Source organism: Brassica napus, chromosome A1, assembly GCF_020379485.1.
Source record: "Brassica napus cultivar Da-Ae chromosome A1, Da-Ae, whole genome shotgun sequence".
Lineage (NCBI taxonomy): Eukaryota > Viridiplantae > Streptophyta > Magnoliopsida > Brassicales > Brassicaceae > Brassica > Brassica napus.
In genome coordinates, this window is record NC_063434.1 from 17,458,857 (window position 1) to 17,509,341 (window position 50,485).

Here is a 50,485-nt window from a genome sequence, read left to right on the forward strand (position 1 = left end):
ACAACAACACCTATAGTCTTAAAATACAAGGTGAGTTTAAAGTTTCCCCAACGTTCAATGTATCTGATTTGGCTCCTTATATTGCAGGTGATGAAGAAGTTCTGAGGACAGAACCTTTTCAAGGGGAGGGGATGTTACAGCACCACAAGCTGAGGTTCCCCTAGTCCACAAGGGTCCTACGACCAGGTCAGGTGTGCGGGTTATAAGAGCTGGGTTTACCAAGGCCGTCCAAGAAATACTTGAGCAAGACCAGACCGGCTTCAAATTATTGCTGATTCAAGAGATGGCCGAGTTAAAGCTTGAAGATCCCACCGGTCCAGTTGAGGTTCAAGACCTGTCCCGTTTAATCCAGTTCCCCTTGACTAATTAGAACCATCCCGGCTTAATCATCTCCACATTCAGTCTCGGTTCATCCGTCCCAACTGATCCCGGTTCAGAGACTTAGCCGTCCGTCCGAATAAGGTAAGCATGTGAGATTTCAATCTGATTTCTATCCCGTTTATTGTTTTTGATTTGTGTCTGGTTTATTTATTTCGATTTGGTTTAAGACATTATGAGCAAATTGTTAAGTCCTTTTCTTTTGAGTACTCCAATAATTCAGGCCTTTGTTAGCCTTGCTTTAGAGTCCAAGTAAAGTTGGCCGTTTATGTTAGGCCTTTCTATTTTAGAGTCCAAGAGTGTCTATGTTGTTTTGCTTCAAGTCCCCTAGAAGGGCAAAGCTGCATCGGGTATTTAAACCCCCTTATAAGTGGCCTTGTATTTTTACACAAGATAATATATGAGTCAGTTTGCCCCTAGCAAAACCCTACGCCTTTCAATCGTGACAAACAATTGAGAGGAACGTTCTAGACATATCAAAGAGCCGGCCATTGTTCTTTGTGGAGTCCATTGATCCATTCTATTCCTTGTCCGATCATGAGAGAGACACACGTCCAGCAAGAGCCGGAAGCATCTCTATCCATAAATCCATCCGCTGATCTTGTTGAGAGAGACATACGTCCAGCAACAGATCCTATCCTCCATCTCTCTATCTCTTTCCTTTGCTTATCATTTAGAATCGCAAATCTGTTCTTCTTTGCTTGTTGTTTTCGTTTTAGATCATAAAAGAAAAACCTCATAAAAATCATTCATAAAGTTTCTTCTCTGTTTCTAGTTTATCCTAAACCTAACAACTCATAAAAAAGATTCTATTTGTCAGGTACAAATCGTGTCCAAGGAATCCTAGTCGAACACGCAGCCGCTCAAACTGTCCGTCCGTACCGGATCCGTCCCGCATCTGTCCTTCAGTTCGTCCCACCCATTCGATCAATCCGTGCCTACATAAGTCGCCCTTTCCTCTTTTGCCTTCGGGCCCAAGCCCATCTCTTCTCAGAATTATGCAATTTCTCCCGATCTTCGTAATTATCTGTGGAAACTTGACATTTATCTTCTCTTGCAAATAATAGATAAACCGTCATAGTAACCATGTGCCTATCTTTGTCAAACTCGTAAGTGGGCTTCTGGTCGCGTTTAAGACCTTTTCAAACTGTTTTCCGACTTACACGTTTTTACGATTTCTTTGAGAAATCACCTTTGGTACGACGTCGGTTTTACGAAATAACTTAAATCCATCATATAGTTAAGGCAAATTTGGTATTTAGTTAACCATTACTGTTTTATACGATTGATTCGAACTCATACGAGAAAACTAGTCTTTGTGGTTTTTATGGGACAGTCTCAACGATAACTCCAATCGTGACGAAACAATAGATGGTTCACTCGAGGCACAAAGAAAGGAATCTTGGCTTTGGTAGTAAGCCGGATTGGATAGCACTGCTGGCCATATGGCGAGCTCGACTTCGGAACGTCCCGGTCGTCATAAGGCAAGCCGGACCTGGGCCATACGAAGAACCGGACCTGGGGCGTCCCGCTTGCCATATAGTGAGCTGTACTTGATCGTCCCGCTCACTAAATGACGAGCCAGACCTGGGCCGTCCCGCTCGCCATATGGCAAGCCGGACTTGATCGTCCGCTCACCAAATGGCAAGCCAGACCTGGGCCGTCCTGTTCACCATATGGCAAGCTGGACCTGGGCCGTCCCGCTCGCCATATGGCAAGTTGGACCTGGGCCGTCCTGCTCGTCATACGGCGAGCTCCTGGATACAGCTCTTCGATGTTCTGACGAGTTCTACTTTGGTACTTTTTCTGAAGTTATTTTGAGAAAGTTCCTTGAGAGTATCGATCCTAGACGTTGATTTCAAGATGACAGTTTTCGACCCCAACACAATCCTAGAAGTCGAAGTCTAATGCAAAAGGGATCCAGCTTCTGCTGAGAATCAATTCTATTGACTAAGTCCCATATCTCAGTTGTCGCTTGTTGATATAGATCGAGCATCGATTGATTCTATTGAATTGGCGTTGATCGATGCTTCCTTAGGCAAGCGTTAGCGAGTTGATTGATAGGTTCACTATTCTTAACTAAATCAGTTGTCGCATGTTTCTAGTAATCATAGCTCAAGTCGGTCATGAAAAAGCGGCCTGCTTTCTGTGGGAACCAAAATTCGCACTGTCGATTTCCGTTTAAATAAGGAAACTAGGAAAACCCTAATTTCCCAGAGGTCCCGGATCTCTGCGAGAGCCAACGACAAGTGACCAAATATATGTGGAAATCGTGAAAAGATAACAAACGAGTTTAGAGAAAACAGTAGATCTTATTTCGAATCTGCGTAAGAGCGTTGCGATCATTACAAGAGATCATAAAAGCTTTGGCCGCAAAGGCTATCAGCGAGTTACCTAGTTCTAGCAGCCTAAAAGCTCAAACCTAGTTGAGTCGCAGCTCGATAACAAAAGACGAAAAAGATATATAAAAGGTTTTTGATTGATTTCGGACTAAACCTTGTTAAAGGCTGCCTACGTACCCCTTTCGAGGATCAAGCCGAACGTAGTTCAATTGATAGAGCTGGACAAGAGATCGAACTGCCTGGGCGAGTTCATCTAGTAATTGAGTGCCAGTCAAAGAAACCGAACTTGTCGAGAATAAAGCCTAAAGTTTCTAAGTGCAGAGAATTCCTAGTCTAAAAAGCTCTCCCCCATGCTCCTCGCCTAGGACTCCTTATATACTAGCTCCAAAGTCGGTTTACGCTTTTACTCTTCTGCCCTTAAGCCGTCATAGCATAAAAATGGAGATATTCCATTTTTCCCGATTTTCACAATTATCTTCAAAACTTCCGTATTTATCCGCGGAAACTTGACATTTATCCTTCCTTGTGGACCAAGTGTAAACCGGGCTGTGGTTTACGGGCTTTTGGTTAAGAAATCGCAGGATGGGCCTCGAGTCGTGTTTTAGGTCCCTTTGGGCCGTCTTCCGACTCGAAGAGTTTTCTACGATTTCTTTCAACAAAGAAAGAACTTTCCGCGGTTTCTAATCCGCGAAGTTTGATCGATGATTTAGAATAGCGGAAAACATAGACTGAGCTCGCTACGGTCTTCGAGAGATAGCATTTGAAGGTTTGACGAGAATGCATGGACTGGTTTCATACCGATGTTTGGAAGAGATCGGTCGCTACCCAGCGACCGAACTTTGGCTCGAGCCCGGTCGCTACGTAGCGACCGAGCGAGACGGACGCTCGGTCGCTACGTAGCGACCGAGCTTGGCTCGAGCTCGGTCGCTATGTAGCGACCGAGCTGTGTGCATGCTTGGTCGCCGCGTATCGATCGAGCTTGGCTTGTCCGCGGTCTGATTTCCATACTCGAGCTTGTCCGCGGGCGATTTGGATACATGTCCGTTGCCTTCGGACAATTGGTATTTAGTTGTTCGATTGAGATTTGGACGAGATTTTACTGCAAGGCTCTTCGTAAAGATATCTTTACGAAGATTACTTTTCGTAAAAACGTTTATGCCGATTTTTACGGACTTTCAGACATTGATTCCGTCGTGATCGATTATGACCCCAACAGTTAGCCCCCCAGCTCGTTAGAACCATGAGCTTCTAGCGTGAAGTTCTAGCGAGTGGCTTGGCAAGTTAGGCAAGTTAGGTGAGTTAGGCGGAATTAATGGTTGAAAAGGTCTGTGGTAAGTGATCTTCTCGCTCCCCTAAAAGTAGAAACACGATAAGATTGGGGCTGCGCCTTATTACGGCTGCCTACGTACCCTTGTTGAAGGGATCAAGCCTTTCGTAGTTCGTCTTGGAGTTAAGGTTCTTATGACTAGTTTTTCAGTAGGACCTTTATGGTCTAGTTTTTATGTAGCGGTTATAAGGCGTGTTGCTGCCGATGGCATTTTGTATGGGTGTAGAGGGAAGACTACGAGTTGTCGTCTCGTAATCTAACTCTGTGTGAATTGCCATATCCATAATCTGTTTCGAGAGTTTTCCGCAGTGTGTAAACTTACGGGATTTTCTGAAGACGTTCGAATATTGGCAAAGAGACAAATTTTGGGATCTCGTATCAGGGTGTTTGATACTATGCCTAGAGATGTTAGAGACCAGTGCGCTGGGTTTAGGGCAAGACCTAGGTTTACTTTTGGTTTAAGGATTGTGCGTTGACTGGCCGGCTATCGTTTTTCCTGTTGCGATTTCTTCCTGATTCGTATCGATTTAAAGTCCGCGATAGGTTCTCGGCTTATACGACTTGTTTGATACGAATCGAGCATCTCTCCGGAGACCGGAAGTGCCGGACCAAAATTTCGGATTTCTTTTATGGCGCTATTATCCTTGTGTCGGATGTAAGAGAGTCATCTTCGTGAGATGGCTATGTCTGTTTAGGACGTTGAGAGTTTGTTGTGATCAGCAACAAACTTAATGGTAAAAAATACCGTTTCGAGTCTTCGCGAAGAATATTTTTTGAGAAGATGTTAGTGCGTATGACTGTTTGGTCTTCCATGAAGGTGTTTTTATCGAGGAAGGAAATTTCGTCGAAGAACTAATCTTCAGGCGTCTGCGACGTCTCGCGATGCTGAAGATTTGTTATTCTTTCGTATGCCACGTTTTGTGCTTGAAATGTTCGCGGGCTTGAAGATATTTCGCGATGTTGCAAGGGTGTAGTCTTAGCCATGCGTTTGAAAAAAATTCTAGTTTGACTACGAATTTTCGCAGCCAAAATTGTTGTTCATGTTTGGATGCTAATAGTTTTATTTGCGATCGAGGAATTATGACTGAGGTGTCGTGTAAATTTGTCCGTGGGAACAAGCGTTTTCCTTCATAGTGCTTTTGTGAAGTGTTGGCCTTCCGAGATGTATTTCGTGCACTTTTTAGGATGTTTCGTATAGCTCTAGAAGCTTTGTTACGATTATTTCCTTACATGCCGCGTATTATGGTTAAAACGTTGCGGGCTTAAAGTGAATTGTGGAGCGTATTGAACTTGGTCAATTTTCGAAAAGTTTAGATTTTCTGTTAACCGTTTGGTTGTTAGGACTTAGTTTCGTTACGAAGAATTTATCATATGATTTCCGACTGTGGGCTATACGATAATTTATCATATCACATAACCGATTTTACGAAGGTCGTAACTCAGTGATATGTATACATATGTCAAAGTAGCATTGTTTCTGCGGGTTCTACGAGAAACGTTCCCGCTGTGATTTTGATCTTAGGTGAAAGTTGCTTGGAGTTACCCATGGAGTATTACCGAAGTTTATTTCAATACGATCTAGTCGCGGGACGTTTTTCATAGGTTACGCTTGGACTGTGATTTGGTTGTTTCCACGTTGACGACTTGGGATATGTCGGTTCCGAGGAAATTGCCAGAAATGAATCGGTTTTAAGACGACGTTCATGTCTCTAACTTTTTCTCTTTTTAGGAAGCGAGCTTCATATGCGTGGCGATCGTTTCTCGACTTTCGGAGAGTTTAGATCGGTTTGCAAGATCTGGATGAACAATTATGGAACAATATATCGAGACAGGAAAAATCGCTTAAAACTTAGTTCGCTAGACTATCCGCCTAGGTTTTACGTTCCCTAAAGTTCTATGGCAGCCTCAAAGTAATTTCCTACGAAAATTCCAAGTCTGATTTCAAAAATTTCAAGTCGGAAATACCTTAGTTCTCTCGAAGATGCAGTTTTGTCCCTTCTCAGTTTTGCGTGCTCATTTCCGTTTCCTATTCTCGTGTATGTTCGCCATTTCCGATATTGGTGTTTATCCTTTGAAACTTGACATTTATCTTCCGAACTTGACTGTTATCTTCTCCTTAGATAAGACGTCGATTTTTGTAAAAAGGTTCAACGTAATCGTATAGTTAAGGCGGCTAAGGTGTTAAGTTAACCATTGCCGTTTTATACGATTAATCTGAATCCATGCGAGAAAATAGGTCTTTGCGGGTTTTTTTTATATCGTAAAGTCTCAATGGTAACTTCAATCGAGGCGAAACAAGAGACGTTTCGATCGAGATTCGAAAGTGAACGCAAAGATGGAGGTAGGGTGAGCAGAAACAAGCCAAGGAGTTTAAGATGAGGTTTACTTGTTTTTGTCGTAAAATCTCAACGGAAACTCCGATTGAGACGAAACGAAAAGCGTTTCGATGAGAATTCAAAGGAGAACGCAAAGGAGGACCCCTTTGAGGCCTGACAGGTCGCTATAGCGAGTGAGGATGTCATCTCGGTCGCTATAGCGAGTGGAAGGGAGCCGAGACGAGTCCCACTTGTTTTCGTCGTAAAATCTCAACGGAAACTCCGATTGAGACGAAACGAAAAGCGTTTCGAAGAGGATTCAAAGGAGAACGCAAAGGAGGAACCCTTTAAGGACATACAGGTCGCTACGTAGTGACTGACAGGTCGCTACGTAGCGAATGGAAGCAAGCCGAGAAGCGTCCTACTTGTTTTCGTCGTAAAATCTCAACGGAAACTCCGATTGAGACGAAACGAAAAGCGTTTCGATGAGGATTCAAAAGACAACCCAAAGGAGGACCTTTCTGAGGCCTTACAGGTCGCTACGTAGCGACTGACAGTCTGACAGGTCGCTACGTAGCGAGTGGAAGCAAGCCGAGAAGAGTCCTGCTTGTTTTCGTCGTAAAATCTAAACGGAAACTCCGATTGAGACGAAACGAAAAGCGTTTCAACGAGGATTCAAAAGACAACCCAAAGGAGGACCTTCTGAGGCCTTACAGGTCGCTACGTAGCGACTGACAGTCTGACAGGTCGCTACGTAGCAAGTGGAAGCAAGCCGAGACGAGTCCCACTTGTTTTCGTCGTAAAATCTCACTTGTTTTCGTCGTAAAATCTCAACGGAAACTCCGATTGAGACGAAACGAAAAGCGTTTCGACGAGGATTCAAAAGAGAACCCAAAGGAGGACCTTTCTGAGGCCTTACAGGTCGCTACGTAGCGACTGAAAGTCTGACAGGTCGCTACGTAGCGAGTGGAAGCAAGCCGAGACGAGTCCCACTTGTTTTCGTCGTAAAATCTCAACGGAAACTCCGATTGAGACGAAACAAAAAGCGTCTCGACGAGGATTCAAAAGAGAACCCAAAGGAGGACCTTTCTGAGGCCTTACAGGTTGCTACGTAGCGACTGACAGTCTGACAGGTCGCTACGTAGCGAGTGGAAGCAAGCCGAGAAGAGTCCTACTTGTTTTCGTCGTAAAATTTCAACAGAAACTCCGATTGAGACGAAACGAAAAGTGTTTCGACGAGGATTCAAAAAAGAACCAAAAGGAGGACCTTTCTGAGGCCTTACAGGTCGCTATGTAGCGAGTGGAGAGTTGGCTTGAGCTCGGTCACTACGTAGCGACCGAGCAGTGTGTGTGCTCGGTCACTACGTAGCGACCGAGCAGCGTGTGTGCTCGGTCGCTACGTAGCGACCAAGCCGTGTGCGTGCTCGGTCGCTAAGCGACCGAGCAGCGTGTGTGCTCGGTCGCTACGTAGCGACCGAGCAGCGTGTGTGCTCGGTCGCTACATAGCGACCGAGCAGCGCGTGTGCTCGGTCGCTACGTAGCGACCGAGCAGCGTGTGTGCTCGGTCGCTACGTAGCGACCGAGCAGCGCGTGTGCTCGGTCGCTACGTAGCGACCGAGCACGTGTGCGTGCTCGGTCGCTACGTAGCGACCGAGCAGTGTGCGTGCTTGGTCGCTACGTAGCGACCGAGCTGTGTAATCGTTATGTTGTGTTTCCTTTTTCCGCGATTAACGTAGGGGTTTTTCAGCGGTTTTTTTGGGAGAACAAGTTTTATCCTTCCGAAATATTTTCGGAAAACGTGTTTTGGTAAAACCCTTACGCATCGAGATTTGTTTACGGTTTAATAAGATTTATCGTTTCCCTTCTTGTTTACAGGGAGAAATCGCAAGCTTGTTTTAGTGCTCTTCCTGTGGCGGAAGGTCGGACTAAGTTTTCGATTTTGTTGAAAACTACGGCGTTTGCGTAAGCGTTGGCCATAGGAGCAGTCAGTGCTGCGAGTTTGTCTTTCATATATCCAAACATCGTTTCGATCAAGCGTTTTGTGGCCATGAGTAAGAGTAATCCGTAACCCCCCCCCCTCCTTCTAGCGCCAAACTGTGGGAACCGAAATTCACACTGTCGATTTCCGTTTAAATAAGGAAACTAGGAAAACCCTAATTTCCTAGAGGTCCCGGATCTCTGCGAGAGCCAACGACAAGTGACCAAATATATGTGGAAATCGTGAAAAGATAACAAACGAGTTTAGAGAAAACAGTAGATCTTATTTCGAATCTGCGTAAGAGCGTTGCGATCATTACAAGAGATCATAAAAGCTTTGGCCGCAAAGGCTATCAGCGAGTTACCTAGTTCTAGCAGCCTAAAAGCTCAAACCTAGTTGAGTCGCAGCTCGATAACAAAAGACGAAAAAGATATATAAAAGGTTTTTGATTGATTTCGGACTGAACCTTGTTAAAGGCTGCCTACGTACCCCTTTCGAAGATCAAGCCGAACGTAGTTCAATTGATAGAGCTGGACAAGAGATCGAACTGCCTGGGCGATTTCGTCTAGTAATTGAGTGACAGTCATAGAAACCGAACTTGTCGAGAATAAAGCCTAAAGTTTCTAAGTGCAGAGAATTCCGAGTCTAAAAAGCTCTCCCCCATGCTCCTCGCCTAGGACTCCTTATATACTAGCTCCAAAGTCGGTTTACGCTTTTACTCTTCTGCCCTTAAGCCGTCATAGCATAAAAATGGAGATATTCCATTTTTCCCGATTTTCACAATTATCTTCAAAACTTCCGTATTTATCCGCGGAAACTTGACATTTATCCTTCCTTGTGGACCAAGTGTAAACCGGGCTGTTGTTTACGGGCTTTTGGTTAAGAAATCGCAGGATGGGCCTCGAGTCGTGTTTTAGGTCCCTTTGGGCCGTCTTCCGACTCGAAGAGTTTACTACGATTTCTTTCAACAAAGAAAGAACTTTCCGCGGTTTCTAATCCGCGAAGTTTGATCGATGATTTAGAATAGCGGAAAACATAGAATGAGCTCGCTACGGTCTTTGAGAGATAGCATTTGAAGGTTTGACGAGAATGCATGGACTGGTTTCATACCGATGTTCGGAAGAGATCGGTCGCTACGCAGCGACCGAACTTTGGCTCGAGCCCGGTCGCTACGTAGCGACCGAGCGAGACGGACGCTCGATCGCTACGTAGCAACCGAGCTTGGCTCAGGCTCGGTCGCTACGTAGAGACCGAGCGAGACGGACGCTCGGTCGCTACGTAGCGACCGAGCGAGACGGACGCTCGGTCGCTACGTAGCGACCGAGCGAGACGTAGCGACCGAGCGAGACGGACGCTCGGTCGCTACGTAGCGACCGAGCTTGGCTCGGGCTCGTTCGCTACGTAGCGACCGAGCGAGACAGACGCTCGGTCGCTACGTAGCGACCGAGCTGTGTGCATGCTTGGTCGCCGCGTATCGATCGAGCTTGGCTTGTCCGCGGTCTGATTTCCATACTCGAGCTTGTCCGCGGCCGATTTGGATACATGTCCGTTGCCTTCGGACAATTGGTATTTAGTGGTTCGATTGAGATTTGGACGAGATTTTACTGCAAGGCTCTTCGTAAAGATATCTTTACGAAGATTACTTTTCGTAAAAACGTTTATGCCGATTTTTACGGACTTTCAGACATTGACTCCGTCGTGACCGATTTTGACCCCAACACTTTCGTGCTTCGCTGTCGATCGACGACAAGTGGTGTTTGTCGATCGACCTAGGCCATCCTGCTCGCCATATGGCGAGCCGGACCTGGGCCGTCCCTCTTGCCATATAGCGTGCTAGACTTGATCGCCTCGCTCGCCATATGGCAAGCCAGACCTGGGCCGTCTGTTGATTTAGGAAAGATAGGACACCCTAAATTTTTCAGAGGTCCCAGATATCTGCAAAACCACACGCCAAGCAATCAGAATACGAAAAAAATACTAAGTATGAAATTGACGAAACGAAAAGAGAGCAAAGAAGATCTTACTCCGAATTTTGCTTATAAGCGTTTACAACAGGTAAGGCCTCGGCCGTAAGAGCTGTTGGCGAGATCCTAGTTCTAACCACCTAAGACCTGAAAAAATCTAGTTAAGTCGCAGCTCGATAACAAAACGGAAAATTACCTAAATTGCTACAAGTGCTAATGTCCTTTTGCTCTGAGTAGAAAAATTGCGTCCCTCTGCATCTTCGACCTTGACATCCATTTATACTCCTATAGAGGCGGTTTTCTCTTTCTCTTTCTGCCCTCGTTCTAGTTTATCACTTCGCGAAAATATTCCATTTTTCTTCGATCTTTGTATTTATCTTCGACAACTTCACATTTATCCCCCGAACTTGACATTTATCTTCTCCTGCATAACAAAAGATAAACCGTCATAACGATTGGGCTTGATTTCGTATAAAATCGTAAGTGGGCTCTTAGCCGGGTTTTGGGCCATTTCGGGCCGTTTTCCAACTTAGGCGTTTTTACGATTTTACAAAAAGAGCGCTTTCGAAACAACGTCGATTCCGAAGAACATTCAAATTCTTTGTATAGCGTAGACAATTAGAGGTGTTCAGCTAACCGTTGCCGTTTATACGTGATAGACCATATATTTTATCCATTTTTAATCATGGTCTATAAGTGTTTTAAAATGTTTTAAGATACAATTATTATGTTTTGGAGTCTATTTAGAGTATTTACAGGTTCAGAGATGTTTAGGAGAAATATGGTGATTTTGGAGTCTTTTGGAGCCTTTGGATATGCAGAGTTGCACAGACGTGTCAGATGTTTAGCTATGGATGGAGAGCTTCCGACCGTTTGATTGAGCCCATATTTTGACACAAGATTGAGCTTTGAGTTAGCTTTCCAATGCCACCGGTCTCAGGTCAATCAGCATTATGTTTCAATGTTTCTCTGAGAGGAGAGAAGGGAGGAACTCCTATCAGAGTCCTTCTGGAACTCCATTGGTTTTCTTATCTATTCTATTTCAGTTTTTCTATCTATTCATCTATGATTTCTGTTTTCATGTCTGAGTAGATCCACCTGTTAGATCCATGGTTCAGATAGGTTTGTGGGATTAGCCCCAAACTATAGATCTGCCTTGTTGTGATATTCATGATAGATCTATACTTATTGCTTGTTCTAGAGTAATTAACTAGAATATTGATCATAGGATTGCATACACAAGCATCCTTGTTATCCCATCTTGACATTTATCTATCATATTAGGATTGCTAGAGAGGGCTAACCGCCAATTTAGGATCCTAATAGGGCAAATCATTTCGCGCATAGGCCTGGTTAGAACCCAGGTGTATCGGTCGATGTCCTCAACTGACTATCGGTCGACGTAGGCAAAGGTGTATCGGTCGATGTCCCAATAGGACCATCGATCGACACTCTTTCGTTGTCAACATACTAACCGTTGAGACACGAGATCTAGCTTATTAACCAGTAAAACATGCGACAGCTGATCACTGAGTTAAGCGGTTGAGCTCTAACATATCATGCATGCAACAAATAGGTACCTATAGGAATTATAATCTCCGACACATGAATAGAAACCTTAGATCTATCAACCATCCTTCCATCAAACTACTCCTTGCCAAGTTGAACAATTACCTTGTTCATCTTGTTTATTGCTTTATTTATTACTTGCTTTATTTACTGCTTTAAAACCTATTAGCCTAGCTTAATCATATAACTATTAGATCTAATCGGTTCCCTAGCTCCTTGTATCGCGAACACTGTTCATCGTGATACTGTTCATCGTGATACTCTTCATCCGAACACTGTTCATCGCGATAATGTTCATCCGAACACTGTTCATCGCGATACTGTTCATCTGAACACTGTTCATCGAGATACTGTTCATCCGAACACTGTTCATCGAAACACTATTTATCGCGGCACTGTTCCTCCAATGACGAATACCTTTAATCTGACAAGTCAATGGTATGATTGGGGAAGTGAGGATCCATTTAACGGTCTTCTTCATGAGGATCCCAAAGATCTTATCAAGAGACTTGAGGAGTTAGCCTCAGCAAACAAGCACGATGAAATATCTGCAGACCACATTATCTGCAAGATCTTCCCCTATTGTTTATCTAGAGATGCTTTTATCTGGTTCAGTAAGCTGCAACCAAGATCTCTAACCTGCTGGGAAGACATCAAAGAAGCCTTCATAGGCAAATTTTTCAGCGAGGCTGTAGCAACTCGAAGTAAAAGGCTTGACAAAATGATTAAAGATCGGGAGAAAGGAATAATGATTAGTATGAGTCAGATTCTTGACTTCGTCTACAGCGAGGAGAATGGAAATATTGGAACACCGACAACTCATGTCAAGCAGCCAGACATTCAGGTTTATCATGCAGATGAGAGTAAGCAGAAGGACAAACTGAACAGAGAAAAGCTGGTCAACCATGATACAGTTAAGGAAGATGAATATCATGTATCAGGAGAGCAGAGCAAAGTAGAAGAAGCTGATACAAAAGATCCGACTTCAGCATCGATCGACAGTAGTAACTCAGAATCGATCGATATCTGCACTTCAGAAACGATCGATCGATATTTGTCAAGGCTGCCATCCTTCCCATTAGCTTTTGAAACTCCTTGACGTTCTTCGAGGAAGGGATCGAGTGGATGGCCCTGATTTGCTCCGGGTTGGCCTCGATTCCCTGGTATGTTACAATGTACCCTAGGAACTTGCCAGAGTTGACCCCAAATGAACATTTAGCCGGGTTGAGCTTCATGTTATATTTCATGAAGGTGGAGAACGCTTGTTGCAGGTGAGATATGTGGTCTTCCGCTTCCAGGGATTTAACCAGCATGTCATCGGTGTAGACCTCCATGGTTCTCCTGATTTGGTCTGCGAACATCATGTTCACCAGCCGCTGATAGGTCGATCCCGCATTCTTTAGGCCGAAAGGCATAACCTTATAGCAGTAGATCCCTCTGGACTTCATGAAGGATGTTTTCTCATGGTCTATGATATGTGGTGTTTTTAATACCAATACATGTGCACCTTGAGCTCATTTTCAGTCCTAATTCGTGTTTAATTTACATCATTCCAGGTTAGGAACAGGTGAAAGAGTAAAGGAGAAAGTTTCAGGAAGTCAGATGTTCAACGTGGAACAGTCATTTAGAACAACCCAAGGGTTGCTCCCGAAGAGATCAAGCATTAGACTGCTCCCGATCATTAAGAAAACTTCCTATTCTGGAGTTTGCCCTAGTTTCGACTTTCTCTTTCTCTTATTCTCCTATCACCAGCACCTCCCTATAAAAGGGGAGGCTATCGTTTTCTTAAAGACACACTAGTTTTTACAAGAAACCGAGATTGCTCTTTTGGATTTTACGCAACTTGTAAGGGAGAAGGCTCCATCTCTCATTCTCACGAGAAGATTACCCTGAACCCTTTGTCTTTTTACTTATTTTATATGCAGTATTATTCAGAAATCTTGCCTGTGTCATCCTGCTTTATGATTGAGTAGTAGGCTAAGCTTGCTTAGGGTTGTAGGGTGTTAGCCGCATGAACTGAACACAAATAAGTGATCTCAACTATCTTCATTCATATTGATCTTACTGCCTGCATTGAACTGATCACTTAATGTTGGATCTATGATTTAATCCTTTAGCTAACCGTTAGGAGATAAGTCGACCTATATTGAATGAGCTTAGTATCCCTAATCAGCGAGAGTAGATATTAGGGTATTAAGTGAACTAATCAGATCTCGCATCTAAAGCTTGCTTTCGCGTCTTGTTCCAAGCGAGAGCTTAGGATTCAAGGCCGACACGCATAGGGAATAAGATCACGATAGTGAGTTGTTCCAGCTGAGTGATCTGAGTTCTAGACCGCATTTCATCGCACTTGAATAGTTGTTCAGTTCTGCAATTAACATCCGATCATTGACCCTAAGCCAGCTTCATTTAAATTGAATTCAAATTACCTAGGCATTCTTGTTACTTTTGTCACAATTAATTCTCAAAACCCACTTGTTTCTCAGCTTGACATTGAACTCATAAGAGTAAAGAGTAAACTGGTCCTCTGGATTGAATCTCAAATATTACAATTACCACTGTTAACTTGACAGTAGCAAGGATTCATTTTTAGTGTATCAAGTTTTGGCGCCGTTGCGACGGGGACTAAGCTTTTACCTTTATTTTTCAGTTTAATATTTAGTCTGAGATATCTAACTTGCTTTACTTCTTTGTTGGAACAGATGATCCAAGTGCATGACCAGTAGACATACTCGGAGCAACGCACAAGGACCACTACATCAGCTGACTAACGAAGAACTCGCAAGATTAGAAAGACAGAACCGTCAACAGCCAAGAACAACCGACACCAACATGGGTGATCATGGCAATATGGATGACCTCACTGCTGCATTGGCACTCAATCAACAACAAATGCAGAATCAGCAACAGCAGATGCAGCAAACCATCCAGAATCAGCAACAAGCTGCACAAGAGCAAGCAGCCGAGAACGCTGCGAGAGAGGAGCGTGGTGCTCTTATTGGGGAGCGAAACCTTCCGAGGAATTTCGCTACTAACCGCTCTCCCATCAACCCTCCACCCTGTACTCGACAGGATTATGAGATCAAACCTGCACTGATAGGTCTGGTACAGAAGAGCACATTCAGTGGCCTCACTTCAGACATACCAATGGACCACATAGAGGCCTTTGAGAGGATCTGCAATTTCTCTCGCTCAAATGGAGTGCCACCGGATTACGTCAAGTGCACGCTGTTCCCATTTTCTCTTGAAGGGAAAGCGGCACGTTGGCTGCAATCTCTCCCAACCGGTTCTCTAACCTCATGGGACCAGGTTCGATCAGCATTCCTGAGCCACTTCTACACAAAGTCCAAAACCGCGGCTCTAAGGCATAGAATCTCCAACTTCAAGCAGAAATCTGATGAACCCTTTTATGAAGCTTGGGAGAGGTATAAAGAGTACCAGAGGGAATGTCCACACCACGGGTTTGATGACGATTACATATTGGAGGTGTTCTACGATGGAGTGAGCTATGAGTACCGAAACACCCTTGATTCCTCTAGTAACGGAGACTTCATGACTCAGACCACCCCTGGTGCATTCGCGCTGATTGAGAACATGGCTTCTAGTTCACTCAACAAGAACAAGGAGCATGATCGCTCCAAAAGTGTGAACAGCATAGACGATTTAGCGGCGAAAGTGGACCAACTGCTGAAGGGAAACCAGAGCCAGGTCTTCATAATGGAAGAAGCATCTCCTGAGAAGAGTGCGGGGGACAAGGCGTTTGAAGCTGAGCAGGCAGGAGACGATCAGCAGGAAGTGAGTTACGTAAATGGACAAGGGTGGCAGCTGAAGAATTATCACCCAAACCCTAACGTAAGGAACAATCCACAACTTTTCTGGCCTAAGCAGGACAAACAAGTTGATCCGGCGCAGAACAACCAGGGCCAGTATTCGGGATATCAGAAGAACTACCAACCCCGAACATATGTTCTAAGCCAACCGCAGAGCAATCAGCCTCAAATACAGAACCACCAGAACACTCAAGTCGCTACCTCCACCCCTGTCGCTGTTCCGCAAGATGAAACTAAAACCATGCTGCAGCAACTCCTCCAAGGACAACAGCTCCAAGGGAAAGCGCTGAACCAGGTCACTACCGAGATCAATACCAGGATGAACCATATGTTCGGAGACCTGAGCACCAAATATGATAATGTCGCAAGCCATATGAGACAGATGGACATTCAGATAGCTCAGACTGCCGAGAGTGTCAAGAGACAGCAAGGTACTCTACCTGGTAAAACAGACAAAAACCCCAAGGAGTGCAATGCGGTTCAGCTAAGAAGCGGGAAGCAACTTTCCGAGCCAGAAAGGAGAAGGTTCACCGCGGCTGAGAAAGGCAAGCAGAAAGAGTCAGAGCAACCACCAGCCGACCAAGCAGATGAGGGGAATACAGAGCCAGTAGTTGAAACAGTCTCGCCAGGCTTAGAACAACCAGCTGAAGCAGTGCGCCCGATTCCAGAGGCTGTTCCTCCTCGCGAATACATTTCAAAAGTCCCTTACCCTGTTCCAGCGAAGGTCACTCACTCGTAAGGACAAAGAGGAAATAAAATGCAGGAAGATGCTGGAAGATCTAACCGTCCGACTTCCCTTGATGGATGCGATCCAGATGATGCCCTCCATGCGTAGCTTTATGAAGGGATTGATCTCAGGGAAAATATCAGAGGAGAGCGAGTTCATGACAGTTTCCAAGGAGTGCAGCGCAGTGCTTCAGAACAGGCAAATAAAAAAACGAGGAGATCCCGGCAAATTTGTCCTCTCTATCCAGATTGGGAAGACAGTTTTCGCCTGCTCCTTGGTGGATCTTGGGTCCAGCGTGAATCTCATGCCATACTCTGTAGCTCTACGACTCGGATACACGCATTTCAAACCAACTAAGATGTCCTTGGTTTTCGCAGACAGATCAGTCAAATCTCCTGTTGGTATTCTAGAGGATCTCCAAGTGAAAGTGGGGAACACCTCTGTTCCAGCAGACTTCGTTGTTCTGGAATTGGAAGAAGAGTCTAAGGACCCTCTCATCTTGGGAAGACCATTCTTATGTACTGTCGGAGCTATCATTGATGTGCGACAGGGGAAGATTGATCTGAATCTTGGGGACATCGTTATGCAATTTGAAATGGATGAGTTGCTAAAGAAGCCGATGTTGGATGGGCAAACCTTTGAGGTCAATGAAGGGGTTGATCCGCTCCAACCACAAGAAGGAATGATCGAGGAGATTCTTACCGAAGACCCACTGGAACTTGCACTAGTGCGTGCTGAAGCCGAGCAGAGTATGGTGAACATTGATGCTGATGGATATGCCAAGATGCTTGACTCCGCAAGGAGTATGGGGAGAATGGTAGCGAGTCTAAGTCTGGGGGAGGATATCAACAGGTGCGAGACCACTCCATCTGGAGCGACCCCTAAACCGGACCAACCAGAGGATCCCTGGAGCGAGCTCAAGGCTCCCAAAGTTGAGCTAAAACCCCTTCCCAAAGGGCTCAGGTACGCTTTCTTAGGTCCGAATTCCACATATCCTGTCATTGTGAATGCTGAGCTGAATAATGTGGAAACTGCATTGCTTTTATGCGAGCTTAGAAAATATCGTAAGGCATTAGGATATTCGCTAGCTGACATCCCTGGTATTTCGCCTGATTTATGCATGCATAGAATCCACTTGGAAGATGAATCAATGACTTCTGTCGAACATCAGAGGAGGTTAAACCCGAATCTAAAAGATGTCGTTAAGAAAGAGATAATGAAACTTCTTGAAGCAGGTGTGATCTATGCGATTTCTGATAGTAAATGGGTCAGTCCTGTTCATGTTGTACCTAAGAAAGGTGGGATCACTGTTATCACAAATGAAAAGAATGAATTGATCCCTACTAGGACAGTGACAGGACATCGCATGTGCATAGATTTCAGGAAATTAAATGCAGCAACTAGAAAGGATCACTTCCCACTCCCTTTTATTGATCAAATGCTTGAGAGATTGGCTAACCACCCATATTACTGCTTTTTAGATGGTTATTCAGGTTTCTTTCAGATTCCCATCCATCCAGACGATCAGGAGAAGACGACGTTCACATGCCCCTACGGAACGTACGCTTACAGGAGAATGCCATTCGGCTTGTGCAATGCGCCAGCAACATTCCAGCGCTGCATGATGTCGATCTTTACTGACCTGATTGAAGACATTATGGAAGTTTTCATGGACGATTTCAGCGTCTATGGAAGCTCCTTTAATGTCTGTTTGTCAAACTTGTGCAGGGTTCTTAAAAGATGTGAGGAGAAACACCTCGTACTCAACTGGGAGAAATGCCACTTCATGGTCACAGACGGGATTGTTCTAGGGCACAAGATCTCCGAGAAAGGAATTGAGGTGGATAAGGCAAAGATCGAGGTGATGATGAGTTTGCAACCACCAACAAACGTGAAGGCCATCAGGAGTTTCTTGGGTCACGCTGGGTTTTACCGACGGTTTATCCAGGACTTCTCAAGGATAGCAAGACCACTCACCAGACTGCTCTGTAAGGAGATCAAATTCGATTTCGACAGTGAGTGTCTAGCTGCTTTCCACACCATCAAGGGAGCTCTAGTCAGCGCACCTGTTGTGCAACCACCAGACTGGGACCTACCCTTTGAAATCATGACTGATGCAAGCGATTTTGCAGTTGGAGCAGTACTTGGGCAGCGTAAGGACAAGAAACTTCATGTGATCTATTACGCTAGCAAAACTATGGATGAAGCTCAGTGCAGATACGCTACAACTGAGAAAGAGCTTCTGGCTATTGTTTTTGCTTTCGAAAAATTTAGGTCCTACCTAGTGGGATCTAAAGTGATTGTGCACACAGACCATGCTGCTCTTAAGTACCTGCTCACAAAGAAAGATGCGAAACCGAGGTTGTTAAGGTGGATTCTTCTTCTCCAAGAATTTGATCTAGAGATAAAAGATAAGAGAGGTGTCGAGAATGGGGTCGCTGACCATCTATCCAGAATGAAGATTGAGGACGACACAACTCTTGATGAGGAACACCCAGTTGAACACGTCAACGCGATTGGTCTGTGTTACGCGGAACAATCTCCAAGAACCACATCAGACTGCTCCAGCATCGCGGAACAACCTCCGAGGAAGGCACCCGATTGTTCTCACATCTCAAAACATCCTGTCGCCTTGATCCAAAAGCAATATCCTCACCTCCCATGGTTTGCTGAGATTGCGAACTATCTAGCTGCTGAAAAGCCACCACTTAAGTTCACAGGAAACGACAAGAGGAAATTCCTGAGAGAGGCAAGGCGTTATGTTTGGGATGAACCGTTCTTGTACAGACAAGGCAAGGATGGTTTATTCAGAAGGTGTGTTCCAGAGGCAGATATCCCAGGAATTCTGCACCACTGCCATGGTTCATCTTACGCAGGTCATTTCGCTGCATTCAAAACGGTTTCTAAAGTCCTCCAAGCAGGGTTCTGGTGGCCGACTATGTTCAGGGATGCTCAAGCCTACGTAGCCAGGTGCGATGCATGCCAGCGACTTGGGAACATCAGCAAGAGGAATGAGATGCCTCAGAATTACATTCTAGAGGTTGAGGTATTCGACTGTTGGGGAGTCGATTTCATGGGACCATTCCCTGCGTCCTTCAAGAACGAGTACATCCTTGTCGCCGTTGACTACGTGTCTAAGTGGGTAGAAGCAGTAGCAAGCCCTACGAACGATGCAAAAGTGGCGACTAAGATGTTCAGCTCAATCATATTCCCAAGGTTCGGAGTGCCTAGGGTCGTAATCAGCGATGGTGGAACACACTTCATCAACAAGGCATTTCAGGGCCTTTTAAAGAAGAATGGAGTGAACCACAAGGTGGCAACCGCTTACCATCCACAGACGAGCGGACAGGTTGAGGTGTCCAACAGGGAGATCAAAAGCATCCTGCAGAAAACTGTCAACACTTCGCGAAAGGACTGGTCGCTTAAGCTGGACGATGCGCTATGGGCCTACAGAACAGCCTACAAGACGCCGCTAGGACGACTCCCTACCACCTTGTGTATGGTAAAGCATGTCACCTCCCCGTCGAGCTTGAATACAAGGCTGCATGGGCAGTCAAGCTACTGAATTTTGACATCAAGCCAGCAACCGAGAGACGCATGATCCAGATTCATGAACTGGAGGAGATAAGGCACCTCGCCTATGAAAGCTCCAAAATCTACAAAGAGAAAACCAAGGCCTACCATGACAAGAGGATCATTGCCAGACAATTCGAACCCAACGATAAGGTCTTGCTTTTCAATTCGAGGCTGAGATTGTTCCCAGGGAAGTTGAAGTCTAGATGGTCCGGGCCTTTCACTGTTAAGGAAGTTCGACCCTACGGAGCAGTTGTGTTATTAGACAGAAAAGGCGACGAGTTTGTAGCGAATGGACAGCGCGTCAAGCACTACCTTGCTGACTCCACTATCGCAGAGGGAGAAGAAATTCCCCAAAGCGAGCCCCCATCAGCCTGATCGATTGATCCAAGTCGAGCTAATGACTTTAAACAAGCGCTTGGTGGGAGGCAACCCACTGGTCAGTACATACATTGTCCACATAGTCTGTTCTTTTCCTTTTCTAATTTATTTTGCAGGTAAAAAAAAAAAATCGGACTCTTCACTCAGAACAACCAACGGACTGTTCTTCTGTTAGAACAACCCATCGACTGTTCCAGGTAAGTGTTCCGAACAAAAAAAAAATAAAAAAAAATCAAGAGGATAATTTCGGGAACAGTTAGGGTTTTGCCTATTTAAGGTTTCACTCTTCACTTTTCCTTTCAGTCCGCCGTACACTGATCCCCCACTTGCGATTTTCTCTAAACAAACCACCAAATCTTTGATTCTCAACCGTTTTAAGTGGTTTTGCTTCTCATTCGTTTGGAATCTCGAGTTCTCTCTGTTTTTGCAGATCACTTCACCAGTTTCCACAGGTAAGAGGCCCGACAATCCCGACCAAATCGCAAAAACTCGGTTTGCAAGTTCATTTCTAACCGCTTTCATAGATCGATTCTTGTTTAACCACTTGATTTTGATCTCCACTTGTGCTGTTAGGGTTGATTTAGAATATGAACACTCTCCTATTTCACGATTGCGATTTGAGAATGAAGCAATAAGGGTTTAGATTTCAGTTTGATTTGGTTGAAATTTGTTGAAGTGAACAGCGGTTTGCAGTTCGCACAAGGAGAGATGGGAATACTTCGATTCCATTTCTTCTATGTGACATAATAGAACTAATGCTTGGTCTTGTTTGCCTTGTAGATGGCAAGAACTAAGCAATCCGCCAAGCGAACGAGAGCCACGTGCAGCACGCCACCCCCGCAAGTGCAGCAACAAACGTCCGCCTCCTACCCATGGCCCCGTGAACAAGAGGGTGAACTGATTGATCTCGACAGCCCATTGCTCCTGGACTTCAATTGCGAGGGGTGGGATAAGGGGACAGCAGCGCGTTACAACGCCCTCCTCCGAGTTGACATGCTACCCACTCGTTTTTGCCACGCGGAAACTTTGGCTGATCTTGGGATCGACGAGGATGTATTCGAGACGCTGCACGCCATCGGGATTGCTCCTCTGTGCTACACAACGCACGAGCTCTACCCAGACCTTGTTCGCCAGATGCTCGCCACAGCCACGATCACTTACGAGGATTCCGACGCACCCTCCTACGCCAACTGCTCGTTCTCTTTCATGGCAGATGGAGAGTACTGCTCCTTGTCCCTCGACAAGCTCAATGAAATCTATGAGATGGCCACTGAACCGAAGGGGGTAGCGGTGGCGAAAAAGTTCTCTCCCTCTAACGCCTTTTGGGACTGCATTGCAAATGGGAACTTCACAGCCGGAAAGGTCTACCAGTCGCAGATTCGGAACCCCGCGCTTCGTGTCATCGCGAAGATCATCTCAAACCTCCTGTTCGCTAAGGATCTGACCTCGAAGGTCACCAACGGGGAGCTGCAAACCCTGTACACTGGTATTGAGGATGAAATTCGCGCCTCTGGTTCCGGAATTCCCATTCAAAAGGTTAAGACGAATCCCGGTTTCAACTTCATGACCATGATATGCGAGCGGCGACAGTGCCTTATGCACGGCTCGAAGAAGAAAGACAGGAGCGGCAGCCTGCTCACACCGCTTTTCAAGCATTTCGGCATTGATCTCACCAAATACAGCGTCAACAAGGAGGTCCAGTACCTCGACATTAGGTACCTAATGGCGTGCCACATCATGCGAGATGAAGAGACCTACAGCTTTTTCGATAAAGCCGGAACTCAGCTATTCACCAAACTGCCTCACCCCGAGATCACCAGGTTCAGCGTGTTTGAGAACATACGGTTTCTTCCTCCCCCCGAGCTCCTTTGCACTGATCCACGTGCTGCGGTCCCTGACGAAGACATGGATGATGTTGAGGACATCACCCCTGAAGCCGACCCATCGTACGACCTCGGAGAGCTCGCTGATGTGACCGATGATCAAGCTTACAGACGCTGGATGGTGGACTCGCAGCGAAAAAACAACAGCCTCATGCGGAGGATACTCCACCTCGTCACTGGGGGATGCATTGGAGGGAGCGCCCAGCGCCAGTCTACGACAGATCGCCCACCAAGATCCCACCGACCAGGCAAGGAGCCCATGGGAACTGGCCCTTCTTCAGAAGAGGTTCATCGCTCGCGCAACAGGCGATCCTTTGACCCAGCCGAGAGCGGCGAGTCCGACTGAGTCCGCAAGGACTATCCTCTATCCATTGTTCTATCCATCTGAACTTTTTATTTTTATTTTTTTATGTTTTATGCTGTGTTGCTTTTTGGCTGACCTCAGCTTCATTTCCACCAGGGATGGTGTCGATTAAGTCTGGGGGAAGCACTGTGTGCTGAAACTCTATTTCTTTGTTTCTTTGTTTTTGAGTCAGTCCTTGCGTCATTTGGATGTTTTATCGAGTCAGTTTAGGATCGAGTCAGTTAAAACTCTTGTGGGAATTAGGACCTTGTGATATATTCTTTTAACCACCTCGTGCTCTAACATTCTTATCCAGTGACCTTAGCAGTGATGAAAGAGCCCATACTTGGACCTGGAACACCCTTTGACTCATCTCATTTGACTCTCCAGAAGCTCTCATCCGATCAGGTTACACTGGGTAGACTCAACTCCACCCCAACTTGAACCTAATCTTGACTGAAATTCTTCTTGTTATGGGCACTAGATCAGGGAAACGAGACCAACGCTCAGGGCTTCTTATTCTTTTAGCTAGTTCCAACCTTCTACCTAAGCCTTTATTTTCACCCTCATGCACTCTGTTTTTCAATATTATATGTGCAGATATGTGCAAAAGGGCCGGAGAGGATAGGATTGACACAGCCCCTTACTCGTTGACGCCTGACACTCAGAGAGAAGAGCAAGCAGATTGAGAACAGCCGACAAGATCAATCCTTAAAGAACGGAACAGTCGAAGGCGCATGGAACAATGGCACCCCGTGAGAAACAGAGGATAGACCCCCAGCGGCTGCAAAACATTCGTCCCGATACCTCTCTCCATCTCCACTCAAAAAAAAAAAAAAAAAAAACTGAATGCTTTAATTTATTTATGATGGAGAGGGTAGATTCGAGATGCATGCTGCTGGAAAAGGGTGAGCAAGAAGTGGGTACAGATTTTGGAGGAATAAAAAGAAGTCAAGAGCCGGAGAACAGTGGCACGATTGATCCACACTGTAGAACAACCCAATCCGTGAGGCAGAGATGAGTAAGGGTTGTGGGCTTCAACAAATCCGTCCTCTCTTGCTATTTTGCGCGATATCCTGCATGCACTCAAACACGGTAACCCCTAAACACTCTCAGCTCCACTGTAAAACAGCCTATTCCTTATCAACCCGTCTACCCTGAATAGTGCTTGTAATGAGAAGCTCACGCTGTTCTTAAATGATTCTTAAAGGAGTTTTGTCTCGATAGTGCAACCTTTTCAGGTATGAGATAGAGAGTACGGAGCTGATCTTCGAACAGCAATCGTGGGGTGTTCTGGTAAGGGTGTGCAATCTGATTCTACAGCTTGTATGGTTCAGAGATGTGTGGTAAGAGCATGGTTATTCAGAAGAAAGCGAGTTCCCACTCCTTCAAACCTTTCTCCCTGCTCTTGAGGCTTGGTCTTGTTCGAGGACAAACAAGGATCTAAGTCTGGGGGAATTGATATGTGGTGTTTTTAATACCAATACATGTGCACCTTGAGCTCATTTTCAGTCCTAATTCGTGTTTAATTTACATCATTCCAGGTTAGGAACAGGTGAAAGAGTAAAGGAGAAAGTTTCAGGAAGTCAGATGCTGTTTTGAAGGATTCAACGTGGAACAGTCATTTAGAACAACCCAAAGGTTGCTCCCGAAGAGATCAAGCATTAGACTGCTCCCGATCATTAAGAAAACTTCCTATTCTGGAGTTTGCCCTAGTTTCGACTTTCTCTTTCTCTTATTCTCCTATCACCAGCGCCTCCCTATAAAAGGGGAGGCTATCGTTTTCTTAAAGACACACTAGTTTTTACAAGAAACCGAGATTGCTCTTTTGGATTTTACGCAACTTGTAAGGGAGAAGGCTCCATCTCTCATTCTCACGAGAAGATTACCCTGAACCCTTTGTCTTTTTACTTATTTTATATGCAGTATTATTCAGAAATCTTGCATGTGTCATCCTGCTTTATGATTGAGTAGTAGGCTAAGCTTGCTTAGGGTTGTAGGGTGTTAGCCGCATGAACTGAACACAAATAAGTGATCTCAACTATCTTCATTCATATTGATCTTACTGCCTGCATTGAACTGATCACTTAATGTTGGATCTATGATTTAATCCTCTAGCTAACCGTTAGGAAATAAGTCGACCTATATTGAATGAGCTTAGTATCCCTAATCAGCGAGAGTAGATATTAGGGTATTAAGTGAACTAATCAGATCTCGCATCTAAAGCTTGCTTTCGCGTCTTGTTCCAAGCGAGAGCTTAGGATTCAAGGCCGGCACGCATAGGGAATAAGATCACGATAGTGAGTTGTTCCAGCTGAGTGATCTGAGTTCTAGACCGCATTTCATCGCACTTGAATAGTTGTTCAGTTCTGCAATTAACATCCGATCATTGACCCTAAGCCAGCTTCATTTAAATTGAATTCAAATTACCTAGGCATTCTTGTTACTTTTGTCACAATTAATTCTCAAAACCCACTTGTTTCTCAGCTTGACATTGAACTCATAAGAGTAAAGAGTAAACTGGTCCTCTGGATTGAATCTCAAATATTACAATTACCACTGTTAACTTGACAGTAGCAAGGATTCATTTTTAGTGTATCAGTCTACCGGATGCATGAGTATCTGATTATAGCCGGAGAACGCGTCCATGAAGCTCATCAGCTGGTGCCCCGCGGTGGCGTCCACCAGCTGGTTGATATGAGGTAGCGGGTAGGGGTCCTTTGGACATGATTTATTGAGGTCCGTGAAGTCAATGCAGACTCTCCACTTCCCCTTCTTTTTCTTGACCACGGGGACGTTGGCTAGCCAGTCTTGATGCTGCACCTCACGAATGAACCCCGCGCCGAGCAGGCTCTTGACTTCATCGTTGATGATCGCATCTCTCTCATGAGCAAATGATACCACTCAAATTACCCTAAGGAGTGTTACTCTCATCAAAAGAGGTTCAGATGTAGTACTTAGGGATCGAATCCACAAGGAGCTAGGGAACAATTAAATCTAGTGTTTATTAATTCTAAGAGTTGTAAATGTTTAAATGAAATAGCAATAGTAACAATCGAAGTAAATAGTAAATGTAACTTGGTTGGAAATGATATTAGACGCAGGGCCACTATTCAGGTGTTGGAGATTATAATATCTATAGATGCCTATTTGTCGCATGCATGATATGTTAGAGCTCAACCGCTCAACTCAGTGATCATCTGTCGCATGTTTCACTAGTTAACAAGCTAGATCTTCAACGGTTATTATCTTGACAACGAAAGAGTGTCGATCGATGGTCCTATATGGACGTCGACCGATACACCTTTACCTACGTCGACCGATAGTCAGTTGAGGACTTCGATCGACGGGTTCTAGCCAGGCCTATGCGCGAGTATGATATGCCCTATTAAGATACTAAATTGGCGGTTAGCCCTCTCTAGCAGTCCTAATATGATAGATAGATGTCAGGATGGGATAACAAGGGTGCTTGAGTATGCAATCCTATGATCATGTTCTAGTTAGCAAGGCTAAAACAAGCAATGAATACAAATCTATCATGAATATCACAACAAGAAAGATCTATAGTTTGGGGCTAATCCCACAAACCTATCTGAACCCTGGATCTAATAAATGAACTACTCAGACATAGCAAAGCAATTCATGACAATGAAGAAATGGAAATTCATAGTATAGATGAAAAGAAATGAAAACAAGGAGTTCCAATCACAAGTGATCTTCTCTCCAAAACTCTCTCTCTCTCTCAAAGTAAAACTGTAACAAAAAGCTCTCTCTGCCGTCAAAACACTTAGGCAGTATATAATCTACTAGGTTAAAAACTCGTCAGGGCATTTTCTTAATTTAGCTTGGACTTGGCTTCAAGTCCGCTGGATCCAAAATGTCGCATGTCCAATGTCTCGACATCGATCGATGGTACTTGTGTACATCGATCGATATTAATCTTCATTTGTCGAGGCATCTCATGGTGTCGCTCGACAGCACTGGATGTGCATCGATCGATTGTTCTTCCTCTCGTCGACCTCTATATGGTCAGCTTGGATGAAATGTCTTTTAAGCGCCAAAATGCTCCAAAGTCATAGCTTTACTCCGAAATGCACCTGAACATGAAAACATACCTAGAAGAGTAGAAAACATAGATATATATATAGTAAAACACCTATATACCATGGATGAAAACGGGTCAAATCCAAGGTATATCAGCAAACTTCCGTCTCTTTTGTCTGACGGGTTGGTGTAGGGGATCCACCTGCAGCTTATGCATGATGATCTTTGGATCGATCCCAAGCATCTCCGCGTGGGACCAAGCGAAGCAATCGGAGTTAGACCTGAGGAAGTGTATCAGTCTTCTTCTCAACCCTTCGTTAGCTTGGAGCCGATCTTGAGATGTCGGGTCTGATCTCCTTCTGTTAATGGCACCTCATCCATTTCTTCTACCTCCGGTTCCTCGGTGTGATGAGCCAGAGGTTTTCTCTGTAATTGCTATAAGACCTTGGTCTTTCCTTTCAGAGTTGTCTGATAGCAGGCGCGAGAATATTCTTGAGCCCCTCTGATCGCCTTTGTGCCCCAAGGAATAGGGAACTTCACCAATTGGTGAAGGGTCGAGGGGACGGCCCCCATTCTGTGGATCCAGGGCCGTCCTAAGATCATGATTTAGGACGAATCGCAATCAACCACGAGGAATTTGGTTGACATGTTGATTCCTTCGGCGTATACGGGGAAGATTATCTCCCCCGCGGTTTGCTTGACTTCCCCGCTGAAACCTATAAGGGGGGTTACCTACGAGTTAGAGCGCCTTCCTCCAACCCCAGGTCCTTGTATGCGGCCTGCAAGATGATGTTGCCTGAGCTTCCATTATCTACCTGTATCCTTTTTACCAGGCGGTTTGCTACAGTGAGCGAGATAACCAGCGCGTCGTGGTGAGGAGTGAGGACTTTCTCCTGCTCCTTGGCCGTGAAACTTATTTCGTCCGTCCCTAGGAGCTGGCGTTTTGGCTTGGCTGCTTCTAGGCCGTGCTTGGATTTCCAGGTGCGTTTCTTTGCGGCTGCATGGCTTATGCCACTGACTTCCGAAGCACCCGCGATGAAATGGATCACTCGGTCCTGTCGTGGTGGGGAGACAGGAGCAGCTTCAGTGGGCTTACCTGTTGTCTCCTTGCTTAGATTTCTCTTGCCCATCTCGGAAAGGAACTCCCTGAGGTGCCCTTTCCTAAGCAGCTCGATGACCTCGATCATTAGTGTGACGCAGTCCTCCGTTTTGTGACCGTGGTCTCGGTGGAAGTCGCACCAGAAGCCAGTATTCCGGAAAGAGTTGGGGGCTTTCATCTTCTGAGGCCACTTGACCTGCTGGCTGTTGGGGTCAAAAACGGTCATGATGGAATTAAAACCCGAAAATCTTCGGAAATCGTATTTCCGAAAAGATAGTAAAAGAAAAATATGATTTTCGTAAAAATCAACCTTTACGAAGAAGTATCCTTGAGGGCTCAAAGCAAACAAACCAAGCTCGGTCATTGCGCAACTACCGCACATGCGCACTGTCCGGTCGTTACGTAGCAACCAAGTCCGAGCCGAGCTTGGTCGCCAGACAGCGTGCATGTGCGGTAGTCGCTACGTAGCGACCGGGCTCAAGCCAAAGCTCGGTCGCTACGTAGCGACCGAGCTCTTCCGAAACATCGATACGACACCAGTCCATGCATTCTCGTCAAACCTTCGATGTTATCTCCCGAAGACCGTAGCAAACTCGGTTCATGTTTTCCGCTATTCTAAATCATCGATCAAACTTTGCGGATTACAACCGCGGAAAGATCGTTCTTTATCAAGAGAAGTCGCAGTAAACGCTTCGAGTCGGAAGACGGTCCAAAGGGAACTAAAACATGACTCGAGGCCCATCCTATGATTTCTTAACCAAAAGCCCATAAACCATAGCACGGTTTACGCTTGGCGCGCAAGGAAGGATAAATGTCAAGTTTCCGCGGATAAATACAAAATTTTGAGGATAATTACGAAGATCGGGAAAAATGGAATATCTCTATTTTATGCTATGACGGCTTAAGGGCAGAAGAGTAAAAGCGTAAACCGACCATGGAGCGAGTATATAAGGAGTCCTAGGCGAGAGGCATGGGAGGGAGACTTTTTCAGAGCAAATTTAGCACTTAGAGCATTTAGGCAAGTTTCCGTTTTTGTTATTTCGAGCTGCGACTCAATTAGGTTTAGCCGTCTTAGGCTAGAACTAGGAATTTCGTCGACAGCTCTCGAGCCCAGGCTTATACCTTGTTGTAAACGCTCATACGCAAATTCGGAATAAGATCTACTTTGCTCTCTTTTCGATTTCTTATACTTTATCGTTGTTATTCTCGTGTTCTGATTGCTTGACGTGTGGTAATTAAGAGATATCCAGGTCCACTGGGAAATTAGGGTTTTCCTAGTTTCCTTATTTAAACGAAAATCGACAGTGCGAATTTCGGTTCCCACACTGGCCCATCTGCCTCAAAACGTTGATAAGCTCCGGCCTTGAGACGGAGAGGTGAGAGATGTCTGGCCATGTGGACACTACCATCCCTTCTTCCTTCTCGATTGGCTGGTTCTGGTACCCGCCCCGGTTTTGATTCTTGGAGTCCCTAGCTGGTCTTTGAGAGGGTTTCTCGTCTCGCTCGGTTCGGTTTGGTCTGATCGTCTTAGGATCTTGCTTTTCGTGCGCCTTGGCACAACAGGTAACGTCTTCCTCCCATTTGACCTGCGCCAAGGATCGAGATAGGACGTCTTCCATGGTTTTGCACTGGTATTTGGTCAGCTCTTTGTAGAGGTCTCCGTTGGGGCGAAGGCCTCTCTTGAAAGCAGAGATAGCAGTGGGGATACTGAATTTGGGGATAGCCACCTTTTCTTGATTGAAACGGGCTATGTAGCCTCTCAGGGGTTCAGCTCGATGATGGAGGATTTCGTAGAGGCTGTTAGAGGTTTTCTCCAGGTCCCTGCTATTGGAGAATTGTTCCATGAACTTATCGCTGAGAACTGCGAAGGAAGCTATGGACCTGGAGGGCAAGTTGATATACAATTGCAGAGCAGGTCCGGTCAGAGTGGAGCCAAAACCTTTGCACATGGTAGCTTCGTGTGACCCTTTGGGAAGTGCTACAGCGAGCATCCTCTGTCTGTATTGGGCGACGTGGTCGTCTGGATCAGTGGTGCCAGTATACGCCTTGATACTGGGGAAAGAAAAATTCATGGGCATCTCGATCAATTTGATCTCATCCGTGAAGGGAGTGTCGGCGTAGGAGTCGGGGTTGCTCTTCCGTATGGGGGGAGCTACCCCTAGGAGTCTCTATACCATGGATTGCATGGCGTCGAGCCTATTAGAGAAAATCTGGTGAAGGTGAGCGATTATGGGAGACTCCGCTCTTGCTGCTCCATCTGATGCTTCCTTATCAGGCTTGGGTTCCGAGTCGCTGTCCTCCCCGTCATAGGTCTGAGCGTTCTTAGCCTTTTTGTCGCGTAGATGCTTCTCCTCCCGGCGCTGCAGTTGGGAGATTCGTGAATGCCCTAGAGTTAGGTATTTCCAGAGGCGGCATGGGGCGAACCTGAGTCCGGAATCGACGCTTCTTGTTGCATGCTGTGTTAAGGGCTTGGTTCTCGTCTCGGAGGGTAAGATACTCCGATTCGAGCTGGCTGAGCTTCTCGGCGCTCTGCTCCAGTTGCTTAGATGTTCGTCGAGTTTTTCCTTAAGGATTTGGAACTCCAAGGACAGCTCGGGATTGATATCTTCCCAAGCTCTATGTAACCCGGTTACTTGACCTTGTAGGTCATCGATTTGTCTTTGGAGTTCAGCCTCTCTCTGAGTTGCTTTGGGTAGCTCGTCATGCTCATCCACCGCCATTATCACGTAGTTTAGTTTACTCTCCTCCTTCTAGCGCCAAACTGTTAGGGGATTTTTGTGTAGGATCTTTGTGAGTACCACAGAGAGATGGACAAAGCTAGTATTTGTATAGATTTCGTGAGTATTACAGAGAAATAGACTTGCAGATATGTTTTATTAGATAGAACAAGCCGGAACTACAATGATTGGTCTATAATCTGTAAGTCTTGAAGTGTCGATCCCTTGCTTTAGGGTTTAGATCCCCTTTATATAGTCTTCCTAAGGCGGCCCTTAGTCGGTTAGAGTAGGTTAAACTCTTCTATATTCGGAAATATGGAAGGTTCTCTTTATCCGAAGTTTTCCATTTCCCGGAGGAAGGGGGCAATCCTGGGACCGGGCCCGAAAAACTCCATAGCGGGGAACCGGGGTTCCTTCCAGCGGGGATCCTGGGCACCGGGGTTCCTTCCAGCGGGGATCCTGGGAACCGGCGTTTCTTCCAGCGGGGATCCAGAGGCCGGTGTCCTGCCTAGGGTCTGGAGGAATTCAATACCTGAGTATTTTACCCCAACAAGTTTTGCGCTAGAAGGAGAGGAGTAATCTAAACTACGTCATAATGGCGGTGGACGAGTAGGATGAGCTACCCGAAGCTACCCAGAGAGAAGCTGAACTCCAAGGGAAAATCGATGACCTGCAAGGTCAAGTAACCGGGGTGCATAGAACTTGGGAAGAGACCAATCCCGAACTTTCCTCGGTGTTCAAGATCCTGAAGGAAAAGCACGGTGAACACTCCAAGCAACTGGAGCAGAGCGCCGAGAAGCTCAGCAAGCTCGAATCGGAGAATCTTACCCTCCGAGATGAGAACCAAGCCCTTTACGCGGCGAGTAACAAGAAGCGTCGATTCCGGACTCAGGTTTGCCCTATGCCGACTCTGGAGACTCCTAACTCCGGGACAGGCGCAAATCTCCCAACTTTGGCGCCGGGAGGAGACGCATCAACGCGCAAAAAGGCCAAGGATGCTTAGACCTACGTCATGGAGAACAGCGACTCGGATCCCGAGCCTGATAAAGAAGCATCAGACAGAGCAGCGAGAGCGGAGTCTCCTATGATCGCTCACCTTCACCAGATGTTCTCCGATAGGCTAGGCCCTGAGAACTTTTCAGGACCCGGAGACTGCATGGGGACCCGAAGGTTCTTAATAACCCAAGGGTTCTGATCTAATAACCCTGAGGTTATCTTTAGACCCAGAGTTCATAAGAACCCAAAATATTTGGTTTTGCAGGGACCGTACTCCGCCTTCCTAGGCAAGACTACTACCGGTACCTGTTTGGATTTCGCATTCTGCCGCTCGGAAGCTGGCCACTATCGAGTTCCTATGATGTATTATACTTCTGCAGGAAGTCACTGACAGGCTTAGAGGGTGCTGGTGTGGATGTTATGACCCAAGTGTCAGGCTTACGATGCTTTCCGCATCTGGAGAAGCAAGATTTAGATTGCTCTTTGTATTTTACTGTACTTTTGCATTGAATATATGCCTTGTGTTCCCTGTATCGTGTAGCTCATAGCGTTTTGATACAAGTACTTTTCACATTGGTACTCTGGGGACCCCGATGCGCATTAGGCTGCACAAGGGTTTTAGGTAGTTTTGACAGCATACTCAGGCTTGCGCAGACCCATTCCTGCTTTATGTCTCATACCCATTGTTAGGGGATTTTTGTGTAGGACTTTTAGAGTACTATAGAACGATGGATAAGCTGGGTTTCGTACAGATTTATAGGTATTTCGTAAGGGTTTATGAGAGATTAGAGAAAAAGAGACTTGAAGAGATCTTTATTGAGTAGACAAGCAAGGATTACAAGTATTTTTTGTATGAACCCTAACCCTTGCCCTCTAAGTATAATCTCTAAGCCTAAAAGTGTCGATCCCTTATTATAGGGTTTGGGTTCCCTTTATATAGTGGTCTATAGGTCAGTTCTTGTTGGTTGGAGTAGATGGAAGTCTTCCATATTCGGAAATATGGAAGATTCCCCTTATCGGCAATTTGCCTTTTCTTGGAGCTGGAGGCGGTTCCTGGAACCGATACTGGGGTACTCGATACTGGGGACCCAAAACGCTTCTGGAACGGGGATCCGGAGATCAAGGTCCTGCCTGGGGCTCAGTGGAAAATGATACCTGAGTATTTTTCCCCAACAGTTTGCCCCTTATTTCTCGATTTCGTCATCGATTTCGGGGAATAACCTGTGCACTCAAGTCAACCGGGGTTGCTCATTCTCAGCAGACATCCCTCGGGCTGGACACCGTTCTAGGAACTTATGTCTCGGGTTCTTTATTGGCTATAGTCCTACTCTGGACCCAAGCGAGAGACGCAGAGAACTCAGTCTTAGCGATGTTTCCTTGGGTTCTTGAAGGAGGAGTCTGGAGATTTGATGATTTCTTCCGGGGGCTCTCGACTTCGCCGGCTTGATACAAGGTTTCGCTGAAGAGAATATCCGAATATTTTCCAGGGAGAAATGTAGATTCTTTCCCTTTCCGAAAGATTTCTTCATAAATATAGGAGATCCGTTGATATCTCACGCGCCGAAGGAGGGCTATTTGAATTTTTAAATCATCTTGAGATCCGAGGTTTCCAGAGCACGCGATCTTGGCCTTTATATGCTTCGGCTTTTCCCCCATCTTCTTTACATCCAAGCCGACAATATCTTTACTTCAGGTATTACATTTTATCCCTCTATTTCTTTGCTACTGAGAATTTCTCTAGGTAGATCGAGCCGTCTTAGTCAGTTAGGGTTAGAGATTGACTTCCCTACGATCCTCGCGGCTTGTTGAATAGGACCGAAGGAAATGGTGAACTGGTGGTCAGTGAACCTGTGGATGTCTCTTCGTGGAGAAATGGTGAGGCTCTCGGAAAAGACTTGCTTCAGATGACATTCATTGTGCCATACATAGTGCAGACCAATGAAGCTTAAAATAACAGATTTATATGTACATGTTGAGTAGGTTAGATTACAAAGAACGATGGTTATCAATTTGAGGAGTTTTAGATTATGAGGCTGTACCTTTCGTCGATCAGTAGGAGCTCAAGGCGAATGAGAAAATTTGGCGGTGCAAATAGCCAGAGAAGAAGTGTCAGAAGTAAAATCATAGCATATACTAAGACCTCTTGGAACAGAGCATTACCGCGTCTCCCTCACCGCAAATAGCACAGTTTAAGATTTGTTTCATACCTTTGCTAGCTCCATCGTGAGGAATATGAGTTCTAGATTACTGAGATATGAAAATAACAAACAAAAGGCTTGAGCTGGCTTTCCTAGCTTCCAGAAGTCCTCTTGAGTCACTGTAAGCACCTGATGACACACAGATAACCGGCTAACTAATGAGTTTGCAAATCAAGAAAAGATAATGCTCAGCTCTTGGAAATATCATTCCTACATTTGGGTCATCTAGTAGATAAGGAGCTTGATAGAGCACAACCACCTGCAAAAATTGTTTGTTAATTTTATTATCTAGACGAACTGAAGATCACATGTATGTCTTCATTGTAAGTCTCTTTTTCTAGAGTAAAGCCAATAATTAGAGGCACAAGATGATCAAAAGCATAACCCTAGCCGTATAAGTATAATCTCTAAGCCTAAAAAGTGTCAATCCCTTATTATAGGGTTTGGGTTCCCTTTATATAGTCGTCTATAGGTCGGTTCTTGTCGGTTGGAGTAGATAGAAGTCTTCCATATTCAGAAATATGGAAGGTTCTCCTTATTGGCAATTTGCCTTTTCTTGGAGCTGGAGGCGGTTCCTGGAACCGATACCGGGGTACCCGATACTGGGGATCCTGAGCATTCGTAAAACAGGGACCCTGAGGTCTGGGTCATGCCTGGGGTCTAGAAGAAAGTATTACCTGAGTATTTTTCCCCCAACAGTTTCCCCCTTATTTCTCGAATTTGTCATTGATTTCGAGGAATAACCTGTGCACTCAAGTCAACCGGGGTTGCTTATTCTCAGAAATCCTTGATCCCATGCAGAGATGTGGTAGACATGCTTCAATGGGCATGTGTTTGGTCACTAGTTGTGCCCTTGATTCCGATGACCTTGAAGTGGATAATCAGAAAGAACCACCATGTAGGACCTAGTAAATGCTCTAAAGGCGGACATCACTGTCGCGAGGGATCAAGTTGAGCCTGTAACACTTTCTTCTTCTCCTTTAAAAGGATGAGAGGTTGCCCCCATGGTGGGGATTGGTCGGAGTTGGCCGAAGGTTTGGCGGAGAAGCTAGGAGCGTCTGTATAAAAGTTGATGCTTCTGCTCATACCCAAGATGCTTATGCTGCCCATGCAGCTATACTCAACCTTAGTTCAGGCAGGACTACAGTTTGCATTTCTTGAGGCTCTATGGTTCCATGAATCGTGTGTAAGAGTGTAGGGGCCAGGACCCAGGAATTCTGAGAGGGAGAATCTTGGCGATGTAAGACCCGATCCCGGCCGACTAGGCCGCGGTCGATGCCTCACGTCACTCAGTCCATACCCGGACCAAACCTCTAAAAATTTTGCCCTTTATTTAAAATATCGCCCATTGGCGAGGGCTAACTCAGATCCTAGCTCAAGACTACCTTAGTCATTCCCTAGCTAGATCCTTTCGACTTATGCACAGCGGAATAGTATCTACTTAACCATTGGTCTATAACCAATATAATACTTGTATGGTCGAATCACCTCGGCTAATGGTTAGTATACTCAACTACCAGCTAGCTCCAAGGTCAATCCCGATCCCAAATCAAGGCATACAAATCTGAGGTTCCATTCCCCTAACCATTCTATCTAGAGCTATGCAACATTGCTAGATCATACCTTTGCCACACCCACGGAGCTTGTTAGCTCATCGGCCCAGCTACTCTAGCTGAATGAACTCATAAACCAGCTGATCGAGCTGTCACACTCGAACTGAGCTAGGACCAAGCTATGGCCAGCTGCCATATACTGCGTCCAGCTCCTTTACACACACAAAACAACTCCCTTAGGTACTTAGTCATTCAGCCAACCATCCCCACAGACATAAGTAACCCTTGAGAAGTCTTCAAACAGCTAAGGACATGCATCTGGCCCTTACCGGCTCATGCACTGTCCCACATCCTTTTGCCTTATCAACTTATGATACCAAGTCCAGCTCATGGACTAACAATACCCATCAGATCCTGAGTCAATCAACCAACCACCCCACATGACTCAGAACTGATGAGTCTTCATACTTCCTAATCAGTCATGGAACCATGTCCCACTGAAACTGATTAGTGTTTCTCTTACCACCGGTACATCCTTTGATCAATCAGATCAGACACCTTGATCCATCATCCAAGGATCAGGTCGTCCATCCTTGCCCATGATCAGATCACACACGGCCTGCCTTACCAACACCAAGGTTGATAACCAGCAATTCCTTATGATCAATATCATAAGTGACAATATGTTCCAGCACACAAACATATGATCAGACATCCTAACACAAGGATCTGACCCCAATATGCCCTCAGGTGCAATTTCGACCCCAAGCAAACCTGCTCCAAAAATCAATTAAAATTCATGACAATTCATGATAAATCATAACTAAGAGAATGGTCCAATCAGATTTCCCAGAACCGGCCTCCATCCCCATAGATCTCGGCCAAGATCAGCCAAAACGGCCCAAGGGACCATCTCTAAATCAATCCCTAAAAACTCATTAGGATTCATGATAATTCACCACTAAGAGGATTCCAAAGTCAGATCGCCATAAATCCATCAGGAAGTAGGAGATCCGGACTTAGCTGCCAAACCAAGGCCATGGAGGGTTCTTCTGAACCGGCCAAGCCATGGTTCAGTGCTACTATGTCTAATCATCAATCTCAATCATAAGAAGAAGAAATAATATGATTAATAATCATAAAACAGAGTAAGGTGTAACTGCAGGACCAGATCAGCCCATAGTGTACCAGACTATGTCCAATGGTCCGCAGTCCCCACCTGTTACCTCATCAGGGGCGTCTATGCTCCTCCTAGCACGCCTTCATCAAACCCTTATCACATACTTCCAGTATTGATAAGATCTAACCATGGTTCGTGCCCATCACTCCTTCCATGGAACTTCCATGAAACCAGTTTCTATACTGCATCCATCTTCAAGGCTGTTCATGCCTTTGAGAGTGGAGTCAAGCCTTCCCCCTTCTCTCCTAACCAATTGCGTGTTTTCCCAAGACACAGAGGAAGCCTTAGACATGATCATCCATGATCAATCACCATCCGAAGGGTCGTGCATCACTTTCCTCTTTGTTCCCCATGAAACTGCTTTCCACACCAATCTCCCTTTAAGGCTGCATTGGCCCTTGGGAATGGATTCCGGCCAACTCCCTCCTTTCCTCACAATTTGCGTGTGTTCACAGGCTCCAGATAAGGCTTTGGATGTTGTCAACAATGATCAAAACCGTTCAGAGGGTCGTTCTCAACTTCCCCCTTGATCTGCCCCAAAACTGTCTCTTTATGGCCTTCACACCACCATGGGTCTTGGATTGGGAATCCGACCAACTCTCTGTATTTTTGTCTGGATTTTTTGTGTTTCAGGGTGTAGAAGGAATCCCTGGCGTGCCTGAAAAGGCACGGACTTGCCTTCCTTATATACGAGAAAGGGTGGTTACTTCTTAACCATTGCATCCCTTCGGTATCATTTCTGGCCATTGATTTAATCAATGGTACAGATTGCACCCTTTCGCCTATGGCAGTTACCACACGTCCTGGAACTGCCAAACCACTCCTGGACATGTCCAAAACTATCCCACACGGACTTCCCATGCCCCTGGCTCAATCCCAAGAGCCCACTAGCCCATCGGCACACACGGGTCACCCACATGGCCCGGCCACTGTCCAGACCGGGCCCAACTGCCCAACACCTGAACACTCAGTCCAGCTGAGTTGAGCTGATCCCCAGCTGATCCATCTAAGTGAGCTAGACCATCCAGCTCAGGGAGCTGACCTATACTTCAGTGAGCTACACCGAGCTGCACTACACTTCACCTAGCTGGTCGAGCTTGCTTACTGCATCGCCCAGCTGTTATACACTGTGTCCAGCTTGCTTCCTTTATCTTCTTCAATCCTTCTAAGTCCCTTGGTCAATTTCCAGACCTAGACTTAGTTTTCCCATGATCCATTCTGATCACTCACTTCATCGAGCTTCACCTGGATCTTGTCCAGCTACCAGCTCGCTTGTCCAGCTCCTTTGAGCTTGTCTCCTTCTTGGATTAGCTATGCCTGAGCTTCCTGATGCCCTTAACCTTACCTTCAGGCCATGATATACTTGTCTTTAGGTCATATGACCTGACTGGTGCGTTTCCTCGCACCACAGTCCGTCCGGACGATCCTATCCAGGATCGGGGACATGATAGGCGAGGCTAAGGATTAGGGGGATGAGGAGGTTTAATAAGACCCGGAGGCCGAAACTGAGGATCCTCATGCTTGATCCTGCTGGCCTTGCTTGCGCCTCTTGAGCTTGTAAAAGCTGTAATGGACTTTCATTCAGGTCTTCGTGCCGGTCTCCTTATTACATTTAGCATACTTGATGCTCCTTGAGGTTTTGATGTTGTAGCTGTAGATTCTTACCTTGTTTCGGGATTGTACCTTGACTTTTGGCAGGGGGCGTTCAGCATGTTCGTCTTGGTACTTTAGAGATAACTTAGTTGACTCTTGGTACCGGAGTAGAATTCTTGGACATGTTGTTCGCGGTGAGCAGTAGTGTCCATGCCGAATAGAGAAGGTGGAACCACTAGTTGAACTCTGCCATTGGTTCTTGGCCACTCTCAACTATGTAATATTGCAATCTGCACCCAGAGGTAGGCTACAATCAATGCTGCGATGACCTTGTGTCGTGCTTTCTTGGAACCCGGAGGATCCTAGGCATGTTTTCCCAAAATCCGAAGATTTAGAGATACATCCTTCTGAAACTCATGGCTTGTGGATGTGATTCTTCATAAATCGGAGGTTGTAAGGGACCCGGAGGCTGGATGACTTTTGTCCTAGAACCCAGAGGCTAGACGGACTTTCATCCTGGAACCCGGAGGCTGGACGGACTTTCATCCCGGAACCCAGAGGCTGGATGGACTTTCTTCCTCGAACCCAGAGGCTGGTTGAACTTTTGTCCAGGGACCTGATGGTTGTGTGAAGCTTCAAGGGGACCTTCTCATATATCTTTTCGACTCAAAGTCGCCTCCGTCGGGTAGACTTTCGTTGATTGGTAGGTAGGCTTTTTAGAGCAGTGTCTTCCTTTATCAAAACCTGGGAGCGTCTTCTAATGCGTCGTCCAGCTACCCTTGGAAAGACTTACAGACGGAACCAGATGTGTTAGGTTCGTGAACTTGGAGTATAGGGATGCGTCACATTCCACCTTCCGTAGATGGGTTACTCGTGAATTTTTCCAAAGAGATAGCAGGTCTCTCTTATGAACCCGGAGATTAAATAGATGTATCCTGGGATCAAACGAAACCGTGGTATTGTTTCAGAACCCGGAAATGTTGTTGGGATCCGAAGGTCGTTTCTGGAGCCCAGAGGCTGCCCTAGACCCGTAGGTCACCTTTAGAACCCGAAGGTTGAGTAAGGACCCAAAGGTCATTTGGAAACCCGGAGGTACCTTCAGACCCTTAGGTCGTTTTGAACCTAGAGATTTCTCGGGACCCGGAGGTCGTTTGGGAACCCGGAGGTTCCTCTAGACCCATAGGTCGTTTTGAACCCGAAGGTTTCATTTGGACCCGAAGGTCGTTTTGAACCCGGAGGTTTCTCTGGACCTGGAGGTCATTTGGGAACCCGGAGGTTCCTTCTCAACCCGGAGGTCGTTTTGAACCCAGAGGTTTCTCTTAGTCCCAGACGTCGTTTTGAACCCTGAGGTTTCTTTCTCTGTGCCCGGAGGTCATTTGGGAACCCGGAGGTTCCTTTAAACCCGGAGGTCGTTTTGAACCCGGAGGTTACTTTTGGACCCGAAGGTCGTTTTGAACCCGGAGGTTTCTTTGGACCGGAGGTCATTTGGGAACCGGAGTTTCCTTCAAGGCCCAAAGGTCGTTTTGAACCCAGAGATTTCTTTTGGACCCGAAGGTCATTTTGAACCCGGAGGTTTCTTTGTACCCAGAGGTCATTTGGGAACCCGGATGTTTCTTCTGGACCCGGAGGTCGTTTTGAACCCTGGGTTATATAAGAACCTGGAGGTTTAGCTTTTCTAGGCCCTAAGATCTTTTCAGGACCCGGAGACTGCATGGGGACCCGAAGGTTCTTAATAACCCAAGGGTTCTGATCTAATAACCCTGAGGTTATCTTTAGACCCGGAGTTCGTAAGAACCCAAAATATTTGGTTTTGCAGGGACCGTACTCCGCCTTCCTAGGCAAGACTACTACCGGTACCTGTTTGGATTTCGCATTATGCCGCTCGGAAGCTGGCCACTATCGATATCCTATGCTGTATTATACTTATGCAGGAAGTCACTGACAGGCTTAGAGGGTGCGGGTGTGGATGTTATGACCCAAGTGTCAGGCTTACGCTGCTTTCCACGTCTGGAGAAGCAAGATTTAGATTGCTCTTTGTATTTTACTGTACTTTTGCATTGAATATATGCCTTGTGTTCCCTGTATCGTGTAGCTCATAGCGTTTTGATACAAGTACTTTTCACATTGGTACTCTGGGGACCCCGATGCGCATTAGGCTGCACAAGGGTTTTAGGTAGTTTTGACAGCATACTCAGGCTTGCGCAGACCCATTCCTGCTTTATGTCTCATACCCATTGTTAGGGGATTTTTGTGTAGGAATTTTAGAGTACTACAGAACTATGGATAAGCTGGGTTTCGTACAGATTTATAGGTAATTCGTAAGGGTTTATGAGAGATTAGAGAAAAAGAGACTTGAAGAGATCTTTATTGAGTAGACAAGCAAGGATTACAAGTATTTTTTGTATGAACCCTAACCCTAGCCCTCTAAGTATAATCTCTAAGCCTAAAAGTGTCGATCCCTTATTCTAGTGTTTGGGTTCCCTTTATATAGTCGTCTATAGGTCAGTTCTTGTTGGTTGGAGTAGATGGAAGTCTTCCATATTCGGAAATATGGAAGATTCCCTTTATCGGCAATTTGCCTTTTCTTGGAGCTGGAGGCGGTTCCTGGAACCGATACTGGGGTACTCGATACTGGGGACCCATAACGCTTCTGGAAAGGGGATCCGGAGATCAAGGTCCTGCCTGGGGCTCAGTGGAAAATGATACCTGAGTATTTTTCCCTAACAGTTTGCCCCTTATTTCTTGATTTCGTCATCGATTTCGGGGAATAACCTGTGCACTCAAGTCAACCGGGGTTGCTCATTCTCAGCAGGCATCCCTCGGGCTGGACACCGTTCTAGGAACTTATGTCTCGGGTTCTTTATTGGCTATAGTCCTACTCTGGACCCAAGCAAGAGACGCAGAGAACTCAGTCTTGGTGATGTTTCCTTGGGTTCTTGAAGGAGGAGTCTGGAGATTTGATGATTTCTTCCGGGGGCTCTCGACTTCGCCGGCTGTGGGAACCGAAATTCACACTGTCGATTTCCGTTTAAATAAGGAAACTAGGAAAACCCTAATTTTCCAGAGGACCCGGATATCTGTTAATTACCTCACGTCAAGCAATCAGAACACGAGAATAACAACGATAAAAATAAGAAATCGAAAAGAGAGCAAAGTAGATCTTTATTCCGAATCTGCGTATGAGCGTTACAACAAGGTATAAGCCTGGGCTCGAGAGCTGTCGGCGAGATTCCTAGTTCTAGCAACCCTAAGTAGGCTAAACCTAATTGAGTCACAGCTCGAAATAACAAAAACGGAAAATTGCCTAAATTGCTCTAAGTGCTAAGTTTGCTCTGAAAAAAAGTTCTTCTTCTGCTCCTCGCCTAGGAGTCCTTATATACTAGCTCTAAGGTTGGTTTACGCTTTTACTCTTCTGCCCTTAAGCCGTCATAGCATAAAAATGGAGATATTCCATTTTTCCCGATCTTCACAATTATCTTCAAAACTTCCGTATTTATCCGCGGAAACTTGACATTTATCCTTCCTCGTGGGCCAAGCGTGAACCATGCTGTGGTTCACGGGCTTTTGGTTAGGAAAAATCGTAGGATGGGCCTCGAATCGTGTTTTAGGTCCCTTTGGGCCGTCTTCCGACTCGACACGTTTACTACGAGTTTTCCACGGTTTCTAATCCGCGAAGTTTGATCGATGAATTAGAATAGCGGGAAACATGGACTGAGCTTGCTACGGTCTTCGGGAGATAGCATTCGAAGGTTTGACGAGAATGCAAGGACTGGTGTCGTATCGATGTTCGGAAAGGTTCAATCGCTACACAGCGACCGAACTTTGGCTCGAGCCCGGTCGCTACGTAGCGACCGAGCGAGACGAGTGCGCGGTCGCTACGTAGCGACCGAGCTTTGGCTTGAGCTCGGTCGCTACGTAGCGACCGAGCTTTGGCTCGAGCTTGGTCGCTACGTAGCGACCGAGCTTTGGCTCGAGCTTGGTCGCTACGTAGCGACCGAGTGGGACTGATCTCGAGCCGAAGCTCGGTTGCTACATAGCGACCGAGCGCTCGTCCCGCTCGGTCGCTATGTAGCGACCGAGCTTGGCCGAGCTCGGTCGCTACGTAGCGACCGAGCTTTGACTCGAGCTCGGTCGCTACGTAGCGACCGAGCGGGACGGTCGCTCGGTCGCTACGTAGCGACCGAGCTTTGGCTCAGGTTTGGTTGCTGCATAGCGATCGGACGGCGTGTATGCGTGGTGACCGAGCTTGGTTTGTTCGGTTTGAATCCCAAAGGATACTTCTTCGTAAAAACTTCGTATTGGTTATTTTTACGAAAATTACATCTCTTCTTTTACTATCTCTTTCGGAAATACGATCTCCGAGGATTTTCGGGTGGTAATTCCGTCGTAACCGTTTTTGACCCCAACAGTTAGCCCCCCAGCCCGTTAGGATCATGCATCGTAGGATCCTAGTGTGCGGTTAGGCATGTTTGGCAAGTTAGGCGTGATGGATGGAATTAATATCCGAAAGTCCGAGCTTAAATAGTAAATCCTCATGTCTTATAAGAAGGGAGGTAACTTGTTCCATAATTTTTTCAGTTTCTTGTCTTTCTCTAAGATCTTTCTTAAGAAAAAAACTTTCTATCTTTCTCTCCACCCTTTTCCTCTATTCTCTCAAGAGAAGTGTAAAGATGTCGAGCAAGAAAAAGATTGCGAAAAAAGGGTCTTCGTCCGCGAGTCCTTATGAAGAGCTCGTCGTTCCGAAGATGGAGTTCGTGCCTCACTCGGTGCATCCTGCCGAGAACGAGGCATGGTGGGTTGCTCATTATGGCTCGTTGACCCCTCCCAAGGAGAAGCCGTTCCCGGTCCTGGTCCATCGTGGAGTCGAGGAAGAGGATGCAAGCAGGACTACCGACGAGTTTCTCGCGATGATGCGATCGTTCTACCATATCCCGGATGCTGTGGAGTTCCGGGTTCCCCGCCGCGGGGAATGTGCTAACAGCCCCCCGGAGGGTTACTTTACTTGCTATGAGGCTGTCGCCTATGGTTCCCCATACCCAAAATTCTCGTCCGAGTGTTGGATCGTTTCGAAGTTGCGATAAGTCAGTTGACTCCCCTTGCCATTCAGCATCTTATTGGGATCCTGATCCTAAGCTACGAGCATGGCCTTTCCCTTTCCGTCGATCATTATGAAGCGCTTTTGAGGCTTCAACTTGTCAGAGATACGGATAAGCATAGGTTGGTCTCTCGGAAATTTATGTCAGTGGTTAAGAAGTTTGTTTCGAACTTCAACTCTTGGAAGAAGTTCTTTTTCTTCGTTCGTATAGACGCTGCATCCGTCGAAGAGAGTTGCATTCCACTGTTCCGGAGGTTGCCGAATGATCGTCCCTTCATCAACCCTTTTGCTCTGTTCCCCGAGGACATCATTTCGGTGAGGGATCTTCTCAGGAATGGTCCCTTCTTCTGGACTTCTTTTACGCCGAAGAGGGTTCGGAAGGCACTGAGATTCGTGCAACCCGGTCCTGCTTTGGATTCGGACACTGGAAGCGACTCCGAACCTGACGTCCAGAATCCCGTCGAAGCTCCAACAGCTGTGCCGGAGTCGAGCTCTTGGAAGGGAAAAGATGTCGATCTTGGCGACATAGAGTTTTCGATGGATGACTCTATGTGTGACAACCCGCCCCGTGGAACTACCCGCCCATGGGGCCCTAGGCTCACAGCGCTGCAGCGCACCGACCCCAACCCCTCCATTATGAGTTCTCACTAACTCCATAATTAGGTTGTTGGTAGGCCTCGAACCCATGACCTCACCCTTTAACAGCATTCCCACAGGATAAGCTGTCACCAATTGATCTGCAGGTCAATTGGTGACAGCTTGTCCTGTGGGAATGCTGTTAAAGGGTGAGGTCCTGGGTTCGAGGCCTACCAACAACCTAATTATGGAGTTAGTGAGAACTCATAATGGAGGGGTTGGGGTCGGTGCGCTGCAGCGCTGTGAGCCTAGGCCCCATGGGCGGGTAGTTCCACGGGGCGGGTTGTCACACTATGCTTCCAGGATGGGATCCGAACCTTGCTTACGGCGACGGGAGTGGTTCGAGCGAGGCCCCTATTCCGGATTTCGATGACTTCTTTGCTGGACTGCCACCGGGTTTCGATGCTCCTCCTCCTACGAAAGAATCGGCAAGGCCGAGAGTCGTTGCGGAGGGATCTCACATCATCAATGGGGTTAGTTTTTGAGGATTTTTTGGTGATTGTCCTGTGTATATATGTTTATAACATATCAATCGATTTTGCAGGGCCTGAGCCTGCTGGGCTCGGCCATTGAGGCGGGCCATAGAGAAGCCATGGTCTACCGCTTCAAAGCGGAGAAAGCGGAGCGGGATCTCGCTCGCGTGCAAGGCGAGATGCTGGAGCGAGAGGCGCAACTTACTCGTGATCATGCGCGGGCTGTTCGTAAAGCGGAGAGGAAAGGCAAAAGAGAAATCGTCGAGGTGATGAAAACTCGCGCATCTCAATTCCAGGTTGAGTATGGGAACCTCAAGAATGCTTTTACCTCGGTGGGTGACTTTCGCGAGTGCCGCGGTTCGGTCGGAAGTCTTTGGAGGACGCGAGCTGATGACTATGTGTTTGAAGAGGAAATGAGCTTGATGAAGATTGGGATGAGTGAACGTGCCCATGCTGAGGCGCTTATCCCTCCGATTGACGAGAGGATTCAAGGGTTCTGGGATTCCATCCCGGTTTCCCCTGATACCGAGGAGGTTCCGACCGGGTTTCCCGATGGTGGCGAGGAAGTGGATCGTCCCGCGGATGCGTTCGGTGCTTCGTTGTCTGGGGACTTTGACTTTGGATTATGAGGAATGGATCAGTTATCCTTTTATCTGTTTTCGGCCGAGTGTGGCCCTTTGAATTTGGATTTTGTTTAGGCCTAGATGGCCGTATTTGTATTTACCGGGACTGGCCGTTGGTGGCTTTGAATCCCTTTCCGCTTTACGCGGTTTATTTATATGACGAATGTTTTGTTTCGAGTTTTCCTAAGTTGGGTTGAAGTAAATATGAGTTGTCGTCTCGTATTTAGTTCTGATTAGACGTTCATTCTGTTGGTTCGTTCGTGATTTTCGTAAAAATTTACTTATCTTTACGATTTTCGAGAACATTGAGATATGAACGGAGAGACATGGTTTAGGATCTCGTATCTTTTAGATATCATGCCTTGAGATGTTTGAGACCAGAGCGTTGGGTTTAGGGCAAGACCTAGGTTTACTTTCGGTTAAGGTTTGTGCGGTGACTAGCCGGCTATCGTTTTTCCTGTTGCGATTTCTTCCTGACTCACACCGATTTAAAGTCCGCGATATGTTCTCGGCTTATATGACTTGTATGGTACGAATCGAGCATCTTCTCAGAATCAACTGGAAGTGCTAAACCAAAATTTCGGATTTTTGTTGTAGCGCGCTTTTGTCCTTGTGTTGGACGTTTTTAAAGATCAAAAGAGTGATCGAATTGCGTTTGTTTAAGACGGCTGGCGTGTTCGTCGGGGCCAATCGACGAACGGGGTGTAAGGTTTTTGGTGGTCGCGTTAGCATTATCCTCGATTTTTAACTTTTGCGACGTCTCGCAGTTATTTCGAGGATTATACGTGTATTTTTGCGTGTTTGAAAGATGATAATCTTTACGATTTTTGGGCCGGAAGGGGCCGTAGATAAGAGTCTTAACGTTTTCAGGCGTGTCCTGAAAGTTTCTTTTGTGTCTTACTGAAGCGTAAACGTTTTCGATAAAAAGGACAACGTATATTGTAGTAAAAGTTTTTGAAGTTTCTAAAAACTCGATTACAATAATGAAGATTTTTCTAAGTGGGAGTATACGAGTATACGCACCCACTCCCCCCCCCCTTTTTTAGAGAGGGGGATACCTGAACTCGTCTTTTGATGAGCTGCCTACGTACCCCTTTCGAGGATCAAGCCATCTCGTAGTTCTGTTTCATGCCGCGAGTGTTCTTACTCGGCGGTAGATGTCGCGATGTCTGCCTTGACCGTGTCGATCGTGGCTGGGTCGACGCTATTTTCCGGATGTTCCGGTTGAGTTGTCGCGTGGGCTTTGGATTTATGTCGAGCTTTGACGTCCGATGCGTTTGCGTCGATAGATGATTTTACTTCGTCTTCTCCCGGGGCGCTTTTGGCTGAAGATCGATCTATCTTCGCGCGTTTTCCGTTTGCAGAAGCCGTGATTTGCCTTAACTTATGCTCCGCGAGGAAGCATAGTCGCGACTGTTTTTGGCATCCCCAGATGGCCGCGACTCCGCTCGGCGTTGGGAACTTGAGACCCAGGTGGTAGGTTGACAGAACTGCCTGCATGGCGTTGAGCCATGGAGTTCCCATGATCACGTTGTAGATAGCGGGATGATCGACTACCGCGAATTCGACGATTTTCGTGATCTCCTTGGCCATGACTGGCAATTGGAATGATCCGAGAGTCATCAACACTTCGCCTGAAAAACCCGTGAGCGGTTTTGGCGTCGGAATTACTTCTCTGAGTTTGATACTCATCCGCTTGAGAGTGTCGCGGAAGATTACGTTGACCGTGCTTCCCGTGTCGACGAGTACCCTTCCGACTTCTAAATCTCGTATGACGAGATCTATGACGAGCGGGTCGCAGTGAGGTTGGTCGATACCGCCGGCTTCTTCCTCTGTGAAGGTGATCGAGCAACTTTGGCCGTCTTGAGGAGGAGACCATGTAGGCCAATTTGCACTTGACTCTGCCTTCCGTTGGTAAGCCTTGATGGCCGACACGGTGTCGCCGCAGTATTGTGATCCTCCGATGATCATATTGACTCTGCGACGATTGTTATCGTTCCCTTTGTCATCCGGCCTCCTACCGCGTTTATCCCCAGGTTGGTTTCGTTGAGGGGATTTCTCAGCGGGCGGATTTCTATCCGTCTTTGGAGGCCGATCAGAATCGAGGATGAGATCCTTGACGCTAGTTACTTCCGAAAGCTCTCCAGCGAGTAGCTTTGCGGCCAGTCTTGCTCCCAAGAATTTGCAGTTGGTCGTGGAGTGTCCTCGGGATTGGTGGAACTCGCAGAAGGTGTTTTCGTCATACCCTTGATTGCGAGTCCATGTGTTGCCCGTGGTCCGGCCTTGATCCGAATTGATCGCATAGTTATGCGCCTTTTTGAGATCTTCCCCCTCGTGATGGACGTACTTGTCGTTACGAAAGTTCTTCTTTTTCCCCTTCGGATCTGCGTCTTTCGAGGATGGTCTTGCCGGCTTATGTTTTTGCGATAAGACTTTAGTTTCTTCCTCGACTATGATGTAGTCCGTTGCTTTGTGGAGGGCGTCCTGGATCGTTCGCGGTTTGTCGAGAGTTATCCATTTTCTGAATTTCGACTTGTACCAGAGCGTCTTTCTCAGCGCGTCGATGGCCACTTTGTCGCTTATCCCACTGACCCTGGACATTATCAGCTTGAACCGACTGATAAACTCGCGGAGGGGTTCGTCTTCCCTCTGGGAGAGACTCCAGAGGTCAACATCGGAGGTTTCTCTGTCTATGAATACAGAGTACTGTCTGAGGAATTCCGATGCGAGCTGTCGAAAACTCCCGATGGTGTTGCGACGAAGGCGTGCGAACCATTCGAGCGCTGCTCCTTCAAGATTTTCGACGAACAGGCGGCAATAGCCGGCATCTTTTTCGCCGTCCTTCAGTCTTGCTCTTCCCATCGCGATGTGGAAAGCCTGAAGGTGCGCTTTTGGATCGGCCGTACCATCGTACTTCGGTACTTTGATCTTTCCCGGATCGGACACCCTCATGTCCGAAATGCGACTGTTTAAAGGGGGTCTTTCGAGCTCCTTCTAACAGTCGATCGATCTCGGGGGCAGCACTAGTAGCATGATGGATTTGAGACTTTACGGCTCTCACTTCTGCCGCAGTCTTAGTGATGTAGTCGCGAAGATCGCGGATATCCGATGTCTCGTCCGTAGATTTTCGAGCCTGTCGGCGTTTACTGCGAGTCAGCTCGGTTTGCCTTTCGGCCAGCTCCTCTTGTTCGTTCCAATAGGCGACTTCTTCTTCTTCCGTCATTGGTTTTTCGAACGGGGAGCCTTCCCGAGCGGATCAGCTTCTGGTCCTTCTTGGATGTCTGTCGACATCCTCGTCGGTGTCGTTGGAGACATCGCTAGGATCCAGGTCAATGTGTTCGGCTTCGTTATCCTCTGAATCCTTTGCAGGGGGCGGAAGATTTTCAGGGTTCCCTTTTTCGACGGGAGATTTCTCGCTAGGGTTTTGACCGGAGGGTCGTTTCCGCGCGAGTCCTGCTCTATCGAGTGGGGTGGCGAAGTCGAGCCTCTTCCCGCGGATTTTGGTGGTTCCGCGGGGACGGATAGCTTGGGTTCTTGCCGTTAAGGTTTCAACCTGTTTAGTCAAGGTATTCACGAGCTTATCCTGTTCTTCCGACCTTTTCTCATAGGTGGCGAACATCTTTTTGAACTCCTCGAGCGTCGCGGCGTTGGCTTGCGCATTGGCCGCGGATACGTCCGCTACTGGAGTGTGGAGATCGGTGCCGCTGCCTCCGTTAAGAGGAGTTTGCACGTTATCCGCATCGTTGGTTGACATGTCTGACAGTGTGTGGCTTTTGCGGGTTAGATTGATCCGTAACGCCCCCACCTTCTAGCGCCAAACTGTGGGAACCGAAATTCACACTGTCGATTTCCGTTTAAATAAGGAAACTAGGAAAACCCTAATTTCCCAAAGGACCCGGATATCTGTTAATTACCACACGTCAAGCAATCAGAACACGAGAATAACAACGATAAAAATAAGAAATCGAAAAGAGAGCAAAGTAGATCTTTGTTCCGAATCTGCGTATGAGCGTTACAACAAGGTATAAGCCTGGGCTCGAGAGCTGTCGGCGAGATTCCTAGTTCTAGCAACCCTAAGACGGCTAAACCTAGTTGAGTCGCAGCTCGAAATAACAAAAACGGAAAATTGCCTAAATTGCTCTAAGTGCTAAGTTTGCTCTGAAAAAAGTTCTTCTTCTGCTCCTCGCCTAGGACTCCTTATATACTAGCTCCAAGGTCGGTTTACGCTTTTACTCTTCTGCCCTTAAGCCGTCATAGCATAAAAATGGAGATATTCCATTTTTCCCGATCTTCACAATTATCTTCAAAACTTCCGTATTTATCCGCGGAAACTTGACATTTATCCTTCCTCGTGGGCCAAGCGTGAACCATGCTGTGGTTCACGGGCTTTTGGTTAGGAAAAATCGTAGGATGGGCCTCGACTCGTGTTTTAGGTCCCTTTGGGCCGTCTTCTGACTCGACACGTTTACTACGAGTTTTCCGCGGTTTCTAATCCGCGAAGTTTGATCGATGAATTAGAATAGCGGGAAACATGGACTGAGCTTGCTACGGTCTTCGGGAGATAGCATTCGAAGGTTTGACGAGAATGCAAGGACTGGTGTCGTATCGATGTTCGGAAAGGTTCAATCGCTACACAGCGACCGAACTTTGGCTCGAGCCCGGTCGCTACGTAGCGACCGAGCGAGACGAGTGCTCGGTCGCTACGTAGCGACCGAGCTTTGGCTTGAGCTCGGTTGCTACGTAGCGACCGAGCTTTGGCTCGAGCTCAGTCGCTACGTAGCGACCGAGCGGGACGATCGCTCGGTCGCTACGTAGCGACCGAGCTTTGGCTCGAGCTCGGTCGCTATGTAGCGACCGAGCGGGACGATCGCTCGGTCGCTACGTAGCGACCGAGCTTGGCTGAGCTCGGTCGCTACGTAGCGACCGAGCGGGACGATCGCTCGGTCGCGACGTAGCGACCGAGCTTTGGCTCGGGCTCGGTCGCTACGTAGCGACCGAGCGGGACGAGCGCTCGGTCGCTACGTAGCGACCGAGCGGGACGATCGCTCGGTCGCTACGTTGTGACCGAGCTTCGGCTCGAGCTCGGTCGCTACGTAGCGACCGAGCGTGATAGACCGCGGTCCACGGATCAGTACATGGAGCCGAACCAGCATGAAGTTCAGGACGTTCTGAAGTTTTCAACCGAGGTTCATGATTTTCACCATACTGGTCAGACTGACCGGACTGTCCCAAATGCATCCGGATGTGAGCTTTGGCTGGAACCATGGCCAGATGATCCATTTCACTATACTGGACTTTGTCTTCACCGTCCTGTTTTCCATTTGATGAAGAACAGTCGAGACGGAATCGCATTCGGACGCACGGATCCTGAGTTAGGTCATTGCTATACATTTCTGGACAGTACCACATGTACCGCCCGGATGTCCAGTTTGAGGCTTCATCAATACCCATGTCCAGACGATCGAATTCACCGAACTGGAGCTCGTATTTCCCGTACTGATTGGCATTTTAAGAGCAACGGTCGAGACAGATTTGGATTCGGACGAGTGGAACTCATGATAGGCCGTGACACTTCAAAACTGGCTACTTTGGACTGTCCTGCTTGTGTACTGGCCCAGTCCGCAGGACATGCTTCAGGAAGCAATGAACCTGGACGGAATTTGAAGGG

At 46.7% G+C, this 50,485-nt stretch overlaps 4 protein-coding genes and 1 non-coding gene across 5 annotated transcripts; 2 read left to right on the forward strand and 3 right to left on the reverse strand.

Moving 5' to 3' along the window:
- Nucleotides 1-15,230: 15,230 nt before the first annotated feature.
- Nucleotides 15,231-15,337, reverse strand: LOC125579293. Its single transcript, XR_007317253.1, has one exon. It is a non-coding gene; the product is annotated as a small nucleolar RNA R71 (small nucleolar RNA).
- Nucleotides 15,338-19,941: 4,604 nt separating this feature from the next.
- Nucleotides 19,942-25,199, forward strand: LOC125575944. The gene is made up of 2 exons (XM_048735424.1): nucleotides 19,942-20,836; nucleotides 21,165-25,199. The coding sequence occupies exon 2, from the start codon at nucleotides 21,165-21,167 to the stop codon at nucleotides 22,611-22,613; it is 1,449 nt and encodes a 482-aa protein (XP_048591381.1). The 5' UTR covers nucleotides 19,942-20,836; the 3' UTR covers nucleotides 22,614-25,199.
- On the forward strand, nucleotides 20,028-20,381 carry LOC125609254. Its single transcript, XM_048780459.1, has one exon. It carries the CDS (start codon nucleotides 20,028-20,030, stop codon nucleotides 20,379-20,381), a length of 354 nt encoding a protein of 117 aa, XP_048636416.1.
- A 2,183-nt stretch (nucleotides 25,200-27,382) lies between the features above and the next one.
- LOC111201969 lies at nucleotides 27,383-27,931 on the reverse strand. Its single transcript, XM_022694321.2, has one exon. The coding sequence runs from the start codon at nucleotides 27,929-27,931 to the stop codon at nucleotides 27,383-27,385; it is 549 nt and encodes a 182-aa protein (XP_022550042.2).
- A 449-nt stretch (nucleotides 27,932-28,380) lies between these two features.
- LOC106412986 lies at nucleotides 28,381-29,831 on the reverse strand. The gene is made up of 2 exons (XM_048780526.1): nucleotides 29,084-29,831; nucleotides 28,381-28,496 (listed from the first exon to the last, which is right to left on the reverse strand). Exons 1-2 carry the CDS (start codon nucleotides 29,829-29,831, stop codon nucleotides 28,381-28,383), a joined length of 864 nt encoding a protein of 287 aa, XP_048636483.1.
- Between the last annotated feature and the right edge of the window lie 20,654 nt (nucleotides 29,832-50,485).

What these genes read in the sequence shown, in the direction of transcription:
- LOC125609254 (XM_048780459.1), top strand. Translation starts at nt 20,028, where the DNA reads ATGATCCAGATTCATGAACTGGAGGAGATAAGGCACCTCGCCTATGAA.
- LOC125575944 (XM_048735424.1), top strand. Translation starts at nt 21,165, where the DNA reads ATGGCAAGAACTAAGCAATCCGCCAAGCGAACGAGAGCCACGTGCAGC.
- LOC111201969 (XM_022694321.2), bottom strand. Translation starts at nt 27,931, where the DNA reads ATGAAAGCCCCCAACTCTTTCCGGAATACTGGCTTCTGGTGCGACTTC.
- LOC106412986 (XM_048780526.1), bottom strand. Translation starts at nt 29,831, where the DNA reads ATGCCCATGAATTTTTCTTTCCCCAGTATCAAGGCGTATACTGGCACC. An exon ending in CAACGTTTTGAGGCAGATGG is followed by an intron (nt 28,497 to 29,083) that starts GCCAGTGTGGGA and finishes AAGAAATCATAG; the next exon opens with GATGGGCCTCGAGTCATGTT.